Raw genomic sequence first — 72,089 nt, forward strand, 5'->3', positions numbered from 1 at the left:
AACCATATGTTTCATGCGTTTCAGATGTATGTTGCATATGTTTCATCTGGATGTTGCATGTGTTTCATCTGAACGTTGCAAAAGTAGATTTGGTGTTGTATTTGTTGCAATGGCTATACATGTATGTTGCATGTGTGTTGGTATTTCTTAATGCATACAGAAATAATCCGCAAGCGCACGGAATTACCGTTGTAGCATTTCATCGGGAAGTATTCATGGTATCGTATTTCCACGAGGAATGGAAGTGTAAGAGTCTCTTAAGCTAGTTTAGCTAAGATAACTAAGAAGAAAGATAGCTCGGGTAGCGAGGTTTTCTAGGGATAGAGATCCTAAGTTAAGATAGCTTTGCCACTATAGACTTACATCGGGCATCGGCTTATACTTGGTCTGCCAAGTACCTCCGGCTTCTAGCTCTACACCAAACCCGAATGTGGGGGATTACAGGGGACGGATAGGGCTGTCATCACTTGCTGCCAATCCCTCAACCGTGGGGAACTGAGGCAAACGAAGGTAGCCTAGACACCTATGTCTACGCTATCGACTATTACTCTAGTATCGATCAGGGTTATCCATCTTTATCAGGGACCCTTTACTAGAGTATCCACTATGAGAGCGGACGACTGAACCCGCAAGTAAATAATGAACAAGACTAGCTTAAAGTAGAACTCACCATCGAAGATAAACACGAACCTTATACTCCAAGTAGTATTCGGTTCGCTAGAGGTACAAGTGGAGAGGAGCCAATGATTCCTCGGCATTCTATCGACATGAAAATGTGTTGACACACGGTAAGCCAGAAGGATCTGCTCGATGGAGCCAGAGATCCTGCTTGGCTTCAACATCAGGGATAACTGATCCTACGTATTCCTCCCGAGACTGTGTCAGTCAATTTGAACCCTACAATTAACAAGAAGAGAAAGTTTATCAGTAATTTAAGGTAGAACATGCCGGTACTATGCCCAGACAGTTCCTAAGTATGCCGCTTCGGGAGTAGCCAGACGGAAAAAAACGACTAAATAGTCGATACGCACAGAAATCGGACTATTATAGGACTGTAAAGCTCGTGGGTAGCGATTGATTTTATGTTGACAGGTACAGTACACATAGATGTAAATGAGATCATCAGCTAGGTAGATATTACTAGTATGAATCAGTTGAGCCGATGAATCTAATCATGAAAGGATATAACATGCAAATAAATCGACTATCTAATACAAACAGACATACAACACGTCTGAATCTAATCTATTACCATTAACAGTGAGGTTTGATCGGATCAATGGCAGCTATGATAATAATAACAAACTAAAACCGACGAATTCGTAAAATCATCTTATACTTTGACAGGCTTTCCGAAAAGACATGCTATACGTGAAGGCTCAGATGAATCGGCTGAAATAGCCGATTCAGGTGAAAAGGGCCTACAACGTGTGAACAATTGACTATTTCACATGAACAAACCTATGGGCTCTTCGGACTTAACCTACTATCTCTAACAGTGGGGTTTGACCGGATCGATGCAGACGTGATAAAGACAACAAATCAAAACCTTAAAGTATACAGATCTATTCACGCTTAACAGAATCATGAACACACACTGTAGACGTTAAAAGCATAGGTGATCGGCTATTTAGCCGATGCAGGCATAGCAAACAGTTAAGGTCATGCCTAATCGAGAACAAATCTACTAATTAGCATCCTCCAAAACTACAGTGCCATCAATGGGGATCTTTGGATCGTTACAGCCATAATAGCGAACTATAGACCAGATTTAACTAACCAGCAAACCTCTTCAAGATCATACACGTCTTAACCGCGTACTATGCATGATCAAGATCGAAATAGAATAGCCGATGAAACATAACCCGTCGCTTAGAGTAAGAAACATCATATTGTGACAAGCAAACGATGGACTAAAAGGATATGAGGCCGATCTAGATCGATCTCGACCGGGTAAATTGATGTTGCTGCAAACTAATATCAATAAGAACATCAGCAATATTGGTAACTTAATGAATCTACCCGAAGGACATCACCCTTAGGTAGAGCCGATAACTTGACCTTAATCTAATTCGAGCAGTGGAGGTTGAGCGGATCGATGCAACCGTACTTGAACTAGACAAGAGTTGATAACTAGTTTATACTAGAGCTCATAGTAGAGGTCGACCGGATCGATGCAGCTGTACAAACCAAAGTATAAGCCTATGACGGTACTTACAAATAAGCCGGAGGTCGACCGGACCGATGCAGCCCTGCTTGCTGAAGAACTCACCGAGATCTACTCTACTCCTACTCCTAAGGGTTGGCCGGAGCCGAAAAAAGGTAAATTGTATTTGATTGATTGGATGTCCCTTTTACAATAGCCGGGGTCTAATATTTATATCCGGAACCTAAGCATGAATCCTTCTTAAGTACGACTTATTACAATTTCTAGCATAAGATAAAACATTCCTAATTTAAGATAACTTGGACCATAATCTTTCCCTTTTTGTAGAGTACCAACATGTTTTCTCCGACGCTAACCGTAGCTTTTCTATCGTTATCTGCTGGCGTCATCTGAAGAGAGCTGATTCTAGTGCTGCATCTGAATCAGCTAATATCGATCCTTATGCAATCGATTTCTTGATGACATGATCTTAGAAGCTTCGAGTTTCCACATTCTTCTTTCCAAATTTTGGTGTAAACACATTCCTTCCTACTAAAGTACAAGGGGCCCCGAGTACACAAGTGGAGGTAGCCGACAACTCCGATACTTCTCCACTCTTACTCTCTCACTCCCTACACTTGAACTAGCTATAAGCTAAGATATGAGTGTGGCTCTTCTTCTCTTCTTGCTACATTGTGCTCTCTCTTGTGTTATGTCTTCCTTCATTGATGAAATGTGAGAGGGTGGCCTCCTCCTTTTATAGCTCACCAAGGACGGTTTGCTGAGGTATTTTAGGAAAGCCCCACCGCAACCGACCTTAGGGACATTGAATGCACCGCCCTACTGAAGGTGGGCCTGAGAGGCGCTAGTGGCGGTGCGGCCGTACCCTGGCTAGGCCGCCTTGGCACCGCCTTCGCCAGGTGGGTTGCTTGATGGGTCTAGGAGCGTAGCCACGTGGGTGTTCGGCCTAAGTTTGCAAGGTAAGTGGGCCTTCCTTCTATTTGTTTGCGTAGAGTCCTACGTTTATGTTTTCCTGGTTGCGCACTTTAACTCTTTTTTCCATGTAGTACAAGTATGTGTCCTGTAAATGATCAACTCACCAAAACTTATGGAATTCGTTAGTATAAACCCTATTTACTAAGTTTTGGTGTATGTTTGTATGGATTTTATGTAAAGTTGGCGGGTGAAAATATGAGTTAAGGACCGCCAACGGTGTGTATGTTCTTAATGTCTCGTTTGTTTCAAACCCATGTTGCAAGTGTTTATTATCTAGATGTTGCATATGTTGCAGTGGCTATACACATATGTTGCAAGCCTGTTTTAAATGTTTTATTTGTTTCAGACGTATGTTGTAGCAAGTGCTTCATTTTACAAGTGTTTCATGAGCAGGCGCGGGAAGCGAGCGCAGGCAGAGGCGGTCCCCCATGTGTGTGCGGGAAGCGAAGCGGCCACGGGTAGTCCCCACTGTGCATGCCCACGGGAAATAGAGCAGCACAGGCGGGCAGCAGCAGGTGCAAACAGGCGGGCGAGGCGGGCAGGCCACAGGCAGGGCGTAGCACAGCATGCGTACAGGCAGCACTGCAGCAGGCGCGGGTGTCCGGATGTCCAGACGTTAGCCACGCCGTTATCGCTAGGGTCTGATAAATTTTGTTTACTAGTATAGTGAACCCTCTATATGGAAAATTGAATAGTTTTTCTTCCGGTATGAGATTTCATATTTATTTCTAGGATTTGAATTTTTGAAATTTTGTAATAGGAGGCTCCAATACCAAACGCACGAAAACTCACAAACATAACATTAACCTAAGCCGGCCGTGCTTTTCCAAAAAAAAAAAAAACTTAAGCCGGCCGGTGCCTGTCACTAATCTTATCTCATGATTTATATCTGTAAATTAAATTATTTAATCCTACAGAGTCGTCTAATTATTTTCAGACAGTATTCATTTTGTTGCTGCTGAATGGTCACATATGCTCGGCATTATTTGAACGCCATTGATATGCAGACTGTTCGGGAGGCCGTAAACGATCATGGATTATTTACTGCTGGCTGATTTGGTGTGAGAGAAAAACACTGTTCCTGGATGAAAATTTATGATCGTTTATGAGCAAGCGAACAGGCTGATGGTTGACGCAACTTAACAAATACAGCACCAATTCATATATGCTGGACACCCGTATGCATGGTCGTTGTCAAAACTATAGATGACAGGAGCGTGCTACCTACAGCGGTCCTGTTATGGGTGTTTTATCATCATAGCAGTCCACCGTATCAGGCCCTGGCGCAGCAGCCTCCTCTTCTGATGGCACGTTGAAGATGTTCTCCGTCGTCGTAGGTGAAGAGGCGACGACCGCCGGTAGGTTCACGTGCTCCACAGTCTCCAGGTCCAGGGTGCGAGCGGCCGAGCGCTGTGCGTGGACGGGATGGACGCCACGTGCGGCCACGGCGATCAGGAGGACAACGATGAAGGTGGCGAGCTTGGCCATTGTTTCTCCAAAACAGTGGTGGTGTGTTTGAGTTGCTTGGCGTAGAATTGGTTGGAGCTTGAGTCATGGATGGGTTTTATATGAAAAAGTGTAGTTGATTCCTGCTCAGTGACTGTAACTGAGCTATATAGTTAATGGTGTTTAATTTAGTTCTACTGGCATGAGTTCTATAATTCAATCTTGCATGTCTCATAAATTAATACATGAGTTGATGAAGTTACGTGCATTAGTATGGTGTAACTTACATATATATATTTATTATTATTACTAGCAACCATGTTGGTATGTTGCAGCAGTAGGAAAAAAAGTTATCAAACATTAATAAAAACGACGTTAGGAATTGTTATATACTCTCTTCGCCCTAAAATAAGTGATGTTTTAAGGTTTATACCTAGTCAAACAATTTTAAGTAGAGACGCATCTTTAAAACCAGCTAGAGGGCTAAATTTATCCTACTTCTGTAGTTCAATAGTCAAAGACATTCTTTTTAACTTGGTTGTCCAAATCATACTCTGAGGATATTCCGTGCTCAAAATTGGGGGTTTGTTTGGAACGCAGGAATGCAAAACAAAGGAATAGAAAAAACGCAGCAATAGAATAGAGTGAAAAGTAGAAAACTATATGATTTGAAAACACAGGAATAGAAATTTATGGGGTGTTTGGATTGCAAGAAAACAAAAATGTCACATGTGCCCAAGAAGCAAGGTTCCATGCTTCAGAACTTGAGAAAACATTGTAGGAATTTTTTTATTAGGTTTTCTTGGATGCTTTTTTCCTATGTTTTTGAAGCAAGGTTAGCCTTTACCTTGGAAAGGAATGCAGCTTTTCCTTTGTTCCAAACACCAAGTTGAGATAACTTTTCTATAAAATTCATTTACTTGCTTTTTCTTTGGAAATCCTCCATTCCAAACAGCGCCTGGACTTCTTGCTTTGAAGAGATATGGAGTCACTCCAAATGGGACCAGCCAAAATACCAATAAAATCCCCTGCTTATTTTGTTTTTCAAAGGCAATGAACTTATCGCTAGTATATTTGAGTATTTGAGTATAGAAAATGTCAATATCAGAGAACTGTCCTAGTGAGAAATCAGCCTTCATTTGCTACCTCACAAATGGTCCATGGTGGGGCAACACTTTTTGTCTGTTGGGATAAAATAGTCAAAGCTGCACTTGACTACTTCAGTCTGAGTGAGGTGCTCCTTCCTTCCAGCCACTCATAATTGGAGCACCAAGCCGGCGCTTCCAGTCCACCACCTCCTCCTCCTCCCCCTCCTGGCCGTCGTCTCCTTCCTGTGGCTCAGTCGTGGAGCTTTGTGCCGTCGAGGCGGTGGCCCGCGGCTGCCCCCGTCGCCGTGGGCGCTTCCGGTGATCGGGCACCTGCACCACCTCGCGGGCGCGCTCCCCCACCACGCCATGCGTGTCCTGGCGGCGCGCCACGGGCCGGTCGTGCTTCTTCGCCTCGGCGGGCTCCCCGTCGTGGTCGCCTCCTCCGCGGACGCCGCGCGCGAGGTGATGAAGGCGAGGGACATCGAATTCGCAAGGCGCCCCGTGACGCGGATGGTCCGGCTGGCCATACCCGAGGGCGCCGAGGGGATCATCTTCGCGCCCTACGGCGACGGGTGGAGGCAGACCCGCAAGATCTGCACCGTCGAGCTGCTCAGCTCCCGGTGCGTCCAGTCCTTCCGGCCCGTCCGCGAGGACGAGGCCGGGCGGCTCCTCCGCGCCGTGGCGTCGGCGGCTTCGGTGGTGAACCTGAGCGAGCTGCTGGCCGTGTACGCCGCCGACTCCTCGGTGCGCGCCATAATCGGGAGACGGTTCAAGGACCGGCACACGTTCCTGGCCATGCTGGAGCGCGGGCTCAAGCTGCTCGCCAACATGAGCTTGCCGGACCTGTACCCGTCGTCACGCCTCGCCTTGCTCGTCAGCCGGATGCCCGTCCGGATGAAGCAGCACCGGCAGGAAGTGGTCGCGTTCTTGGACGCCATGGTCCGGGAGCACGGGGAGAGCAGAGCGCCTGACGACGACAAGGAGGACCTGCTCGACGTGCTGCTGAGGATTCAGAGGGAAGGTGACCTGCAGTTTCCGGTCACCACCGACAACATCAAGTCCGTGGTCGGAGTAAGCACTGCGCACCCAGTTCCAGATCGACAAAAGAATCAAATGTCAATGCCATGGTGTTTCTGACTTTTTGTTCTCTGACAAAAGAATCAAAGATGGTAGCAAAGCTGCACTTTGACGTTCACGACAAGGTTAGTATGTAGTACAAAGTATTACCCAAATAAATGATCTTCTTCTCAGTGCAATGCCGTAGGGGCGGTTCTTCCCTACCGGTCCAGTTTTTTTTTATATATATTTTTCTAGCAACGACTGAAGTGCACTAGTAAAAAACACAGGAAAACAAACAATTTATCTCAGTGGAGTATCATGCTTTACAAGAGAAGCAATTCTGCTCTGGAGTTCAATTCGTTGCAAAGGAAAATGGAATCCACGAAGACGATGGGTGGGTCATTACGTACGTCCATGATGAGGGAACAAACATCTCTCAGGTAATTTATTAATATTAGTTGTGATCTTCAAAAGCACGCTACTTGATTATTTTCGTTCCCATACATGTACTTAATTACTGAAAACAACGTGTCCACAGGTGTACATTATCGACGCAAAAAGATTTTCAGACGAGCCAATAGCAAAAATTACTTTGCCCCAAAGGGTTTCATACGGTTTCCACGGAAATTATTTCTACCGTCGGTACTCGCAGTATGCGTATATAGTACGTGAATTTAAAAATCAGCGTACGAGCGGGTGTCCGGATAATTAGCGTGGAAAACGGATCTGGGAGATGGTGGGTCGAGTATATACGTAGGCACAAATCATGGCTGACTGCATCCTCGTCCTCATCTAGCCAGTTTGTCTTCGCATACAGAACACTAGTCCGCTCATCCACTTCCTGTCGCCGACGAGCTGGTGTATGCCAGGCCATCGACGGCGGCGCGGCCAGGCCGTCGCGCTCGTGGCCCCGGCGACGGTGGCGCTGCCAGGCCCGCGCGTATCTGCCGCTAGGCCGTGTGCGCTGCCTCCGCCGGGCGGGCGGGCTTATCCAACTCGAGCGACGCCTCTGTTCTCGTGCGCTGAGTCGACAACGAACAGTCCATACCTCCTCTGAAATCTGAATTAGGATTACCGATTACAGCACCATCTATCCATTCGTGTGTTTCTCATTTAGTTTGTTGTCAATCCGTAGGCAGATCTCTTGCTCACTCGTGTTGCTTGTTTTTCCTGATCAAGAGCGCCTAGCCCCCCGTCTGTCATCTGTGTTGCTCATCCGTGTTTGCTTGTTTCCATCTCAATTCACTAATCCTTCTTGTTGTGATCGATTTGTTAATTCCAATTTAATATCCTTGCAGATTGCAGATCCGGTTGATTCCATTGATCTTGCTGCTATCGCACTACTACTTAAATCAAATCATCTTATCTTGGATACCAGGCGTTCTCTCCTTGCTTCTCTGCACTTGTCGTCGACAGTCACTATGAATTAAAAAGAGTATTCTTGGATACTATCTTTCAGAGAAGAGTATGTTTAGATATTTTTCCAGAGAAGTGTATGTTTAGATACTTTGTCACAGAAGAGTATGTTTAGATACTTTTTGAAAAAAGAGTATGTTTAGATACTTTATCACAGACGAGTATCATCGGATACTCTTTTCATAAATTAAGTATCATTCGATACTTCAATATGGTTGTATCACTCGATACGTTTTTAGATTATAGCAGTGGCAATACATTGTTCTACATTTTTTACCAAAGTTTGTTCTACATTTTCCCATTTTTGGTGCAAGTATATTTCATACTACTACAGTATTAAATTTTTTTTTCTCTGAGTAATGTACTCTCATTACTCAGCGTTGATGTACGTATGTACATATACTCCCAAATAATGAAATAATTTTCTATGTATGTATACATACTTCCAAATAATTAAATAATTTACTACGTACGTATACATACTCCCAAATGATACTACGTATGTATACATACTCCCAAATATTTAAATAAAAGATGATACGTTGTATGCATACATACTCCCAAATAATTAAATAATTTATTTTGTATCGGAATATACAAAGTTATGCACGGAGGCATAACAGATGCAAGACGTTACTTATCGGATCCTACTCTGCACAAACCCAAATAATTAGCTCATATGGATAGAATCGAGTGGCATATTATGAAGGGAGTAGCTACTCCTGGGAGGCTGGGAGTATAAAAAATGCAATATATATCTATAGGATAGTAGTTATATATATAAATATATATATAAATATATATATATATATATATATATATATATATATATATATATATATATATATATATATATATAGCTGGCTATAAAATAACTTATTATGTAGCCACTTTGAGTTATGATAATTACTATGTTAATTTACGAGATTATAGTAATTCCTTACTAAGTGGTTTACTATAACGTTATGATAAATATCCCCATGTGTTATAGTAATTCAACTATCGTAAATATGTATTGATATTATCGTAAATTAGTACATAAAATTATTGTAAATGGAGGTGGCTACAGAATAACTTATTTTGTAGCTGGCTACTGAATATACTCTCTCTCTCTCTCTCTCTCTCTCTCTATATATATATATATATATATATATATATATATATATATATATATATATATATATATATATATATATATATATATATATATATATATATATAATGTATTTATTGTGAGGTTATTGGACGACTTGTAGTATGGAGATTTATTCAATGACCGTATAATATGTTCTTATTTATCTTGGAATCAAACTCTGTAACATCCCTGGACACAGACTGCTCGAACTCGTAATGCATAGGATGCTTGGAGACTTGCCCAATGACCATTGCAATGCGTTCCAATTTATTTTGGGATCAAACTCTTGACCGTGTCTGGACACACTACTCTAACCTGTACAGATACGGAGGAGAGAGTGGATGATCACAAAAACAAGTGTTACTTTAATGTCACTATATACTATTATCTTTTAAAAAAACAAACAAACTATGGTTCGTACTTGAAAACGTATGCAGACACCTCCTTTCCGTAAGTACAGAACAAATAAATAAAACTTTAACCTTTCGCGTGTACATCTCTTCCACATATCCTCGATGAAGATAGCATGACACGTATACTCCCTCCGTTCACAAAAGAATACAACTATAAAAATTATGCCAATCAGACTAGTTTAAGTTTTATCAGATTTATAATAAATAGTACTCCCTCCGTTCCTTAATATAAGACATATAGTTTTTAGCACCAATATTAACGCACGGCTTGGGAAATGATGTGAGACCGAGGAAAAAAGAGAAAATCAGGTCATCTTCTCTCTCCCAATCAGATTGCTTCCTAAATCTAAGGGATTGGTTGGGGCATATACTATGTACGGTGGGAAGGTTTCCAAATTAATCGCCGTGGGAGCTGATACGTACCTATATTTTGAAATTTTCTTTAGAAATCTATATGGCTTATATTAAGGAACGGAGGGAGTATTAATATTTGTGTCTCCAATAAAATTGATTAAAAATATATATTCCATAATTACCCTAATGGTACTTATTTCATACCATGAGTGTTAATACATTTTTTTTATATAACTTAGTCAAAATTCCATCGGTTTGACTTCTCGAAAAAAGAGTATAACATTATTAACTTAGATTCCACAATCTATCTATCCAAAGCGAGGCCGAAGTTGTGCAGGCGCAGAGCAGATATCCTTGATCCCCATGAATTTCACCAAAAAGTCATAGAGTTTACTCTTATTGCCATTGAAAACAACCATAATAATAGTGTAATCAAATACATATGTAAGTTACAGCGTGCCAGGCTACCAGCAATGCAAGTAACTTCATCAACTCATGGGTTAATTTATTAGACATAGAAGATTGAATTATAACTCATGCCAGTAGAATTAAACACCATTTTAACTATAGCTCCGTTACAGATACTGAGCCGAAATCAACTACACTTTCTCATATAAAACCCATCCAGGACTCAAGCTCCAACACAATTCTACGCCAAGCAACTCAAAACACCACCACTGCTTTGGATAAACAATGGCCAAGCTCGCCACCTTCATTGTTATCCTCCTGATCGCTGTGGCAGTGGCGTCCATTCCGCCCGCGCACGGCGCTCGCACCCTGGAGACCGTGGCACACGTGAACCTACCGGCGGTCGTCGCTTCTTCGCCCACAACGGAGATCACCTTGGACATCACATCAGAAGAGGAGGCGGAGGGTCCTACTGCGCCGGGGCCTGATACGGTGCACTACTATGATGATAAAACACCCATAACAGGACCGTTGTAGATCGCTTCTGTTCTGTCATATAGTTTTGACGACGACCATACTGTCCGGTGTCCAGCATATATTTGTTAAGTTGCGTCAACCATGTAAATGGCGTTCAAATAATGTCGAGCACGATGATAATCAATTTGCTCTAGGGTAGGTTTTCCGGAGCTGAAGCGGAGCTGCTGAGCCCCGTTCCACCCCGCGCCGGCGGCCATCCTGGCCCCGACGCCCACCACAGCCCTCGCCGCCGACCCTCCACCGGCAGACTCCCTAGCTCTGGCGCCGTCCGTTGGCCTTGATGTTGTGCCTTGGCCCTGGCTGGACGACGGAGCCTCCTTGCCCGGCCGCCGGGCGTTCTCGTCGTATGGGCGTCTAGTTGGGAGGCCGTCCTCCTTGCTTGGTCATCAATCGGGATGATGGCCTAGCGGTGCCTTGGCTATCGCCGTCAATCCCTTCGCCAAGGATGAGGATCTTGGCCGGGATCTAGCAAGTTCTGGTGAGTCCTGCACCCTCTTCCTGCTCTGCCCCCTGTTTGTTGTCCGTGGCGGCGTCTCTGCCGCCATTGCCGGTTGAGCTCCCGGGGCTATCCTCTGAGCCGGGGCGTAAAGTTCAGTCTGATGTTTGGAGTCGTCTGCAAAGGCCTATCTCCTGGCCAGATTTAGGCTCTGATTCGTTTGCGCTTGTGGTCTGTCGGCCTCATTCTTTTGCGCAAGTTCAAGCTCTGTCCTGTTTCTGTCGGCCTCATTCTTTAGGCCACCGTTGGCGGCTCTGCCCCCCATTTCAAGGTTTCGTGCCTCAGTGATCGTACCTTCAAGTTCTCTGTTTCTTCCAAGCCTGTGGCTCCACCGCTTGTGCCGGCCCCGTCAATTCCTTTGAGTTTCATTCTTGCGAACGTACTCCTCAGGCGAGATACTTAATGCGTTAGCTACAGCACTGCACGGGTCGAGTCGCACGGCCTTTTCCCGTGATCTTTTCTCCCTGTTCTTTCACCTCTGGGGCAATGGCGGTCCGAACTGTAAGATGGAGTTTCGTTTGTTCCAAGAAGAAGAGCGGGTTTCCTGGACGGATGTCCAAAGCCCCATGACTAGAAAAAATATTTTGCTGATGTGGTTAAATCTCCCCCTCTGTCTGGCACCAATCTTGAGCCCATTGAGAAGCCAAAAATTTCAAAACAGCTGAGGGACCGCCTTCTCTTTCCTCGGCGCTCGGCCTTTGAGCGCCTCCCTGCCATTAACTCTGGCCCATTTAATCAACCGCATGCCGGCTTCCCTCGGTTGGCCGTGGCCTGCTCGAGCTGCCTCGCGGCGGGTCACCCTAGAGTCAAATGCCGCCAACCAATCCGATGTCGTGCGTGTATGGGTCGGGGACACATCGCTGCGCTTTGTCGTGTCCCCCCTCTAATTGACCAGCGACAGCAATCTACTGCATTCAAGGCCAAGGCCAAAGCTGTCGTCCATAATAACGCTGGGCTCTTCCATTCTCTTTGTGCTGATAGGCCCTCGGCCTCCAACCGCCGGTGTTTAACACATTTTGGAAGCTTTTCAAGGCCTTTCCGCTGAATCCGGCAGGGGCTAGTGTGAATTTGGGGCCACCTGTTACTGTTCCTTGGCCCAGTGAGCCCACCCCCTTGGCTCGGCAGTGGCCCATTCCTGCTTCTACTTCTACCTTTTTGGCTGCTGACCCTGCTTCTTGGACACTTGCCTCTTCGTCTTCCTGCCGTACCTCACCAAGCGCGGCAACAGTGCCACCTGAAAACCCTCTTCCACCTCCTCGCCCTGCGCCTCCGCTTGCTTCCGCTCCAACCGCTTTCGCTGAAGACATGGCGTTTCAGCGCGTCGATCCTGCTCCATTTGTCCCTGAAGGAATGCAACATGAGAAATCCCCAATCGGGTGTTCATGGTGCGTGCGGTTGCTCCGGTAAGACCGCCAGCGAGGAACAAGGATCTTGCCATCGTCACCTTCAACCCGCTGCCAGCCAACGCGATGCAGTTCGCTGTGGTAAGGGCCGTTCTCAGAGATTTTCTATGATTTGAGCGTCCTACTGCTTTCCTTGATATTTAGCCCACGCATTTGAGGCAAGCTCTGATTCGCTTCAATCACACGTATGATCGTGACACCCTTGTTACGGAAAGCCCTCATATTTTGGGGGATGTCACGGTCTCCTTCTGCAAGCATAACGAAGGACGCAACTGGCGTAGAGCTATGTTCAACCATGAGTGTTGGCTGCTTCTGTTGGGGTTGCCAAATGACTACTGGACGGAGAAGCACATCCACAGTGTAGTTGGAGAGTTTGCAAAGGTCTTGCTCTGGGAAGCTGATGATTGCTTCCGCTGCCTGTGTGCTCGTAAGGGCGAGAGTCACTTATCTAGAAAGGGTGCCTCAGTTTGTTGTGTACTCGGACCTGACACAATTGATGGGGAGTGCTGGACACTGCAGTGTGAGGTCCTTCAGCATCACCCACAGCAGCAGGGCCCCCAGATGAAGACCCGATTCCGGAAGATGTGGACATGGAGGCAGGAGTACCTTTTGATTTCTTTGGCCTTGGGCAGCTTGTGAATAGGCTCAATGATCAGGAAGAGCAGAATGACAATCAGCAGCAAGATGCCTGGGATTCATGGCCAGCTGAGATTCAGGCCCTGGAACAGCCCATGCAAGATGCTCCTTTTGTGGTTTAGGATTTGAATGAAGCTCTCAATTTGCCTGCTCTAGTTCAGGATATTAACCAGGATTTGCATCCAGTTATCTTCAACCCAGTAGTGCCAGGAGAAGATGGGGATTTTCTGGAGATAAATGACCTCCAGAATAATATGCATGAACAACATTTGCTGCAACCACAGGGAGAGGTCTACATTCTGAACCCACTTGAAGAAGAGCCTATGCAGATAGCTAATGAAGAAATGCAGCTAGAGGTCCCAATCCAAGTTGGACCACCAGCTTCACCAGTCATCCTTTTTTATGAAGAGATACCATTAGACCAACTGATGGGACCTGGGGATGAGGGCTTTCCTGACCAACCTGAGCAGCCAGAGCAGATAGTTGGAGACATTCAGATCATTGATGACCAGCAGCCACAGGGCCCTAAGGAATAGATGAATGAGGATCAGCGGTCTGAAGGCTTTGAAAACATGAACAATGGTCTTAATCAGGCTCAGGATCAGCAAGTTCTAGCAGAACCAGATGAGCAAAACATTATGGTTGGAATGGCATTGATGCCAACCTTGCAGCAAGACACTGCTTCCAGAGTTTGGGAGGAAGCCAGAACAAAGGAGGCAACAAAGCTATGGGATAAATTCTTCTCCAAAGGTAATCCTGGTGATTTCATTGTAAAGATCCCTACCAACTGGTCCTACTTTTTTACCTCAATGTTATTGTCTCTAGAAACTTTTGACTGGGCCACTAAGTTCCTGTCCTCGACTGCAATTGCTCAGATCTCCAATAGTCAGGGTAACATCTCATTCTCAATACCCAAACAATGTCCTGTTATTAAGAAAATCTGCGTTCTTAGCTCTGAAAATGTGTCCACAGAAGCTGGAAGCTCCATGGGACAGGACAGTGGAAAGAACAAGGGTGTGCTGATCCAAGAAATTGAAGAAATAGGAACACCATACAAGAAGAGAAGGGCCACAAGAGGCTGACACCTATAGTGGAAAGTCAGGTACGTAGAAGTGAAAGGGTCAAGAAAAATAATAATGGTTTCAAACCATCAGGGTGTTCAAGCAAGAAATGCATTTGTTGTACTCCCTCACCATCAACTCTTTCAGTAAAAGTAATCAAAAATCTTGGTGTGCAGTTTTGTGGGATGGATGCTGAGGAGTTCACTGATGAGACCCTGATGTACAAGAAAAAGAAGACTGAACCAGTGGAAAGGAAGCTGAACCAGAAGCAGCAAGACAGTGAAGGCGTAGCTAGGCCTATAGGGAGACAGGCAGAACAAGAAAACAATGACGAAAATGAACTTTGAAAGAAGAAAGCTTTGGAGCCTGAGAGGCTGCTTCTTTTGGGGACTCTGCCACTTTTGTGAAAGTTTAGCGAGTCTGAAAACTTGTGTCTGTAATGCTAAGTTAATCATGACTGGTAAAAGTACTTTGGATCCCGAACTTATAGTAGTCTAGGAGCTATTGGTACAAGTTGAACAGTTAGTGCATGTCAAACCGTTGATGTATGTTAAGCATGCATCTTTGAGACTATTTTTCTATCATCTTTTTAAATGAATCAAATCTTAACCAAAAGCTGGAATATCCTGACTTGGAATGTAAGAGGTATTAATTCTACTTGGAAATGGGCCCCTGTCAAGAATAAGATTACTGATGCCTTCTGTGATATAGTTTGCCTCCAAGACACAAAAAAGGAAAATATTGATGCATCTTTTCCGAGGAAAATTTTGTCCCCATGTTATTGATAGCTTTGATTTCCTCCCCTCAGTTGGGGCGTCTGGAGGAATCTTAATTGCATGAAGAAGCATGGTCTTTGATGGTCAGAAAATTTTTTTCCAATTATTTTGCCATTTCTATTCAGTTCTGTTCAAAGTATGATAACTCTAGTTGGATCCTCACATCTGTCTATGGACCCTGTACATCTGATGGGAAAAATATCCTTCCTTAATTGGCTGAAATAGATTGAAATGCCAGGGAATATTGAGTGGATAATTTTATGAGACTTTAACTTGATCAGAAAACCTGAGGACAGAAACAAACCTGGTGGTGACCTGGCAGAAATGTTCAGATTCAACTCTGTAATCAGCATAGTGGGATTAAATGAAATCAAGTTGCAAGGAAGAAAATTTACCTGGTCAAATATGCAGCCATCACCACTTCTTGAGAAGCTTGACTAGGTTTTCACATCCAACAACTGGACCACCTCCTACCCCAACACTTCAGCTAAAGCCCTGGATGTGGTTCCCTTTGATCACTGTCCTTGCTTAGTTTCTGTCTCAACATTGATACAAAAAAACTAAATATTTCGATTTGAAATTTTTTGGTTAAAGCATGCAGAATTTTAGGATATCCTGGTAAATACTTGCAACCAAATAGCTGGTCCTAGTGACAGTGCAAAGAACATCACTGCCAAGCTCAAAGTTCTTCGAAAAAAACTAAGGGAGTGGCAGACATCTATGACAAACTTAAAAACCTTGATCACAAAAGTCAGATTGACCATCCTTTTTCTTGAAGTACTTGAGGACTTCAGAGACCTGAGCCAGCTGACGAGATCCTAACACATGGGTATGTTAAGTCTCAGGATCAAAGGTTCCCGATCGAGAGACCTCACGACCGACCCTTCCAGGGTTGCCTAGGGGCTTGGGGGCTATACCCATCGGATAATGTCGGTGTTTCGAGTAAACACCAACGAGTAAATTTATATTATTGCGTGTCTGGTCCGGATGGTGTGCTGAGAAGACACAAGGTTTATACTGGTTCGGGCAGAATGTCCCTACGTCCAGTTCGTGGCTGCTGCTCGTGTTACTAGCACAGAAAGTTCGTAGTAGGGGTTACAAATGGTCGAGAGAGAGACTGATCCCAAGTCTCTGGTGGTGTTTTGTTATCTGGCTTGATCCGCTATGATGTGCAATGCTCTGACGTGGTGCGGTGAACTGATGCCTATTAATGGGATGCCCTGCTTTCCCTTTTATAGTCCAAAGGGAAAGCATGGGTTACAATACGAGAAAAAAAGGAGGACGAGAGGCAGAGGACGTCCTTCAGGGTCGTCGGGGCTTCCTTTTCCTCTGTGCGTGTCCCGCTGACATGGTAGTGGTGACAGGGACAGCTCCACACCGGGCGCGTGTCCACTGACAATGCCATGCCCTGGCATTGTCAGCGGGTCGTCACGTCCCACTCCGCCACGACGGGTGGCGCGGCGAACTAGCGTGCTGATCAGCGGCCGTACAGAGAGTAGACAGCATAGTGACTACGCGTCCATCACTGTGGATGATGTGAGTCCCTAGGAATGACATGTCGTGGGGACAGGTCGTGTTGTGACGTGGCCGCTCCCTGCACGATGCTAGAAGTTTGACCCTGGGTTGTACTTTCTGGTCCATAGTGGTTGGCGGCGACGTGAGCTTCCATTAGGAACCGTGTTCCAAGGGATCGGGCGAAGCGGAGCCAGCCCTCAGACATCAGGCGACGTAGAGCCAGCCCTCAGACATCGGGCGAGGCAGAGCCAGCCCTTAGACGTCTGGTGAGACGGAGCTAGCCCTCAGACGTCAGGTGAGGCGAAGCCACCCTTGGGTGTCGGACGAGGTGGAGCCCAACCCTCGAGGGTCGGTGAGGCGGAGCTAGCCCTCAGATGTCGGACGAGGCGGAGCCAGCCCTCAGACGTCGATTGAGGCGAAGCCAACCCTTGGGGGTCGGACGAGGCGGAGTCCAACCCTCAGGGGTCGGCCGAAGCGGAGCTAGCCCTCAGACGTCGGGCGAGGCGGAGCTAGCCCTTAGGGGTTAGAAGAGGCAGAACCCAACCCTCGGGGGTCGACCGAAGCGGAGCCAGCCCTCAGACATCGGATGAGGCGAAGCCCACCCTCGGGGGTTGGACGAGGCGAAGCTCATGGCCTTGGTGGTCGAATGAGGCAGAGCTCAGCAAGAGGTGTAGTCGCACTCTTGACAGCTTGGATGGATCAACGTTGATGGTTATTAGCTCCTCCTCTTCGGGTACCCTATTATTGGTCCCCGACAGTAGCCCCCGAGCCCCTGGGTGATTCGAGTAGAATCGCCTGGGGGAATTTTTGACTTGCCAGTGGGGGCGCGCAACCACACCCGGTGGGTGTAGCCCCCGAGCCTATAGAGGAGTAGAATACTCTTATGGAGGTTTTTCCAAAAGGGAGGACTCTGAGGGCCCTGGCCTTCATTTGTCACCCATGGCATGGACGGTGATTCCTTCTTGTCGAGGTCAGACCCTTCGCGGGTATGGCCGTGAGATTTGGTGGTTCATTAGCTGGATGGTTCGATTAGGGTCCCATCATCCCGTTCGTGGGGATCCGACTAGGGTCAGCCTGGCTAAGCCTTGATCGTGGGCCGAGATGCCCGTGGCGCTCGTGCGCCTAGGTACCGACCGCTTGCGGGCCCATCCCTTTCCATCCCTTATCTTAAGGGTGTCTGGAGCGGCTGTCAAACCCGTTGATGGGCCAACCTTCGAGCTCTTGGGCCTAGGCAGGCCGTAGAGGTGTTTTCTGATCTGTATTCCTCTAACTTGTGACGAGTTGTGGTCCGCTCGGATATCCCGCGACGTATCCCGTGAATGTCTGGTGAGTTTTCCAAGGTAAAGGATAGGGATTGCATGCGCATATCCCATGGCATGACGTTGTGGCAGATCGTGGCAGGCATGGAGATCTAGGCGGACGGTTGGTTTCCACGCATCCATCACCCCTATAAAACCAAAAGGGTCTGCCCCTCAGGGTTTCATACCTTGCCTTCTTGCCTTCGCATCTGCAACCGCCACTGCCAATCGCCCAGGCTTCCTACATCCATGTCCCAGCCGCCGTCAAGCTTGTATCCACCCACCCCCATCTTTCCAATGGATCTGTGGTGCCACTCTGACATTACCTTTTAGTGTATGGAGGGCCTCGTCCATCACGGCCTTCTTTGTGCGTGGACCTCAGCCAAGGAGTGGTTGCTTCCCGGTGAGGAGGAGATGTCATCGCCACCCGATGGCTATGTGGTGTCTTTTGCGCACTTCCATGAGCGCGGGTTCGCTTCCCCTGCTCACAGATTTCTCTGGGGGCTGCTGCACTACTACAAGATCGAGTTGTAGCACCTCAACCCTAATGGGATCCAGCACATGGCGGCATTCATCGCCCTATGCGAGGGATTCTTGGGGATCAGTCCCCACTTTGATCTGTGGTGGCACTTCTTCACCGTCACCCTCCAGAAGAAGAGGGAGAAGGGAGGCAGGCAGGAGATGCATATGCCGATGGGATGCGCCAGCATCCACCTCTGGAACAACCGGGTCGGTGAGTACCCGTCGATGCGGCTATCGACCTCCAATAAGGGGTGGCATTCATAGTGGTTCTATCTCAAGAACGATGTCGATGCCCCCCTACCGGAGTTCACCAAGCGCCTGATCGAGGAGGCCCTAGAATCATAGAGGAAGTGGGGTGTCCCAGAGAAGGACAAGAAGAGGATCTAGGACCACCTTGCCGCCATCTGCATGCTAAAGGAGAATGGCCTAAAGGGGTTGGGCATCATTGGGGCCTACCCCATGAGGAGGGTGGCGCTATTGATGAGACGGGCACTTCCGCTATATGCGATGGCGCCCGAGGTGTCATTCAATGGGACGGCACTCGCCGAGGGAGTGCTCTCCCCCTTTGAACTCACACAACACATTAAGGAGGTAATGGAGCCTTCACGGGACGATGCGGGCGCCCCCCTTGATTTCGTGTACCCAGGGCATCCTCCGATGCGGCAGGAACCAGGCTGTGTTGTCTATGTAAGTTTCCTCTCCTCATGCCTCCTCTTCAATTGATCTCCTGACCTCTTGATACTAACATTGAGATGGGGGGACCAGTCGAGGGACCTTGTCCTCATGGATCACCCAGCTCTGTTGTTGAGGGATTTGTCTGTGAGGGCGGTGAATTGCGCCAAGGGCGAGTGGCTTAGGAAGGCAAAGGAGGACAAGAGGAAGAAGAGGCAGCGGAAGCTGCAGGCACGAGAGTGAGGGGAGGACACTAACAGCGACGATGATGATGATGAGGAAGACAACGATGAGGTAGTCGGTGACATCGAGTGGGATGACCTAGGGAGCGAGGTTGTGCTAACAGGTATCTACTCATCCTTGTAGGAGTCAGGACCTTCCCGTCCCATGGAGGGGAGGGTGCATTCGTGGGGCCGGTAGACATGGGCTAGACTATCGGCTTGCCCCAGGAGCCAACAGGGGCAGCCAGATCTGCCATCACGCCCCAAGATGTAAGGGGAGCGAGCCCCTCTACCCAAGAGCAGGGGGCGGGCTCAAAACGGCCTCGCCCCAACAAGGTAGAGCAGAGGTCTAGGGGTTCACCCCCTAAACGTATCTGCCACCCAATAGCACCGATGTAAGTCACTAGCTCCTCTATTTTTCTCTGTTTTCATCGTGACTTATGCTTTTCATTCCTTGTAGCGTCGTGAGGCGGCGTAGTCCTTTGGCGTTGGCACCAAAGAAGAGCATCGCCCTTCAAGCGGGGCAGCAACCGTCGGTTGGCATCGTAGCCATTTTGGGCGGGAGCAGCACCGGTGTGGTTGCATCACCGACCGGTCAGGCACCGCCCATGGTGGTGCCCATGCCCTCGACGGGACAAGCGGGTGTAGGGGCTCGAGGGACGCCTTCGGAGGTCGCTGAGTAGCCGACGATGGAGGTGATACCGATGTCGATGATGGGCAGACAGAACTACCTTCCGCACTCGTGGTGCCATCTACTGTGGGCGCGACGCAGCTAATCAAGGCCTCGCTGACGCAGGTGGAGGTGGCAGCAGCTGTGACAGGCAGGCCACAGCCAGATGCAACCATGGCGGCACCCAAGGTAGTGGCACAACTCGCGCCACCGACGGCCCAAGCCACGGTGCCCGACGTGGGCTGGACGGAGGGGGACGTGGCCGAGGGGTCCCCAGATGTCGTGGTGGTGGGAGAGAGGTCGGTGCCCGTACCGCTGACCCCTTCCATCACCAGAGAGGGCATCCTAGCGAGAACATCGTGGTGAGAGGGCTTGGCGGCATTTGGAGTCGATGGAGAGTCGTCTCTGGCCCTAATGTTGATGGGCGACGACTTGCCTACGTAAGGCAAACCCCTGCTCTGGTGGACAAATCTAGAGGACCCGACGTCGGTGCTCTTCACCCTTGACGACGACGCCGAGAGCATGGAGTGGGAGAGCCTCGATGTGGGAGTCATGTCCATGCTTGAAGCTCTAGATCATGCCCAGGGTAACTTGGCCGACGTTGTCATTCTAGCTAGCCGAGTACTTGCTTGATCCTGCTTCTTGCTTTTTCCTTTCTCCACATATTTTTGTATTATGACCATAATCTTCTTTCAGTCCCTCATCGCTCGTAGCTGAGGGAAGTCGCGGTTCCTTTGTGAGCAGAAGGGAACTTGTGACCACCTTGTTGAGGAGGCATGACTACACGGGAAGGTGATGGCTCAGCTTGCTGCCGCCCAACAAAAGGTGGTTGAGCTGACTCCCCTTGCTGAGGAGGTGGGTAGTCTTCGGTTGCAGGTGGCTAAGGCCCATCGGCATGCTGATGAGGCCGAGAGGGCATTCGAGGCCCTATCGGTGAGGTCATGGAAAGACGACAAGGAGGCCACCAAGGTTAGGAAGGAGTAGGACGAGCTACTCCAGAAGGACGCCAAGACCCACCGGTGGATCCTCGACCTTTTGGTTGAGGTTGAGAAGGAGCAGGAGCTGAAGCTAGGAGCCAAGGAGAAGCTCGTGGCCCTAGAGAAGAAGGCGAGTCTAGACGTTGCGGTGGTCGCTCGGCTGCACAAGGAGCAGGACAAGCTGCTCCAAAACACGGAGAGGCTCCACTCAGAGCATGGCACATCTCACGAGGACCACGATAAGGCCCTCCGAGAGCATGATGACACGTAGTAGAAGATCAGCTCCCTCCAAGCCAAGCTTGGAACCGTGATGACCCAGAGGCTAGAGGCCGACAACATCTCTGTCGAACTAGCCGTGGACCTCACCAAGGAGAGGAGGAACCTTCAAGTGGAGAGCGATGAGCTCAGTATCCTAAGCACCACCCTCGGAGTGGTCTGCGATGACCTAGAGGTGGTGCGGTCAGAGGGGACAAGTTCACTCATGGCCCATGTCGTCAAGATCATGGCACGGGTGCGCCAGCTTGAGAGGAATGCCCTTCGTATCGGGGTCAACCAATACTTCACAATTGCTCATTCTCATTATGGGGACAGCATCGACCTGGAGATGATGAGCCTCGGCTTCACGCCTAGATACGATGCCCATGAGCTGGATGAGATAGAGACGGTGGTGGCTCCCCTTTCGCAGAACCTAGCGGACAAGATAGAAGACATAGTTCTCCCCCAAAGGGGTTAGTCAGATAGGTCGTGTAATCATTCATGTAACAAGCAGACAAGCTCTGACCCTTCTGTACTATCGAACAAACTTATCATTTTGTTTTGTTTGATTGAATTTGTTTTTCTTCTCTTTTTATGTGTGAAAAGGGGTTCATGTGTTCCAACCCTTCTGTTTGTTAAGACCATAGGGCCCGAGGTGCAGGAGGGAAACTCTGATCACACTGGTGAGTAAGAGTGCCTTAGCTATAGGGGCGTAGGTCTCTCGTAGTCTGACCAACCATGCTTAATTGTTTGTTTCCACAGACCTTACCACTAGGTTTAACGTGAGAAAGAGGTCAGGCACGGTGACTATTTCAGAAAGGGTGTATTTATGCCCTTATTAGCCCCAAGTGAGGCATGATCCCTTGCCATTGCTGGGGTCAGGTTTCATTGAAGATCGAGGAGAAGATAGCAAAACTAGTAGGAGACAACGTCTCTTATTTTCGCATGTACTCCCCCCTTAGGTTCTGAGCCATCATTCTACGACTGTGCATTTGGTCTCCTCATGAGTCCAACTTTCCTCGAGCCCCCATGTGTAGCAGGGGTTTAGTCAAGGCTCGGCTCGTCTTTGTGATTGTCGCCCCATCCACGGTTTCCATAACCGAAGGGGTTGAGCTAACGTCACTTGCCTTGATGGCTCGAGTGACGCACTCAGTGAGCTCGCTAACAGGCATGTTCGAGTGGAATCTGGGTCCGTTATTCATGACAGGGTTGGCAAAGCCCTCATGTGGCATTTTGCTGCTCCTTAATCCGCCTTCCAACATATGCCCCCTCAATGGAGATTCTATGAGCTCGGCTAGAGGTGAGGATCGAACGAGAAGGTCGAGATGACCCTGTCCGCTTCTAGGCAGGTCAGGCGAAGGCCGCTGGGGCTCATCTATGTCTTCTCCCCTGGCTCTTGTTCGATGCGAGGTGGCCTCGGGCCCTCTGCGGGCTGACCTTCGAACCCCTGGTCTCCCAATTTTAGGATCGGGCGGCTTGAGCCCCCGAGCCCCATGAAGCTCGGTAGGGGTCGGCCGTGTTTCATGCATTACCCCATCCCCAATTTCTACAACCAAAGGGGCTAAGCTAATGACACTTTCCTCGATGGCTCGAGTGTCGCACTCGGTGAGCTCCCTAACAGGCATGTTCGAGTGGAATCTAGGTCCGTCATCCGCTGACGGGGTCAGCATAGCCCTCATGTGGCATTCCACTACTCCTTAACCCACCTCCTGATAGATGCCCATGTCACTCCGAGTAGTGACCTAGGTGGCCCATTGGCCTCTCCTCGATGAAGATTCTATGGGCTTGACTCAAGGTTAGAATCAAACGAGAAAGGTCAAGATGTCCCTGTCCGCCTCCGAGCAGGGTCGGGCAAGGCCACTGGGGCTCATCTTGGTTTTTCTCCCCTAGCTCTGTTTGATGCGAGGCGGCCTCGAGCCTTCCGCTGGCCAGCCTTTGAACCTCGATCGATCATCGCTCATATCGAATGAGACGACTACTACTTTGTGATGCGACATGAAGCATTGTGATGCAGCAATTGCATATGTAATGCTTAGATATATGGGATGAATGAATGGATGAATTAAAGTAAGAATGCCTGTAGGAGAATGGATGAATAAATGATTGTGCCATGGAAAAAGAAAGGTGGGAATTGGTAAAGTTACCTCAATGGCTCGAGTGATGGGTTTGAAGAGCTCTTACTGGATATGTTCATATGGGGTCTAGGTCCGACGTTCGTGATGGAGCCAACGTAACTTGCATGAGGCATCCCAATTTTGTGTACCCGTCTCTCGGCAGTGGCCAGAGCCATCCAATCAACCTGGGTGACCTGTCAGCCTGTCCTCGATGGAGATTCCATAGGTGGGCTCCTCCGAACCCTTCTCGAGAAGGTGGAGGCTAAAGCTCAGGGTGCGGGGACAAAGACTCTGATCATGCTAGTGAGCAAAGATTTTGTTGCCACTGGGGTATAGGTTTCTAGCAGTTCGACCAGGTTTACTCAGAGTTTGTTTCCATGCCCCCTGCCTCTAGTTTTTTAACATAAGGAGGGCACGCTAGAAGAAGGTGCCGATGGTGATGACCCTGCCTAGGCCCAACATCTTCAGCTTGAGGTAGATGTAGTTAAGGACAACCATGAACTTTGCATAGCATGGTTGTCCTAGGATAGCGTGGTAGGTTCCGTGGAACCCAACCACTTTGAAGGTGAGGGTCTCCATCCTATAGTTGGACGGGCCCCCAAAGGTGATGGGCAGATCGATCTGTCCAAGTGGCATGGCTTATTTTCTAGGCACGATGCCATGAAAGGTGCTCTAGTCGGTCAGATGCGCCCTCGATCGATGCCCATAGCATCGAACATCTCGGCGTACATGATGTTGAGGCCGCTGCCACCATCCATCAGTACTTTGGTGAGCCACTTTGTGTCAATGATCTGGTCGACCATGAGCAGGTATCTCCTAGGTTGTGGGATGTTCTCTGGGTGGTCTATCCTATTGAAGGTTATGGCAGACTCCGACCATCGAAGGAAGGCATGTGTGGCTGGCTCGGTCGTATAGACCTCGTGTCACACGAGCTTCTGATGATGCTTGGAGTCAAAGGCTATCATCCCTCTGAAGATCATGAGGCATCCATCCAGCATCAAAAAGACATCATCCTTCCCATCGACATCGTTCATGGTCGGATCGAGGTCCTTCCCGCGCTCCCCTTTGTTGGAGCCTCTGGACAAGAACCGCTTCATGAGGTCACAGTCCTTGTATAGATGCATGATGGGGAAGGCATGGTTTAGGCATGGCCCCTTGAGTAACTTCTCGAAGTGGTTCAGAGTGCCCTTAGTGGGCTTTTGACCACCCTTCGGTTGGTGGTGACCACGAGTGAGCCCTCACACTGCTGCTTGTTCTTCTTCTTAGCGAGACGGTTGGAGGCGCCTTTGCTGGTGTCCTCGTCCTATTTTGCCTTGCCCTTGAGGCGGTCAAAGATCGCTCCGACCACCTCTTCGCTTGAGGCATGGCTGGTGGTGATATCGAGGAGCTCCTTGGTGGTTCGTAGGCCCTTGTATCCTAGCTTATGAACCAGGGACTCGCAGGCGGTCCTAGATAGGAAAGCTCTTATAACATCATCGTCGACGATGTTAGGTAGCTCATTGCACTACTGGGAGAAGCACCGGATATACCCAAGGAGGGTTTCTCTGGCCTTCTGTAAGTAGTTCTTGAGATCCCATGGGTTCCTATGACACTTGTATGTGCCCTAGAAATTCCCCACAAAGATCTCATTCAGGTCCGCCCAACTTTGGATTCTGTTGGATGGAAGGTGTTCCAACCATGTTCACACCAAATCGGCCAGGAACAATGGAAGGTTGCAGATAATGAAATCATCATTATCCACTCCACCATCTTGGTAGGCAAGCTAATAATCCTCAACCAACAGTCCGAGGTTCATTTCCCTATAGTATTTTAGGATGTTGGTCAATGGCCGATACCTTGGTGGGAAGGCAGCGTTGAGGATGTGTCGATCGAAGGCCTCGGGCCCTAGTAGGCTGAGGCTCGAGCTTCAGTCCTTGCCACTGTCATAGCATCTGCCACGATGAGAGTGGTAGCCATGGCTAGCTCCCTCTCTTGGGTCATCGTAGGTATGCCTACGGGTGTCGAGGGTGTCGCGTGTGTCTCGATTGCGTCTGAGACGCTGATGCACCAGGACCGTGGTGCACTGTCTACCACCTTGTGGCACCTGGTGGACTGACACATCCTTACAACGGTGTTCTGAGGGCATGCACTAGCTGGCATTGAGCTCGTGTTGCTGAGACAGAGAGCTCTTGGCCTGCTGCATAGCCGCACGCTTGAGCAGCGTGCAAATCTCATGGTGGGCGCATCGATCCTTAGGCGTCATAGGCCCCAAAAGCCCCCTAAGCAAGGCTACCATAGCAGCGATGTTCTGGCTTGCTTAGGTGAAGTGCAGGAGCACTTGATCATCCTCGATGACCCTCCAATTCACGTCATGGGCCATGGCACGTGCGCCCCCTGTCTCCCTAGCGTTCGATCTTGCGATCGAGCTCCGCATGTTCCTACTTGAGCTGGAGTCGCGCTTCCTCAAGCTCTAGGTGTCAAGCCTTTAGCTCCTCCATCCACAGGTGGGGTGGGGCTCCTGCATCCCCCTTGACCTCATCATCGAGATCATTCATCAGGGTAGCCTCCTCCTCATGGATGCTTTCAATATGTCCCTCGGGGGTACCTATCATGAAGCATTCACGAGAGGGGTGATGGCTTCCCCTGCTAGAGTTAGAGCCAGAGGGTGACTCTGGCTCCTCTATGAGGAGGTCATGGAAAGACTCAATGATGTGTTCGATCACCCCCATGAACTTATCGTTTGTGGGGGATGGAATCATGCCTTGTGCCACAAGGTGGCCAATAGTCTCTATGACATTGCGAAGACCGAATGGGAGCACTGTTGGGGTGCTCCAGATGAGGTATTCAGGGGGAGAGTGGCTCTCCCCCGGTAAGCTATGCCATGACATTGGCGAACGAGGAGGTGAGGTGGTGCAGGCCCTCTCAGGATGGTTGGGGTCCTAGGAAGACACTGAGCTGATGCTCCAACCTCCTGTAGTCAAAGTCGAGAAGCTGGCTGCTCCTAGGGGTGTGGGCCTCCGGTGCACGTAGCTATAGCTCCTTGAGCGCCTCGATGATCGCATCGAGGCCAGTAGAGTGGAGGGGTTGAACGGTGATGGGCGCCCGTGCTAGCTCTCCCTCCGCCATGACGATGAAGTTTAGGTCCCCAAAGTGCACGTGTGCGCCCAAGACCCAGCTGATGCTGTGACTAGCCATCTGAGGCCCGATGTTGATGTTGAGACACGCAAAGGCCCCTACCTGGCACACCTACTATCGGTGTTTCAAGTAATCACCAATGAGTAAATTTGTATTATTGCATGTCTGGCTCGGATGGTGTGCTGAGAAGACACAAGGTTTATACTGGTTCGGATAGAATGTCCCTACGTCCAGTTCATGGCTGCTGCTCGTGTTACTAGCACTGAAAGTTCATAGTAGGGGTTACAAACAGTCGAGAGAGGGACTAATCACAAGCCTCTGGTGGTGTGTTGTGATCTGGCTTGATCCGCTGTGATGTGCAATGCTCTAATGTGGTGCGGTGAACCAATGCCCCTTAATGGGACACCCTGCTTTTCCTTTTATAGTCCAAGGGAAAGCATGGGTTACAATGGGAGAAAAAAAAGGAGAACGAGAGGCAAAGGACGTCCTTCAGGGTCGTCGGGGCTTCCTTTTCCTTTATGTGTGCCCCGCTGACACGGTAGTGGTGATAGGGATAGCTCCACGTTGGGCCCCTGTCTGCTGATAATGTCATGCCCTGGCATTGTCAGCAGGTCATCATGTCCCACTCTGCCTCGGTGGGTAGCGCAGCGAACAGCATGCTGATCAGCGCCCGTATAGGGAGTAGGCAGCATAGTGACTACGCATCCATCACTATGGATGATGTGAGTCCCTTGGAATGACATGTCGTGCGGATGGGTCATGTTGAGATGTGACCGCTCCCTGCATGATGCTAGAAGTTTGACCTAGGGTTGCACTTTCTAGCCCATAGTGATTGGCAGCGACGTGAGCTTCCGTTAGGAACCATGTTCCGAGGGATCAGGTGAAGCGGAGCCAGCCCTCAGACGTTGATCAAGGCGAAGTCAGCCCTTAGATGTCGGGCGAGGTGGAGCTAGCCCTCAAATGTCTAGTGAGGTAGAACCAGCCCTCAGATGTCGAGTGAGGCAAAGCCAACCCTCGGGAGTCGGATGAGGCAGAGCCCAACCCTCGGGGGTTGGCTGAAGCGGAGCTACCCTCAGACGTCGGGCGAGGCAAAGCCAGCCCTTAGATATCGGGTGAGGCGAAGCCAACCCTCAGGGGTCCGACAAATCGAAACCCAACCCTTGGGGGGTCAACCGAAGTAGAGCCAGCCCTCAGACATCGGGTGAGGCAAAGCCCATCCTCGGGGGTCAGACGAGGCGGAGCTCATGGCCTTGGTGGTTGTAACACCTCTGGTGTTTAAACCCTAATATATGCCATGTCATCATATGCATTGCACATCATTTTTGTGTTAGTGAAAATTTTGATATGCATTCACTAAAACAAGTTTATTTTTATGATGATATGTGTTGACTTGTATGGATGAATCAATTTCAAAACCTTTGAATTGAATTGGAATTCCAAAACCCTAATTTCCAACATTTAATTCTACCCTAGAAAACCTAATTCAAAATCTAAGCACATTTTGGAGCTAAGCCTAAAAGCAAAAGTGTAGAGCTTGTCAATGTGTACAAAGTTGATTTTTGGAGTTTTCAAAATTGTTATATAAAATTTGAAGTAATTTGAAAATGGATAAATTCTTAAAGTGTCCCCTTTTGATTTTAAACTTGCATTTCAAAATGTAGACATAATTTGGGTATGGTTATTAAAGAAAAGTTGTAGAAGTTTTATTTTGGAACAACTTTTATTTTTGGAGATTTTTAAGTTACCATACAAATTTGGGAGTAATTTGAGAATTAAAGCGAGTGGCAATTCGGTAATTAGTGGGAACATTGCAGCAGGCCGACACCTCACCGTCGGTGAGCTTCCGACGTCTTCCAGGCGCACCCGTGGCCATCTCTGGCTTCGCGCTGGCATGGGAAGGCTGCTGCGTGGCTTCTCCGTGCTTCTTGGCCACGCTATAAAGCCTGCGCCGTCACCGTTCTCCTCCGCTTTCTTCCTCTGTTTTTCCCAACATCGCCGCTCTGCTCCATCGAGCTCGCACCGTCGCCGTAGTGCCCTCCTAGTCTCTGCAAAGCATACCATAGCTCCGCCTACTCCTTGCGAACCTAGCCGACTGGTCCTAGGTGTCTGTTTTCACCGAGAAATGCTACACATCATCGTTCTTCCTCACGGTTGGTCGCAACACCGTCGAGCTCGCCTCTCCGTGGCTAGCACTCTATGGTGCGTCTCTACCCTTGCTAAGCATAGCTCCAGCTTCTCCGTGTTGCCGTGATGCTATGTGCCTTGTTGATTGATCATTTCATCCACTGTAGCCACTAGAACATCGTGCCTTCCATTGCCGCCATCACCATCAACGTCGACAGAAGCATCCTTTGCTGCTCGCAGTCAACCAAGTGCTCTAGCCCGATCTAGGTGAGCTGCTGATGCTATTTGAGTAGTTGTAGGGAGCTCTAGCGAGCTCTAGCCACTAGAATGCCACAGCGCCACCGTGCACTGCTCGGCCATGCCGCCATGGCCAGCGTCAAGCTCGGTTTGAGCCGTGGTTGGTCCAATTAGTCCCACCAATGGGTGTGCCTTGTCGTGGTGATCATGCTGGTACCCACACCGTCGCTAGATACCTCACTATCGGTGAGAAATCGCCAGTCAGAGGGCTCGCTGCCGTGGTCAGCCCAAGGTCATCTCTGGAACTTGACTATTCCGACAATCAAGGCAAGCCCCGGATGCATTTAAACCTATCTTGTGTTTTACAAATTTATATCGCTTTTGCTTTTAATGCTGCATTAAGTGATTAGGAGTTGAGTGGAAACCTAATTGGTGCATTACCAACCTTGTTTTTCTATATCAACCTTGTTACCAGTTTTAATTTAAGAATACCTAGTTATGCTTAGCCATGCTTAGACCAATAAAAGTCGGGTGATTACCTGTCACCTGCGAGGTATAAATGGATTTTTGGATACGACTGGTTATTTATGTTATCATGAGATATGAGCATGTGGAGTAATAAATCTAGATTGGGTGGACTCGGTGTATGAGAGCCACAAGACATGGATATCTTGTGAGCGGGTTCTTTCCATCTGTGTCAATTAAGAACCGTCCATTGTTGAATTGCATGAGGTGAGACTTTGTAGTACTAGCCACATACTCCGGTAGGCCTTAACTTGGCTATTCTATTATGAGAATGGCTACTCGCGCACTAGGAGCGGAGAGATGGTGAGAGTAGCATGTACCCACATGGCAATGGGCTAGATTGGTAGAGTACTATATTCTCGGGTGGTGCGGACCTATTCTTGTATTAGAGGATCTGAGGGTAGATTGGTATATGTAGGTCGGGGACCTACATATGTCATGTGGTTGGGAATCCCCAGCTAGGTTATAATCGCTTTGAATCATCGTTGCTCCTCAGTTATGGAGACTTAATTCACTATTCATCATCGTAGTTAATAAATAAAACTTGAGGAAGTTTTGAGAAAAAGTTTGATATGAAGGTCATGATCTCAATACAGATCATGGCAGATTCATATATGATTTTGATAAGGATTAAATATTGAAAGAAAGACTCTTTTTAAAGAGCTTTTACGCAAAAGAACCTTATTTATTGCTAAAGCCTTACCTTGAATCCCCGAGCCTGCATTCCTGAGTCTTATCTATTGTTACTTCAGTTAAGTCTTGTTGAGTACTTTTGTACTCAGGGTTTGTTAAACCCTTGTTGCAGGTGAGCCTCATGAGCAGGTCTGCTTTGGACTGTGCTGCATGACGGTTGTTCATATTGATGATGACAAGTAAATGTGTGGCCCTTGGGCAGGGTACTTTTATTGCGTGTTTTGTTTTATGTTACTAAGCTACTCCACTATTATGGTTTCTAATAATAATCGTACTTAGTTTGTAAAGTTTGAAACAACTATTTGTAACTAAGTATCATAAGACTTTCGCTATTTTACTCTGATGTAAATTAATGAATAAACTGTTGTAATACTACAATGATTCTGTAATGGATCCTGCTCAGAAAAAAATCGTGGATGATTCGGGGTTCTCTGAGGACACCCGACAATCTTCTTAAGTTACTGGGAACATATGTATCGTCGTCAGAGGTCATTGGACAGTGATAGGTGCATGTGGGCCCAATAATTTAGGAGGTTCTACCAAAGAATGGTATCAGAGCGACCATTGCAAAGTTTTTGTAGTATTGTTTTACAAAAACTTCAAAACGATTTGGGGCAAATAAATTTAATCTGTTAATTTGATCCAAATTGCTTCTGACTTATCTTAATTCATTCTCGCCATTCCTTATTTGATTAAAAAGGTTTTGTATGGTGGAGTAGTAATCTTATTATGCCCTATATAATAAGAACTATTGTGTATATACTTTAGGAGCTTTGATGTTTAAGTTTCATAAGGACGACTCATGCATCATGATTAATCCACTTGTTAATTACTTTCCCTCTTAGTTTGGGTTAAGTAGTATAAGTCCCATTCTTACTACTCTTTAGACTTTTCTCAGATTGTCTTACTGTTATTAAATCTTACTTTCTATAGTATGGCTCGTACCAAGGTAATGCCCCATAAGTCCATTGGACCCAAAGGAGTTCCTCGTCACCAGCTTGCCCCTATAAGTGATGGTGCTAGCAGCAGCAGCTTTAGGCCCAATCCCTAGGCTAAGGTATAGAGGCTTTTAGTAGAATTAGCACAGGCTACTAGAGATAGGGTCTTGGATGCCATCTAGGTGGGCAAGTTACATGATCAATTGAGGTGTCGCACCACCGCTCATAAGAACTATGAGCGTATGTTAGTTCGTATGGTGGAAGGAAGAAATGAAGCTTGGCATAGAGAAGATGTAGCTAGAGCCCGAGCTCATGAGTTAGAGTTCTATGTAGAAGACTTAGAAGAATATTATACCAATCTACATGAAGAAGTCCATAGGCTGAACAATCTCCTAAATCCAAATCATGAGCCTTAAGCAGACACAATGGACCCAGGTGTCATCATAGCAGATGATGATGAACATGAAGAGGAAGAAGAAGAGGATCTAGAAGAAGTAGTAATGGTCAATGAAAGTGATGATGAAGGTGAAAATGTTTCTGGAATGGATACCGATCACGAGGTTTGATGTGCTCGAGGAGAAGAGTAGAGTTGTAATATAGTGAGTTCTAGTTTAGTTGGGTAGTCTAGCCTAAGTGCAGACTTGTGTATAAATAAGTAAACCCAATGTAATATGTTTGTAGTAAGCTCTTTTAATAGTTCAATAAATGTTTATGAGTAAAGTTTGGTTTGTCATGAATAGATACGTCGTACTCGGTGTTTGAATATTCCTGGTTCTTCGCAAGACGAGGATGGTATTCCTGATCCCCCACCAGTTCCACCAAATTTGGCTGATGCTATCACGGCACTGGTCAATGTGACCATAGATAATGCTCAGTTGCTTCGGGAGTTAGCTCAAAGCAATCAAAATATGATGCAAGGGAATCGTTGTCGTAATCATCAAAGGTAGGAAGCTACGTATGTTGATTTCATGGATACACGACCACCAGTATTTACCAAGGCTGATGAACCACTTGAAGCTGATGATTGGCTTTGTACCATGGAGTAGAAGTTTGACTTGGGCCATGTTCCGCACTACTTTTCATGCCCATTATATTCCAGATGGAGTTATGGCCATGAAGCTTGATGAGTTTCTTGCTTTGAAGCAAGGTGATCAAATAGTCATGTAGTATGTGGGCAAGTTCAATCACCTTTCACAGTACGCACCTGAGCATGTTAACACATATACCAAGAAGAAGAAGTGGTTCATGCGTGGCCTTAATACCAAACTTCAGACCATGATGACTACCTGTACCAATGTCATGTATCATGAGGTAGTTAATATTGCTATTGCTTCAGAGGAGAAATATCGGCAACATAAGGAAATTAAGAAGAAAAAGAGTGTGCCATCTGGGTCTTTCGGTGGCAATCAAAAGAGACAGAAGATAATTGATCATCCAGTGAATCACTACCGTCCTCCTTATCGTCCACCATAGTTCCAAGCCAGTCAATGACCAAATGTCCATCCTGCCATAACTTACCTGAACTCTCAACAGACAAATGTTCCTGGTGTTCATGCTCCAACACCTCAAGGCCACAATTACCCATGCTTCAATTGTGGGAAGTCAGGTCATTTCTCTAGGGAATGTCTGTATCCTAAGCAGTATAATCCAAATTTTCAAAAGGCTCCTAGAAATCAATAACAGGGTCAAGCTCAGGACAAGAACAATAACCAAAATGCTCAGAAGGGCAAAAATGAAAAGAAGACAGGGCGGGTTTTGTATACTCAAGTTGGGGAGATTCTAGAAGGGGAACCCATGATGCTGGGTATGTTTCCTGTCGCCGATCATCCTACAGTTATGCTTTTTGATTCTGGTGTATCTCATACATTCATCAATAGAACCTTTGTCATAAAGCATGAAATCCCAATTAGGGAAACAAAGGAGAATTTTTATATACAGTCGCCCGGGGGACATCTATGTACTAAGGAAATGGTGTACCAGGTACCCATAAACCTGGGTGGGCACATTTTTCCCACTACCATGATTATTTTAAAAGATCAGGATATAGATGTGATCCTAGGTATGAACTGGATGTATCAGCATAAGGCTGTTGTAGATACTTTAAATAGGACAATAAGGTTGAGTTTGTGAGACAGTAATTCTCAGCTTCTTATCCAACTTCCAATCTTAAAGAGATCAGTGGAAAAAGTTTGTGCAACTTCCATCAAAGAGATTAGAGATATCCCTGTAGTTTATGAATTCCTAGATGTTTTTCCTGAATATTTACACAGTCTACCGCCTGATAGGGATGTTCAGTTTAACATAGATCTAAAACCTGGAACAGCTCTGATCTCTCGGAGAGCTTATAGGATGCCTCCCAAGGAATTAGCCGAGTTGAAGACTCAGTTGCAAGAGTTGATCAATAAAGGGTTTATCCAACCTAGTCCATCACCTTGGGGATGTCCTGCAATTTTTGTGAAAAAGAAAGATGAGACCCTGAGATTGTGTGTTGACTATCGTCCATTGAATGAAGTGACAATTAAAAATAAATATCCCTTACCTCGAATAGATTTACTTTTTGATCAACTAGCTGGAGCCAAGGTTTTCTTCAAGATTGATTTGATGTCAGGTTACCATCAAATCAAAATTAAGCCTAAAGATATTCTCAAAACGGCATTTACCACCAGATATGGATTATATGAGTACCTAGTAATGTCTTTTGGTTTGACGAATGCCCCAGCTCATTTCATGTATCTAATGAATTCAGTGTTCATGCCTAAGCTAGATAAGTTTGTAGTGGTCTTCATTGATGACATCTTAATATATTCCAAGAACAAGAAAGAACATGCTGAACATCTCAGAGTTGTTCTGACATGTCTAAGAGAACATCAATTATATGCCAAGTTTAGTAAGTGTGACTTCTGGCTAAAGGAATTATAGTTTTAAGACATGTCTTGTTAGCTAAAGGAGTTGCGGTAGATCCAAGCAAAGTTAAGGATATACTAGATTGGAAACCACCAACCACTGTTCATCAGGTTCGAAGTTTTCTAGGAATGGTGGGTTATTACCGTCGTTTCATTCTAGATTTCTCTAGAATATCCAAGTCCATCATGGGATTGTTGAAAAACCAAGCCAAGTTTGTCTGGTCACCTGACTGTGAAGAAGCTTTCTAGATCTTGAAGAGATTATTAACCACTGCACCAGTGTTAGCACAGCCAGATATCGAGAAGCCGTTCGACGTTTATTGTGATGCTTCTGGTATTGGTATTGGATGTGTATTGATGCAAGAAGGTCGAGTCATCGCCTATGCTTCCAGACAACTTAAGCGACATGAAGAACATTATCCAACCCATGATCTAGAGTTAGCAACAGTTGTCCATGCTTTAAAGATTTCGTGGCATTACCTGCTTGGTAATATTTGTCATATTTATACAGATAACAAGAGTTTAAAATATATCTTTACTCAATCAGAATTGAATATGCGGCAAAGAAGATGGTTGGAATTGATTAAAGATTATGACTTGGAGGTGCATTACCACCCTGGTAAGGCAAATGTGGTTGCAGATGCACTCAGTCGTAAGAGTCATTGCAATTGCATGACCGTGAAGATAATGGATCCAACTTTATGTCATGAGATGAAAAAGTTGAATATAGAGATAATTCAACAAGGTAGTTTGACCAATATAACTATTGAATCAACTATTCAAGACCAAATTATTGCCGCTCAGAAAGAAAACAAGGGTATAGCCCATATCAAAGAAAGAGTCAGGAATGGAAAAGTGGCATGCTTCAGAATAGATGATGTAGGCATGCTATGGTTCAAGAATCACCTTGTGGTACCAAAGGTCCCTGAGTTGCGATAGTTGATTCTTGAAGAGGCACATACCACCAGGTTCTCTATTCATCTGGAAAGTAATAAGATGTACCATGACTTGAAATAGAGATTTTGGTGGACCAAAATGAAGATAGAGATTGCTCGTTTGAAGTCCACTGGAGAGTTACAGCCATTGCCTATTCTAGCTTGGAAGTGGGAGGATATTAGTATGGACTTTATTGTCGGTCTACCCAAGACATGAAAAGGTTTTGACTCAAGATGGGTTATTGTAGATCGACTAACCAAGTTAGCACATTTTCTTCTAGTCAAGAGTATATATACCACTATCCAATATGCCAAGATGTATTTAGCATGAATCGTGAGCTTACATGGTGTACCAAAGACCATTGTGTCGGATAGAGGTACACAGTTTGTCTCCAACTTTTGGAAACAATTGCATGCTTCAATGGGTACCAAACTTCTACATAGTACCGCTTATCATCCACAGACTGATGGTCAGACTAAAAGAGTAAATCAAATACTTGAAGATATGTTAAGGTGTTGTGTCCTTAACTATTCCAATAAGTGAGATGAATGTTTGCCTTTGGCTGAGTTCTCATACAACAATAGTTATCAAGAGAGCATTAAGATGGCTTCGTTTGAAAGACTCTATGGTCGTAGATGCCAAATGTCGCTAAATTGGTCTGAACCCGGGGAAAGACGGTTCTCTAGAGTTGACTTTGTGAAAGAAACAGAAGAGAAGGTTAGGCAGATACAAAATAATTTAAAGATAGTTCAGTCCCAACAAAAGAGTTATGCAGATAAACGATGTTGACCATTGGTGTTTAACAAGAGAGATTATGTATATCTGAAGGTATCACCAATGAAGGTAGTCAACTGTTTCGGTGTTAAAGGCAAGTTAGCACCTTGTTATATTGGACCATTTCAAATATTGGAGAGGTGTGGAAAGGTAGCTTATCGCTTGAAGTTACTAGAACATCTCTCAGCTGTACATGATGTGTTCTATGTCTCCCAGTTAAAGAAATGTCTTCAAGTGCCTGATCAAAATATTGATATTGAATGTAATAGAACCAACCAAATCATAAGAATGTAAGTACAAAAACAATCACCGAAGCGATCAAATTCCTGTACTTAAGCTCCCATAATCCTGGTAGTCCAGAAATCACGAAGGATTTCAACCAACTCTCGACATACAAACCAAGATCGTAGTGATTCAACACAACACATCATCCGTTACAACATTTCATAATAAGCATTTGGATTACATCCATCAGAGTTCAATAACATATTACAAACCAAGTTTGAGTGTGCGGAAGCAACATAGTTTAGTACAAAACATTATAGTTTTCAATTACATTGCTAAGTCTGAGTCATGTCCCACCAAAGCATTACTAGGTACGAGAACTAGTAGAGACTGCGCCCAATGGTCTAGTCTTCATCCCCAGCTGGGAGAAGGTAGTACTTGCAGCAACCAAAATAGAACTGGTCATCTACAACAGGTGGGAGATAAACCCTGAGTACGAGAAGGTACTCAGCTAGACTTACCCATCGAAACTAGAAATGAAAGACACCAAGGATCATGCAAGGCTTATGAGGTAGGCTAGCTTGACACAGTTGCATAAAAGAGCTTATGATTATAGTAACCAATTTAAACTTAGCATCAAGCTTATCATCATTTACCTGTCCACTAGATTAGCACCTGTACTAGAGCACTCACTTATTAGGAGCAAACAATATTAACCATAGCAGGTATAATAAGGTTGTCATCATCATACCATCATTTCCAAACCATTAAGTTATTTAGTGTATCTACATTGGAGATAAGCCCGTCAAGTTCTCACTAACCGAGAGAGACGGCGACTCAAATCGAATTACAACTCAGCTGAGGGGGTATTCCTAACTCTCACCCTGGCATACTTAGCAAGGGTAGCCGTGGGTCACCTTTGGGACAACTCAGGAACCAAATTCGTGGGTTTGATCAGCGCCAGCACTCTCAGGGATTACCCTTCTGCCAGGATGATCAGGACTTTTAAATCACCTGCCCTTGGACTCACGCCTATGGCTCCCTTCTGAGGCGTACTTTATACTTATCGACTCCCGGCCTGAGGTGAGCTACTCGGCTTCATGGTCGGTCTCTAGACCCGGCCAACTAAGAGAGAGGCATGCGTTCAACATGAACAGGAAAGGCTCCAAGATTTAGTCCTTAATCGACACAGATGGAGTCACTACAAACTGGCAAGCCTCTGCCCGGTCTCCATTTCAATTTAAGACTGGTTCTTTTCCACGATAGCAAATATAGCCAACCGTGCCATATGTATCTTCCTATATCTCGCAGGTGATAGGAAATCACTTGACTTCTACCGTGTTTAAGTAGGGCTAAGCACTACATGAGCCTAAGCTACATAGGATTCAGGGTAACAATATCTAGACAAGGAATGGGGTAACCAATGCAGCAAGTGTTTGCATCCAACACCTAAACTTAATGCAACAATATATGTAATAATAATACTGTAACTGTAGTTCGGAAATTAGGAGGCTTAATATGCTCCGGGGCTTGCCTTTCACAAAGTTGCACGGACGGTGATCCGGGCACTCAACGGCGACCTCGTCTGGCACTTCTCCTAAAGGCTGTTCCTCCTAAATCTCCGATGTCGACTGCTGCTGCTCGCTCGGTTCCTCGAATTCCAGCAGGGTCACTCCTTCCGGTACACCTATTGCATGCCGATGCACAAGATAAATATAATGAATGCATAAGCAATGACATGATGCTCAATGATGAATGAATCACAGTAAGTGTTTACCGAAAACATCACTGGACACTTGTTTACCGAGTAAGACTAGCCCTATTCAAATCACTTTAAGCATGTATCTAACTTAACTTAAAGAACAAGATCAACTTACCTAACTTGCATAACCTAAGATAAAGATGCTCATCTTGAGTTAAAGGCCTAACACCTAGGAACATTACCACAAACTTAGAAATAGTGAAGGTATACATAATTTAACATTTAAAGTTTCATATGCATACAAGTAGTTTCTTAATTCAATCACAACAAGAGTTATACAATTCCAAATGACTTGCATGAGGACATTCTAGAAAGCTTATGAAATTCTCTACAAATCGTTTGTAAACATCAAAGCATGATTCTTACGTTAATCAAATCGACTTCCAGTAAACCTAGAATCTGTCCAGAAATGACAGGGTTACTAACTTAATTATTTAATGATGATGCAAAAGCCTAATTTGACCAAGCCAAGTAAACCAACTTGTTGCACATACCCGAGAAACACTAGAAAGTATAGTGTCAACTTCTAAATAAATTATTTAATATCCTTTTCAAATTTATTTAGTTAATTAAGTGATTAAAGCAATATATAGCAAAACTATTCATAAAAATCTACAAAAATTACAGTAGCTATCTCATGCTTCACATAGACTACCATAAAAATGTCATAGCCATTGAGCAAGCAGAACTTGTTGTATCCAAAATAACAGGTGGCATGCCTATTTTTAGCATAATTAGGAAACCCTAATGAAAAGTGTCAAGCAATAGATTTCACATTTTTCCTAGCATCATTCTAGCATAAGAACCTTACTCACCAAATTTTACCTATACTGGATCCATAGAAAAATCATGAAAATTCACACAAGATCCATCCATTGATAAAAAGAAATTCTATAACTCAAAAACTATACATGCACTAGCTCTGAAATTTTAACCAGAGCTTCTACTAAGCAATAATAGATTACCCACAAAATTTTATAATTTTTGGACCACAGAAACTCAAGATAAAATTCAAACAAGTTTGCATGCATCTAAAAACACATTTCAAATTCCTATTTCATTCATCCAAAATTTCTAAAACATGTGCTCATATAATATTTTTATTAAATACTAGACATTACTAGGAACTCAACAAAATTGGAACCATAGCATATGGATCTACCAACTAGGAGATACACATTTTTGAATCTATACACCAATCTATGAAATAATAAAAACAAAACAAATAAGAAAACAATCCACTGCTGTTGGGCCAACCCAAAGGACACGGTGGCCCACGAACATGCGCTGGCGCGGCCCAAAATGTGGCACAGCCCACGCTAGCTCCCACCTTCGGCTCGGTGACTGACGAGTGGACCCTACACGACAGAGAGACAGACAGGGGAACGGAGGAAGACGACGGCGCAACTCGCCACCGGTGGCTTCTCCGACGAAGGCAACGGTGCCGACATGTTCGCCTCACCCAAGCGGACCTAGGGGAACCATCTATTGTAGCTAATGACGTAGCTAGAGGGGGCGGTGATGGCCATGGCGGCGCTCGGCCATGGCATGGCCGGCTTTGGCGAGGCTACGGCGTCATGGCCCTAGTGGCACACTCAACGAGCTTCAGTGTCACACCTAGAGGCTAGCGCAAGGGAGAGAAGGGGTGATAAGGGGCTCGAGCAGCACAGCCATGTGCGAGCTTGGCCGGCGGTGATCATGGCGACCCAGTGGAGCCGTGCTCACGGGGAGATCTACCTGAGGCGAAAATGGAGTGGTGGTGGTGGAGGGGATCATGGCGAGGCTAGGAGCAAGACGGCCGGCACGTTTTTGCAGTGGTGAGCTCGAACGGCAATAGCGATGCTCGGTCGGAACTGGAGGGGCTGCGGCGGCTTTGGTGCTGCGTGCTGTGGAAGCGAAAGAAAAGCAAATGGAGTAGGCGACTCGGTCGGGCAGGCGCGCGGGGTGCTCAAGACGCGGCCAACAGCGCCAGGAAGCCCATGGCGCGTGGCCTACGCGAGCAGAAGGCCAGCGACGGGTGGTGCCACACAGCCAGCAAACTCTGAACTGGTCGGCCACGACGTTACTGAACGTTTTCTGAAAAATCGTGATTCAGTGATCACCGACGATGACTGACAGAGCAGGTTTGACGGTGATTAGCTCCTAATCCGTGATGTTCTAGACTATGCCATAGTTAACAAAGTTGATCATCTATATGCGAACTACAACTCTTGTTATTGGAGCTCAAGCTGATTTGGCTCTGTTAGGGAGATACAAGGTGAAAAAGTTGGGTTCACAAAACTGCAAAACACTTAAGGACTTAGAAAATGTCTAAGTATGAAATCAGCATGAAATTCTGACTTGTGGGCCATGTTTGAGCTTGTTCTACCCATTTTCATGTAATGATCATAAAACAACTTTTGTTCCTTAATAAATTAGCTACAACTTTGGTAAAGAGTGCACAGCCATGCAAAGGCTCTAAGTTGGACTTTTGAATCAGTCAAACAGTGACACTCCTAGGGTCAATTCTAGTCAAACCTTCACTTGAGGGCATTTTGGTCATTTTGATCTACATGAACAATGTCCCAACAAGTAACCTAAGTGTAGTTAAGGTGTAATAGACCATGATCAACCACTTTACAAAATTGTTATACCACTTCTAAAGATCACATGTGATAAAGCAATTAAAACAAGCAATTCATTCATATGTTTCAATTCCATGTTTCACATGTTTCATGACCTTGTGGTTATTTTATACTTGTCATATTACTACCATGTTGCCATGTTTCAAGGTATGAGAAACTCAGGTTGCATTCACATGTTACACCATTACTATTCACAATACTCAAGTATGAAACATACACAATTGGAAAATGTTGCATATGCATGTTTCAGTAACAAAGGCATGATGAGATAGATGATGCACATGTTTATGAAATTAAATGCAATTAGTAGAAGCCAAACACCTAGGGTGTTACAGCCCTCCCCCCTTAGAAAAATCTCATCCCGAGATTTGGAAAGCGTACCATTTAGTATAGAAAGTTGGATGATTTTCTTTTAAATAATCTTCCCGCTCCTAGGTTGCATTCCGTTCACTATGATTACTCCAAACTATCTTGTATAATTTAACTACTCGTGTACAAGTCACTCTTTCTTGAGTATCCAAAACTTGCACGGGCTTCTCTTCATAAGAAAGATTAGATTTCAAGTTGACTTTCCTTGTTGCTATTCTTTCCTCGGGAATACGAAGACACTTCTTCAGCTGGGACACATGGAATACCGGGAATATAGCTCCCATCTCACATGGTAGATCGAGCTTATATGCTACTCTTCCACTTTTCTCGATAATGCGGTAAGGTCCAACATATCGAGGCTCAAGCTTCCTTTTGATTCCAAAACGTTTTACTCCTTTCATAGGGGATACCTTTAGATAAACATGATCACCTACTTCAAACTCAATAGGTTTTCTTCTCTTGTCAGCATAGCTCTTTTGTCTAGCCTGTGCGGTACTCATATTCTTATGTATAGTTTGGACTTACTCTTCGGCTTCTTTTACAAAGTCAATACCATAGAATCTTCTTTCCTCGGGTTCCACCTAGTTCAAAGGAGTTCTACACTTGCGGCCATAAAGAGCTTCAAAAGGAGCCATTTTGATACTCTCTTGATAACTGTTGTTATAAGAGAATTCAGCGAGAGGTAACCAGTCTTCCCAAGAGCCTTTGCAAGAGATAAGACAAGCTCTAAGCATGTCTTCAAGAATTTGATTAACACACTCAGTCTGTCCTGATGTTTGCGGATGATAGGCAGAACTACGGATTAGATGAGTGCCAAGGTTCTAATGTAAGCACTCCCAAAAGCAAGCCATGAATTGCGGTCCTCTATCAGAAACAATGGATTTGGGTACACCATGGAGACATACCACTTGTTGAAAGTAAATCTCAGCATAATTGTGAGGATGATAGGTAGACTTGACCAGAATAAAGTGAGCAGATTTAGTTAGACGATCTACGATAACCCAGATGGAATCACAACCCTTTTTGGTAGTGGGTAATCCAACAATAAAATCCATGCTAATTTCTTCCCACTTCCAGCCAGGAATAGAGAGTGGCTGTAATAATCCAGGCCTTATGTGAATAGCCTTGACTCTGCAACAGTTATCACACCTTGCCACGTAAGCTACGATTTCTTTCTTCATCTTGGTCCACCAATAATACAGCTTGAGATCTTGATACATTTTACTGCTACCAGGATGGATGGACAATTTAAAAGAATGGACTTCAGCCATAATTTGATTTCTAAGTTCTTTGTCTTTGGGTACCACAAGCCTATCATTAAACCAGAGAATTCCCTTGTCATCGACCCTAAAGTGCTTGGTTTCTTTCTCTTTCATCTTTCGCTTGATGTGAAACACACCCACATTAGTCTTCTAGAGTTCGATAATTCGACTTCTAAGAGAGCAATCCATAGTGATATTGTGGAGTACTACAGGATGAAGGAGGTGTGCCAGATGAAAGTCTTCACTAACTAAGGAATTGCAATGGGCCTTTCTGCTTAAGGCATCAGCAACCACATTTGCCTTACCAGGATGGTAGTGCACTTGAAGGTTGTAGTCTTTGATTAATTCTAACCATCATTGTTGATGCATGCTCAACTCGGGTTGAGTAAAGATGTACTTGAGGCTTTTATGGTCAGTATAGATGTTGCACACATTACCCAGCAAGTAATGTCTCCAAATCTTCAGGGCATGAACAACCGCGACTAGCTCTAAGTCATGGGTAGGATAGTTGACTTCATGCTTTCAAAGCTGGCGCGAAGCATAAGCAATTACTCGGCCCTCCTGCATAAGAACACACCCCAAACCGGTGCCACATGTGTCACAGTAGACATCAAAAGGCTTCTCGATGTCAGGTTGTGCCAATACAGGAGCAGAGGTTAGTAAGGTCCACAAAGTGTGGAAAGCCTCTTCACACTTTGGAGTCCACACAAACTTCTCATCCTTTTGAAGTAGTCGAGTCATGGGCTTGGCAATTTTAGAGAAATCCAGGATAAAGCGATGATAATAGCCAGCTAATCCCAGGAAACTTCTAACTTCTATGATCGTAGTAGGTGCCTTCCACTCAAGGACTTCTTGCACCTTAGTAGGGTCAACCAAAATTCCATCTCCAGATAACACATGACCTAGAAAAGGTATCTTGTTCAACCAGAATTTGCACTTGCTGAACTTAGCATAAAGCTGGTTGTCATGCAACCGAGTTAAAACAATTCTCAGATGTTCAGCATGCTCTTCTTCATTCTGAGAATATACCAGGATATCATCAATAAACACGATGACAAACTTGTCCAATTCCAGCATGAATACAGAATTCATCAGGTACATAAAGTGTGCCGGAGCATTGGTCAACCTAAAGGACATGACGAGGTATTTGAACAAGCCGTATCGAGTAGAGAAAGCTGTCTTAGGTATATCTTCAGGACGAATTTTGATCTGATGGTAGCCAGACCTCAAATCGATCTTGGAGAATACCTTAGCTTTGGAGAGCTGATCAAACAGAATATCGTTGCGAGGAAGAGGGTATTTGTTCTTGATAGTAACAGCATTTAGGGGGCGATAATCCATGCACATGCATAAAGATTCGTCCTTCTTCTTCACAAATATAGCCGGACAACCCCAAGGAGAAGAACTAGGCCGAATCAAACCTTTCTTCAATAGCTCATTCAACTAACTCTTCAGCTTAGCCAACTCATTGGGCGGCATTCTATAGGGCCTTCAAGAGATAGGAGCCGTACCCAGAATGAGTTCTATCTTGAATTCTACATCACGGTCCGGAGGTAATCTAGGCAAGTCATCAGGGAAGACATCTAGAAACTCACAGACAACCAGTAGATCCTCAATGGCTTTGGCTAGAGTAGCATTGGCCGTATTGTGGATAGAGATATCACGAGGTAACTGCACTAGAAAACCCTTCTTATCCACAGGATCCCTCAACATTACCACACGGGTTGATTGTATCGATCAACACTCCATTCCCGCTCATCCACTTCATTCCTAGGATTACATCGATTCCTACCCCCAGTAGAACTACAAGATCCGTAAGGAACTCTCGATCCCCAATCTCAATCTTTACATCTTTAACTACTTGGTTAGTCAGGATATTATTTCCAGCAGCACTAATACAATAACCACCCTTGACAATTGTAATCACATTCATATTATGCTCAGATGCAAAAGTAGAACTTATAAAGGAGTGCGAAGCACCCGAATCAAAGAGCATAACTGTAGGGTGATCATTAACAAGGAACTTACCAGCGGTGACCACTTCACCAGTAGGAATTTCCTCCATAGTCGTGTAGTGAACATGCCACTGACGGACGTTTCCTTGAGCATTCTTGGGAGGATAGGGACACTTATTTGCCTAGTGACCCGGCTGGTTACAGTTCTAGCATGACCTATTAGCTAGTGGGGCATTGGAGCTACCCTGCCCAGAGGTATTCTTTGGCAAGGAAATTGTGTACTCCTTACGGAAACCAGGTTTAGCTTGATTCTTCTTCTAAGGTGGGCGGTACCAGACATTAGCATTGGGTGGACGGTACTGGGTCTTGGATACCATTGGAGCCTTAGACTGAGAAGCACCAGCCTCAAAGTTTCTTTTATGGTTCTTAGAAGCAGCATATATCTTGTCATTATTCTTCTGGGTTAGGGTGTCACTGATAAACTCATTGAAGGTGACACACTTGTAGTTGCCCATAGACTTCATCAGTTTTGGGGAAAGTCCCCTCTTGAAGCTAGCTATTCTCTTGGCATCAGTATCGATGAACTCGGGAGCATACCTCACCAGGTTGTTGAATGCCTGGAGGTATTCATTAAGACTCTTGTTGCCTTGGGTTAGCTTCATAAACTCGGTATGCTTAATGGCCATGAGACCAGGAGGGATAAAGTGTCCTCGGAAAGCTGTCTGGAACTGGTCCCAAACTATCTCAACATTTGCAGGGAAAGTGGTCCTATGATGGGTCCACCAGATGCCTGCAGGGCCTTGGAGCTGGTGTCCTGCATATGAAGCCTTCATTCCTTCAGTCAAACGAAGCAATCCAAACCTTTGCTCTATCGTGCTCAACCATTCATCAGCTTGTAATGGTTCCTCTGCCTCATGAAAGATAGGAGGCTTTGTGTCCATGAAGTCCTTAAAGCTGCTATACTGGTTCGGCTTGGGTCCCTGGCAGACATGCTGATCTTCATGGTTAGCCATCTGGCGCATAGCCTCAGCTAGCATGCGCTGACTTTCCATGACTGTCTGCATTAGCTCAGCTGGTGTGGGTGGTGGAGGAGGTGGTTGTTCCTCATCTCCCATGCTATGACCGCGACAAAGGTTATAAGCCATCTACAAAAGGTATAGCCAATGAGCACTAACGATGTGGAAACTTTTGTAGATGAATTGTATAATTATACCAACTGATTCCATCGAAGAGAATGCATTTATATAATCAATAGAGGTACAATCATTCATCACAATCACACAACTCCTCAAGCGCATCAATTGACACATAAATACGATGAACTTAACCAACAACGAGATCCATAGACCGCAAAGACGAAATTCATCAAAAGCTCACATATGTGGAGCATAATACGTTCGATAGGTTACATCCTAGCCATAGTGGTTCCAAACTTATATCAAGGGTAACATAGGGTTCAATATTACATCCCAATGATTAACTTGATACAAAGCTACTCGTTCATGCATGAGGATCAACAAAAGACTAGCTCTAGCGCATTAGCTAAGTAGTAAGCTAAACTACGCATCATCCTCGGAGTCAGTGTCGAAGATCTCTCCTCCATCTTCATCACTAGCAGGCTCTAACTCCTCATCTTCCTCCTCATCAGGTGGGACATCCTCGGGTCCATTGACCTCCATGTCATCATCACCTTCAGCCATGATGACACCAGAACCCATCTCATCCTCATCATCAGGTGGCAGGAGAGGGTGAAGTTGATTGTGTAACAGGTGAACCTCCTCATGGAGATGGTCATTGTACTCTTTGGCAACTGCCACTTGCTGCTCTAACTCCACCTGTCGTGCTCTCAACACATTCTCTTCATGCCAGGCTTCATTCCATTGGTTCATCATGTGAATCAACATGCGTTCACAGTTGCGGTGAGCAACTGTCAACCTCTGAACCTTAAGGGTCTCTTGGTCCCTTTCCCGTGTTACTTGTTCCAAACGGTGCTGAGCCGCATTCCTCTCAGCAGTCACTCGAGCCAGCTCTGTCCTCAGCCTTTCCATCTCAGTAGGCTCAGGATGGGGCTCACAAGGAGCTAACCAGTGACAAGGCGCCCTGCCTCCAACAGACTTGCGAGCAGTGATTTTTGTGCGCGCCATCTGTAGCAAAAAGTTGCAACATAAGGGGAGAATCATTTAAGGGATATGAAATTTAATTAGTCGGGACAATCATATTTTAAGGGAGGGAGTAATGCAAGAAATGCCATGTATGCTTGAACATGATGCATGCACGATCCGTACGTCCTCACAAACCTAGAAAAATTTAAAGGCTAGCAAAATATACGGTGGCATACATACGCTCTCTCATACACGGTAGCTAGTCGATCTACAACGATACGTTGTTAGTGTACCTACAGAAGATTTCATTTCAGCCCAATAATTTCCCAAAAAGCATAGAAAACAAGCAGTAAACTAAATACTTTCATACATGCATCCCCTAATGCATATACTCTAGTATCATAGCTACCCATCAGAGATACCCACATTTAAGTACTCTCATAGATACATGATCGAACATGTAAGTATGCGAGCAACCACAACTACTCTCCCCTAGACCGACGGTTGTACGGTCATGCTCTCACAACTCCCACTTACCAGAGCATAGAGGTATTTTGATCCATACATTACCACCCAAGCGGATGGCATCCATACAATAGCACGTCGTATGGACGATGAAATAGAAACAAGCAGGAACCCCCAAGTTAGTACTTTAATAAGCCACCTAAGAGTCCTTATTTGGGCATAAGGGATATAACCACTGGCAATACTTAGTATTTAATTTAGGATTTTTACAAATACTTTTGTTTTAAATACACAAATGACATGTTTAGTGTCAAATCTTGCTCTGATGCCAGCTGTAACAGAACCGACCAAATCATAAGAACGCAAGTACAAAAACAATCACCGAAGCGATCAAATTCCTGTACTTAAGCTCCCATAATCCCGGTAGTCTGGAAATCACAAAGGATTTCAACCAACTCTTGACATACAAACCAAGATCGTAGTGATTCAACACAACACATCATCCATTACAACATTTGATAATAAGCATTCGGATTACATCCATCAGAGTTCAATAACATATTACAAACCAAGTTTGAGTGTGCGGAAGCAACATAGTTTAGTACAAAACATTATAGTTTTCAATTACATTGCCAAGTCTGAGTCATGTCCCACAAAAGCATTACCAGGTACGAGAACTAGTAGAGACCACACCCAACGGTCTAGTCTTCATCCCTAGCTGGGAGAAGGCAGTACCTGCAGCAACCAAAATAGAACTGGTCATCTACAACAGGTGGGAGATAAACCCTAAGTACGAGAAGGTACTCAGCTAGACTTACCCATCGAAACTAGAAATGAAAGACACCAAGGATCATGCAAGGCTTATGAGGTAGGCTAGCTTGACACAGTTGCATAAAAGAGCTTATGATTATAGTAACCAATTTAAACTTAGCATCAAGCTTATCATCATTTACCTGTCCACTAGATTAGCACCTGTACTAGAGCACTCACTTATTAGGAGCAAACAATATTAACCATAGCAGGTATAATAAGGCTGTCATCATCATATCATCATTTCCAAACCATTAAGTTATTTAGTGTATCTACATTGGAGATAAGCCCGTCAAGTTCTCACTAACCGGGAGAGATGGCGACTCGAATCGAATTACAACTTAGCTGAGGGGGTATTCCTAACTCTCACCCTGGCATACTTAGCAAGGGTAGCCGTGGGTCACCTTTGGGACAACTCAGGAACTAAATTTGTGAGTTCGATCAGCGCCAGCACTCTCAGGGATTACCCTTCTGCCAGGACGATCAGGACTTTTAAATCACCTACCCTTGGACTCACGCCTACGGCTCCCTTCCGAGGCGTACTTTATACTTATCGACTCCTGGCCTGAGGTGAGCTACTCAGCTTCGTGGTCGGTCTCCAGACCCGGCCAACTAAGAGAGAGGCATGCATTCAACATGAACAGGAAAGGCTCCAAGATTTAGTCCTTAATCGACACAGACGGAGTCACTACAAACCGGCAAGCCTCTGCCTGGTCTCCATTTCAATTTAAGACTGGTTCTTTTCCACGATAGCAAATATAGCCAACCATGCCATATGTATCTTCCTATATCTCGCAGGTGACAGGAAATCATCTGACATCTACCGTGTTTAAGCAGGGCTAAGCACTACATGAGCCTGAGCTACATAGGATTTAGGGTAACAATATCTGGACAAGGAATGGGGTAACCAATGCAGCAAGTGTTTGCATCCAACACTTAAACTTAATGCAACAATATATGTAATAATAATACTGTAACTGCAGTTTTGAAATTAGGAGGCTTAATATACTCCGGGGCTTGCCTTTCACAAAGTTGCATGGACGGTGATCCGAGCACTCAACGGTGACCTCGTCTGGCACTTCTCCTGAAGGCTGCTCCTCCTGAATCTCCGATGTCGGCTGCTACTGCTCGCTCGGTTCCTTGAATTCCAGCAGGTCACTCCTTTTGGTACACCTATTGCATGCTAATGCACAAGATAAATATCATGAATGCATAAGGAATGACATGATGCTCAATGATGAATGAATCACAGTAAGTGTTTACCAAAAACATCACTGGACACTCGTTTACCGAGTAAGACTAGCCCTATTCAAATCACTTTAAGCATGTATCTAACTTAACTTAAAGAACAAGATCGACTTACCTAACTTGCATAACCTAAGATAAAGATGCTCATGTTCAGTTAAAGGCCTAACACCTAGGAACATTACCACAAACTTAGAAATAGTAAAGGTATACATAATTTAACATTTAAAGTTTCATATGCATACAAGTAGTTCCTTAATTCAATCACAACAAGAGTTATACAATTCCAAATGACTTGTATGAGGACATTCTGGAAAGCTTATGAAATTCTCTACAAATCGTTTGTAAACATCAAAGCATGATTCTTACGTTAATCAAATCGACTTCCAGTAAACCTAGAATCTGTCCAGAAATGACAGGGTTACTAACTTAATTATTTAATGATGATGCAAAAGCCTAATTTGACCAAGCCAAGTTAACCAACTTGTTGCACATACCCGAGAAACACTAGAAAGTATAGTGCCAGCTTCTAAATAAATTATTTAATATCCTTTTCAAATTTATTTAGTTAATTAAGTGATTAAAGCAATATATAGCAAAACTATTCATAAAAATATACACAAATTACAGTAGCTATCTCATGCTTCACATAGACTACCATAAAAATTTCAAAGCCATTGAGCAAGCAGAACTTGCTATATCCAAAATAATAGGTGGCATGCCTATTTTTAGCATAATTAGGAAACCCTAATGAAAAGTGTCAAGCAACAGATTTCACATTTTTCCTAGCATCATTCTCGCATAAGAACCTTACTCACCAAATTTTACCTATACTGAATCTATAGAAAAATTATGAAAATTCACACAAGATCCATCCATTGATAAAAAGAAATTCTATAACTCAAAAACTATACATGCACTAGCTCTAAAATTTTAACCAGAGCTTCTACTAAGCAATAATAGATTACCCACAAAATTTCATAATTTTTTGACCACAGAAACTCAAGATAAAATTCAAATAAGTTTGCATGCATCTAAAAACACATTTCAAAGTCCTATTTCATTCATCCAAAATTTCTAAAACATGTGCTCATATAATATTTTTATTAAATACTAGACATTACTAGAAACTCAACAAAATTGGAACCATAGCATTTGGATCTACCAACTAGGAGATACACATTTTTGAATCTATACACCAATCTGTGAAATAATAAAAACAAAACAAATAAGAAAACAATCCACTGCTGTTGGGCCGGCCCGAAGGACACGGTGGCCCACAAACACGCACTGGCATGGCCCAAAATGCGGCGCAGCCTAGGCTGGCTCCTGCCTTTGGCTCGGCGACTGACGAGTGGACCCTACGCGACAGAGAGATAGACAGGGGAACGGAGGAAGACGACGGCGCAACTCGCCACCGGTGGCTTCTCCAGCGAAGGCAACGGTGCCGACATGTTTGCCTCACCCAAGCAGACCTAGGGGAACCATCTATTGTAGCTAATGACGCAGCTAGAGGGGGCGGCGATGGCCACGGCAGCGCTCAGCCACGACATGGCCGGCTCCGGCGAGGCTACGACATCATGGCCCTAGTGGCACACTCAACAAGCTTCAGCGTCACACCCAGAGGCTAGCGCAAGGGAGAGAAGGGGCGATAAGGGGCTTGAGCAGCATGGCCATGTGCAAGCTTGGCCGGCGGCAGTCATGGTGACCCGGTGGAGCCGCGCTCACGGGGAGATCTACCTAAGGCAAAAATGGAGTGGCGGTGGTGGAGGGGATCACGGCGAGGCTAGGAGCAAGATGGCCGGCGCGTTTTTGCAGTGGCGAGCTCGAACGGCAACGGCGATGCTTGGTCGGAACTGGAGGGGCTATGGCGGCTTCGGTGCTGCGCGCTGTGGAAGCAAAAGAAAAGCAAATGGAGCAGGCGACTCGGTCGGGCAGGTGCGCGGGGTGCTCAAGACGCGGCCAGCAGTGCTAGGAAGCCCATGGCGCGTGGCCTGCGCGACCAGAAGACCGGCGATGGGTGGCACCATGCAGCCAGCAAACTCTGAACCGGTCGGCCATGACATTACTGAATGTTTTCTGAAAAATCGTGATTCAGTGATCACCGACGATGACTGATAGAGTAGGTTTGACGGTGATTAGCTCCTAATCCATGATGATCTAGACTATGCCATAGTTAACAAAGTTGATCATCTATATGCGAACTACAACTCTTGTTATTGGAGCTCGAGCTGGTTTGGCTCTGTTAGGGAGATACAAGGTGAAAAAGTTGGGTTCACAAAACTGCAAAACACTTAAGGACTTAGAAAATGTCTAAGTATGAAATCAGCATGAAATTCTGACTTGTGGGCCATGTTTGAGCTTGTTCTACCCATTTTCATGAAATGATCATAAAACAACTTTTGTTCCTTAATAAATTAGCTACAACTTGGTAAAGAGTGCACAGCCATGCAAAGGCTCTAAGTTGGACTTTTGAATCAGTCAAAAGTGACACTCCAAGGGTCAATTCTAGTCAAACCTTCACTTGAGGGCATTTTGGTCATTTTGATCTACATGAACAATGTCCCAACAAGTAACCTAAGTGTAGTTAAGGTGTAATAGACCATGATCAACCACTTTACAAAATTGTTATACCACTTCTAAAGATCACATGTGATAAAGCAATTAAAACAAGCAATTCATTCATATGTTTCAATTCCATGTTTCACATGTTTCATGACCTTGTGGTTATTTTATACTTGTCATATTACTACCATGTTGCCATGTTTCAAGGTATGAGAAACTTAGGTTGCATTCACATGTTACACCATTACTATTCACAATACTCAAGTATGAAACATACACAATTGGAAAATGTTGCATATGCATGTTTCAGTAACAAAGGCATGATGAGATAGATGATGCACATGTTTATGAAATTAAATGCAATTTGTAGAAGCCAAACACCTAGGGTGTTACAGCCCTCCCCCCTTAGAAAAATCTCATCCCGAGATTTGGAAAGCGTACCATTTAGTATAGAAAGTTGGATGATTTTCTTTTAAATAATCTTCCCGCTCCTAGGTTGCATTCCGTTCACTATGATTACTCCAAACTATCTTGTATAATTTAACTACTCGTGTACGAGTCACTCTTTCTTGAGTATCCAAAACTTGCACGGGCTTCTCTTCATAAGAAAGATCAGATTTCAAGTTGACTTTCCTTGTTGCTATTCTTTCCTCGAGAATACGAAGACACTTCTTCAGCTGGGACACATGGAATATCGGGAATATAGCTCCCATCTCACATGGTAGATCGAGCTTATATGCTACTCTTCCACTTTTCTCGATAATGCGGTAAGGTCCAACATATCGAGGCTCAAGCTTCCTTTTGATTCCAAAACGTTTTACTCCTTTCATAGGGGATACCTTCAGATAAATATGATCACCTACTTCAAACTCAATAGGTTTTCTTCTCTTGTCAGCATAGCTCTTTTGTCTAGCCTGTGCGGTACTCATATTCTTATGTATAGTTTGGACTTGCTCTTCAGCTCTTTTGTCTAGCCTCTGCGGTACTCATATTCTTATGTATAGCTATTTTATGGTAAGGTTTTGAGTGTATTTACTTGTCACATTTCCTTTTCTATTACTTTATCCTAGGACTTTAAATCTTGGGACGAGATTTCTTTTAGGGGGAAAGATTGTAACACCTCTGGTGTTTAAACCCTAAAATATGCCATGTCATCCTATGCATTGCACATCATTTTTGTGTTAGTGAAAATTTTGATATGCATTCACTAAAACAAGTTTATTTTTATGATGATATGTGTAGACTTGTATGGATGAATCAATTTCAAAACCTTTGAATTGAATTGGAATTCCAAAATCCTAATTTCCATCATTTAATTCTACCCTAGAAAACATAATTCAAAATCTAAGCACATTTTGGAGTTAAGCCTAAAAGCAAAAGTATAGAGCTTGTCAATGTGTACAAAGTTGATTTTTGGAGTTTTCAAAATTGTTATATAAAATTAGAAGTAATTTGAAAAGGGATAAATTCTTAAAGTGTCCCCTTTTGATTTTAAACTTGCATTTCAAAATGTAGACATAATTTGGGTATGGTTATTAAAGAAAAGTTGTAGAAGTTTTATTTTGGAACAACTTTTATTTTTGGAGATTTTTGAGTTACCATACAAATTTGGGAGTAATTTGAGAATTAAAGCGAGTGCCAATTCGGTAATTAGTGGGAACAGTGCAGCAGGCCAACACCTCACCGTCGGTGAGCTTCCGACGTCTTCCAGGCACGCCCGTGGCCATCTCCGGCTTCGCACTAGCATGGGAAGGCTGCTACGTGGCTTCTCCGTGCTTCTTGGCCATGCTATAAAGCCTACGCCATTTTCGTTCTCCTCCGCTTTCTTCCTCTGTTTATCCCGACGTCGCCGCTCAGCTCCATTGAGCTCTCACCGTAGCCGTAGCGCCCTCCCAATCTCTGCAAAGCATACCACAGCTCCGCCTACTCCTTATGAACCTAGTCAACCGGTCCTAGGCATCTGTTGTCACTGAGAAACGCTGCGCATCGTTGTTCTTCCTCACGGTTGGTCGCAACGCCATCGAGCTCGCCTCTCCGTGGCTAGCACTCTATGGTGCATCTCTGCCCTTGCTAAGCATAGCTCCAGCTTCTTCGTGTTGCTGTGACACTATGTGCCTTGTTGATTGATCATTTCATCCACTGCAGCCACCAGAACATCATGCTTGCCATTGCCGCCGTCGCCATCAACGTCGACAGAAGCGTCCTTTGCTGCTCGTAGTCAACCAAGTGCTCTAGCCCGATCTAGGTGAGCCGATGATGCTATTCGAGTAGTTGTAGAGAGCTCTAGCGAGCTCTAGCCACTAGAACACCGCAGCGCCACCATGCACTGCTCAGCCGTGCCGCCATGGTCGACGTCAAGCTCGGTTTGAGCCGTGGCTGGTGCAATTAGTGCCATCAATGGGTGTGCCTTGTCGTGGTGATCACGTTGGTACCCTCGCCGTCGCCGGATACCTCACCGTCGGTGAGAAATCGCTGGTCAGAGGGCTCACCACCATGGTCAGCGCAGGAGTACTGTGCCGACATGTGGGACCCCGATGTCAGTGGCCGGTTATTTGAAAATAATTTTTTTCTATTTTGCAGAATTGATTAAATAGTGCTATGATTTGTTTATTTTGTGTAGAATTAAATAGAGCTCTAAAAATTATGAAAATTTTTGTGTAACCTCTCTAAGATGTAAACTATATAGGAAAAAATATTAAATGTTATTTTTCAGTACATTTTCAATGTGATAAAAATTGCTTAAATTAATTAATAAATGGATTTCCATGATTTTTCTATGCTTCAATAATTATCCAAAAATTATGAACATTGTTTTGCCACTTAGTTATCATGTGATGAGTCTTCACAAAAATTTTGAGCTCATTTGGAGAAAGTTGATTTATTTCATAATTATCAATTAGTTATTAATTAATAAAAACAAATAGTAAACCCTAATGATTTAGGTTTTGTTTGAATTTGGGATTGAGTGATGACCTTGGGTCATTAGCATATAATGATCCTTGGTAATTAAAGTAAGTGTTTGAGTTTATGAAAAGGTTTATTCAGTTGTTGGTTTGCAACTGTACCGCGAAGGAAAGTTGTATTGAAGTTACTAACTTTTGCATCCATCGTCAAGCATCATGTTTTACATCGCGCATCATATTAAACATGGCATTGCTACTATATGTAGTGAACGAAAGTGAGAACGTGGTAGTCAACCAAGTTGTTGAGGAAGTTAATCCACCTGTTGAGGTCGGGTTTGATATCTATGGAACATCTCCAGAACCTGACTATTCCGACAATCAAGGCAAGCCCCGGATGCATTTAAACCTACCTTGTGTTTTATAAATTTATATCACTTTTTCTTTTAATACTGCATTAAGTGATTAGGAGTTGAGTGGAAACCTAATTAGTGCATTACCAACCTTGTTTTTCCATATCAACCTTGTTACCAGTTTTAATTTGAGAATACCTAGTTATGCTTAGCCATGTTTAGACCAATAAAAGTCAGGTGATTACCTATCACCTGCGAGGTATAAATAGATTTTTGGATATGACTGGTTATTTATGTTATCATGAGATATGAGCATGTGGAGTAATAAATCTAGACTGGGTGGACTCGGTGTATGAGAGCCACAAGACATGGATGTCTTGTGAGTGGGTTTTTTTCCGCCTGTGTCGATTAAGAACCGTCCGTTGTTGAATTGCATGAGGTGAGACTTTGTAGTACTAGCCACATACTCCGGTAAGCCTTAACTTGGCTATTCTATTACAAGAATGGCTATTCGCGCACTAGGAGTGGAGAGATGGCGAGAGTAGCGTGTACCCTCGTGGCAATGGGCTGGATTGGTGGAGTACTATATTCTCGGGTGGCGCGGACCCGTTCTTGTTTTAGAGGATCTGAGGGTAGGTTGGTATATGTAGGTCAGGGACCTGCATATGTCGTGTGGTTGGGAATCCCCAGCTGGGTTATAATCAGTTTGAATCGTCGTTGCTCCTCGGTTATGAAGACTCAACTCACTGTTCATCATCGTAGTTAATAAATGAAACTTGAGGAAGTTTTGAGAAAAAAGTTTGATATGAAGGTCATGATCTCAATACGGATCATGGCAGATTCATATATGATTTTGATAAGGATTAAATGTTGAATGAAAGAATCTTTTTAAAGAGCTTTTACATAAAAGAACCTTGTTTATTGCTAAAGCCTTACCTTGAAACCCCGAGCCTACATTCCTGAGTCTTATCTATTGTTACTTCGGTTAAGTCTTGTTGAGTACTTTTGTACTCAGGGTTTGTTAAACCCTTGTTGTAGGTGAGCCTCATGAGCTGGTCTGCTTTGGACCGTGTTGCATGATGGTTGTTCATATTGATGATGACAAGTAAATGTGTGGCCCTTGGGCAGGGTACTTTTATTGCGTGTTTTGTTTTATGTTACTAAGCTGCTCCACTACTATGGTTTCTAATAATAATCATACTTAGTTTGTAAAGTTTGAGACAACTGTTTGTAACTAAGTATCATAAGACTTCCGCTATTTCACTCTGATGTAAATTAATAAATAAACTATTGTAATACTGCAATGACTCTGTAATGGATCCTGCTCAGAAAAAAAATCGTGTATGATTTAGGGTTCTCCGAGGACACCCGACAGTCTTCTTAAGTTACCAAGAACATATGCATAGTCGTCAGAGGTCATTGGACAGTGACAGGTGCATGTGGGCCCTATAATTTAGGAGGTTCTGCCACAGTGGTTGGATGAGGCGGAGCCCTACAAGAGGTGCAGCCACGCTCTTAACAGCTCGGATGGATCAACATTGATGGTTATTAGCTCCTCCACTTCGGGTACCCTAGGATTGGTCCCTGATAGATATGCTCATGCATACCCTCATGCCAAGGAATCTGGCCAAGCCTGAGCGTGACCGCCGCTTTCGCTGAGGCTTGGGGGCTTGACCGACGGAAGCCTAGACCAGATCCTTGGCATCCTCCTGGCCTCTAACGCCAGCTAAGGCCTGGGCACGAGAAGGTATACCCCGAGCTACCAAGGCTCAGGGGCTCCCAAGCGCTGCCCCTCACGCACGGTGTTGTCAACCTCTCCTCCAAAAGGGTCACGCATGAGGCCTGACGCAAGAAGACAAACTCCTCCATGGCCTTCAGGGGCTTGGGGGCTCCCGGGCAAGCACGTCAGCCCCTCGAGTCGATCTCCTTTGCCACTAAGAAGCCTCCAAAAGGTGCACCTGGGGGAGGACAATCCAAGCCAAACACAGCCTAACACTCAGGGTGTTAGAATAGGGCAGCCAGACGATGCCCAGAGCTTCTTCGGCTCCACGACATCGCCATGGTCCACAAAATGCCACTATAAGACCCTCCTGGACTCCGGTGCATGTAGACCATAGGCTCAACTCTCCCAAACTACCATGTACCTAACCGATCTTAGAATATAAGGGATAGGTCAGATTCTAAGAGGGGAGAAGATGATCCAAGATAGATCATTCGCATCCTCACCATTCCACTCGAGCTTTGTGAGCAGAGCAACCCAGAGAGGGGCACTAAGAGCTCCTCCACCATACCAGTCGTCTTCCTCCTCTTCGACGAGGGGGAAGGCTCCACCGGTGACAAGGCGACCCTAGGATCAGCACCGAGTGATCCCTACCAAATCTCTCTTTCTCCTATACACTTTGTTGTAACCCCTAGATTTTGGGTACTCTTGAGTATAAGGATCATCAACTGCTGGGCGTAGGGCATCGATTGGCCCGAACCAGGATAAACCATTGCATCCCCTCTGTGATTCTTGTGTTCTTGAGTCCACCTGAGTCACCGGAGACACAGACTCTGAAACCACCTTGAACAATAATGCTTGTCGCGGTTCTGACCCCGCGACAACGCCTGAGTGGAATTTCAAGGAAATGCTAGATAATCACCTTTTGAAACCATTAGAGAAATAGAAAATCTACTGGAAGCAAAGCGGGAACATCAAATGGGTGCAACTAGGAGATGCTGGAACACACTTTTTTCATGCCAATGCAATCGTAAGACATAGAAGCAAGCTGATCACTGAACTGACCACCTCAGAAGAAACATTAGTCTCCAACCATAAAGACAAAGAGCAAGTATTATGGGATGAATTTAGGCAAAGATTGGGCATCTCGGATTTCAGTGGCTTCACTATTCAACCTTCCTCATTGATCAATCTAAGCTCAGAGCTACAACATCTTGAAGAACCCATTACTATGGAAGAGGTTGACACAACTATCAAAGCATTGCCCAATAATAAATCAGCAGGACTAGATGGCTTTAACAATGAATTCATCAAAGCAGCATGGCCAGTCATCAAACAAGATTTTTATAATCTCTGTCAGGACCTTTATAGCAACAGTGTGGGACTAAGAAGCATCAATCCCCCCCTATATAACTCTGATCCCAAATGTGGACAACCCAAAGTATGTGGGTGACTATAGGCCTATATTACTTCTAAATACTTTAGTAAAGCTGATTACAAAGATCCTTGCATACAGACTCCAATCTATAGTTATACCTCTTTTTTTTCTCAAACATGCAGGAGAACCGCGTATCATTGTATTAATAGAAGAAAAAAGAGTCATACATAGACCCAAACCCCACACACACCCCTTGCCATTACACAGACACTAGATCACCAGTTAAGACAGACCAAAAAGATGACCCTACATCAGTCGTTTAGGCTGAACCTCCAGTAGTGAGCATGGAAAGTCCCTTGGCTCCTGCCATGCTCCACCAATGCGCCTCCTCCCTAGCCAAAGCCAGAGCCAAGTTAACATTTGGGGTTGCCCCATTAAAGACACAATCAATTCTATGCCGCTAGATACTCTAGGCTCCAGAATGACTAGAGAGTTCAATCCCAACCTAAAGTCTCCACTAGCAGGACTGTCAACTTTTCTCCACCAATTATCAAAGGATTGGTCGGAAGGCTGAGGAGCAAGTGCTGCGAAACCAAAGTGAGATAGGAGGGAGAACCAGAAGTCTCTTGAGAAAACATAGCCCATAAGAAGATGGTGAATGTCCTCCTCCTCTTGATCACATAGAAGGCACTAATCTAGGTGACGGAGCCCCCTCTTTGCCAATCTGTCCGTTGTCCATCATCTATTATGAGCGACAAGCCACATGAAAAATTTGCATTTGGGTGGAGCCAAAGATTTCCATACTCTTTCATAAGGTTCAAAGGCGACTGCACCCTAAAAGAGCGTATCGTAGGCGCTCTTTGCTGTATATTTTCCTGAAGCAGATAGCCTCCAGATGTGCTTATCAGGAACTTCCTCATTTAGCTCCACAGCATTCAGAATATCTGAGAGGTGAAGATACTAGAACAAGGCAGTAGAACTGATCTCACCCTGTATGTCCTCTATCCATTTTTCCCCTGTTAGAGCTTCCGCCACAGTACGTGTACTTGACCTTCTTTTAGGAACCAATGCATATATTAGAGGTGCGATGTCTTGGAGACTTTTGCCACTTATCCATTTGTCCTTCCAAAAGAGTGTATTAGATCCATTTCCAACTTCAGTTATTACAGCCACGGAGATGAGGCCAGCTACCTCTGTATTGACTTGGATAGGTAGATTTGCCCACGGTTTGTTGGGCTCACTCCGCTTGAGCCACGGCCATCGCGCTTTTAAAGCAATACTCAAAGCCTTTAGATCAGCAATCCCAAGGCCACCAAGTTCACGTGAGCGGCAAACTCTAGGCCAGGCAATGAGACAATGACCACCCTTTGCCTCTTTTCGACCTCTCCACAAGAAGGCCCTTCTGATCTTGTCAATTGCTTTGAGAGCCCAAGGTGGGAGATCTGTTGCCATGGCCACATAAATCAAGATTCCTGTGAGAACATACTGCACTTGAATAACTCTGCCCGCTCTGGTCAACAAATCAGCCTTTCACCCAGGAAGCTGATCTACAGATTTGTCGATGATGGGTTGGACCTGCTACTTAGTCAGCTTCTTGATGGTCAGTGGCAGCCCCAAATATTTGCAAGGGAAATCTAGCATCTCACAGGGCAACAAATTCTGAATAAGGTCCAAATTTTCCTCAGCACAATGGATTGGCAGCACATTACTTTTTTGAACATTGGTCCTAAGGCCAGAAGCATCACCAAATAAATCCAGTAGCCGTAAGGACAAGTTGATATCTGCTGCGTTAGTACAATTATACCTCTAATCCACAAAAATCAATATGGATTCATCAAATCCAGGACAATTCAGGATTGTCTACCTTGAGCATTTGAATACTTGCACATCTGTCATCACTCAAAAAAAGAGATTGTTGTTCTCAAACTAGACTTTGAGAAGGCCTGAGATAAAATTGAGCATCAGGCAGTAATCTCAATAATGGAGGCCCAGGGTTTTGGTCAGAAATGGATTTCATGGATAAAAAACATCTTCAACTCTAGAACATCACAAGTATTACTGAATGGAGTTCTTGGAAAGACAGTGCATTGCAGAAGAGGCGTGAGGCAAGGAGACCCTCTGTCCCCATTAATCTTTCTCCTAGCTGCTGATTACCTTCAAGCACTAATTAATAGAGCTAAGGATATGGACTTGTTGAAGCTGCCAATACCACTATAGTCTTCTTGTGACTTTCCTATGATTCAGTTTGCAGATGATACTTTAATCATCCTGGAAGGTGACCCCAGACAGTTGTTCTTTCTTAAAACTTTGCTACAAAATTTCTCAGATTCAACAGGGCTAAGGATCAATTACAGTAAATCAATGATGCTCCCCTACGAACAAAAATGTTAGCCTCGCCCTCCATTTATACTCTTTTCATGCCAGGTTTGCTTCTCAAAATCTTTATTACTCTGTTTTATGTTTGGACCTCCTCATGATTGAATATTATTACGACTTTGTCAGCTACAATTCATCGAAATGACAGTATGAAACAAGGGGCTACAGCTTCAATGAAGTAAACTATCATATGTCTGAGTAACTTGCAATGGTATTCTCTGTATGCACACCCATTATTTTGTACACATAATTTTCCCTAGAATGAAAAATTTTGTATGCTGCTTTTTGCAAGGGGTGATGATAATTAGTACTCCATGATACACACTCATATTAAATACAGTTTACAGGTAGCTGACCACCCTTGTCTACTTCTGTCTGTGTCTATCCTTTTTCTTTTTTTACAAGAGGTGTATATTTTTTTCTTTTACAGGAGGTGTATGTTATTTTAGTTTAGAGGTAGTTGGCCACCTTTTTATGTTTTGGTTTGTGCCTGCTCTCGTCCTTTTCTTTTAGAGTTTTCGGGTTCTCGATTTTCCATCCCTGTATTTTTCACTTCTCTCTTTTTAATAAAATGCTACACACAAATCTTTCCCGTCCATCACAACCAAAAACTATATATGATAACCATTCCTTCCTTTTAGTTAATTAGTGGCAACACAGAGTCACGAACTAAGTAAAAGCTATAGCCCTTTTGATTTCTAAAATCAGCACTTTAGACTTACTGTTTTGTGAATATCCTTTTGTTTCAGCTTACAAAAACTTTTAATTTAGTGAATTTGATCTGGTCCTTGGTTGTTTTTCAAATTGTGATACTACAGTTGCCATAAGCTATATAGCAGTCTCATTGTATCTAGAATCCATTGTTTTCTATTTTGATACATAAATAAATGTAGTGTTCTCTATCTTGCACCTGTTTCAAAGTTCTATTGTACACATATTAGAAATTGATAATACAAATCTTGAATTTCTGTCAGTAATTCTAGATATGAAGAGTCAATTTATTCATTGTAAAATTAAATCTCAAAAGAAAAAACCTACTTGGAAACATGATAACCTGGTGCATATAAATTTAATTTTTGCTTCATCTTGGTGTGCTTTGCAGAAACAAATAGTTAGATATGTCTTTGATTGCTCAGACACAAATGGTATGGTCTATTGTGCCACCAGTGGTGTTGTTCTTCTGTAATATATGCCAATGCCTTTGCGTGATAGGATGCATGAGGATTGTCTTCTCTTTTTGTATAGCTTGATTGATCAGGGCTCTCCACATGGTTCAGCATGGTGGCTGCTTTTTTGGTGAACCCATCCAGATTCTGCAGGTCCTTTTCCTTGGCTCAGGAATGCACCACTTCTGATGAGTTCAGAGAGGTGCATTACATGCATCAGAAGTGTACAAATCCTCAAATATTGTGTGCTTGTTTAATATAGGTAAATTCATAATAAGGTGATAATGTTAGCATATGCAATATTTTTTCTTGGCTAACTACACCATACAGTACATCATGCTAAAATTGTGTTGCCATTGTTGGCCTCCTGTTACAATCAAGTTCCCATGCTTCCATACTCTAGGTGCCTCAAATGTGTGCCTTATTCTATTCATAGACTTAGATGCTTAAATTCTTCAGTGAAGCTGATTCAAATTTGCTGCTCCTAATAAAGATTCCTAGGTTTATCTTTTATGCTTCCTAGAAATAGAAATTTATAGCATCTGTGCATGTGATATTTCATACTGGTAACTATTTTAACCATCATCGGTTTGTTTCCGTTGTGGAACAACTTAAGCTAGAGGCTGAAACTCTTTTACAGCTACATAAGTTTGTGTACATATACTGGTATACCCACTCCCATTCTTTTGTTCCACTATGATAACTAGGCAATTTTGCTTAGAATTTGTCTATAATATAACAACTGCTGGTGCCAATGATGATAGATCTATTCCTCAGTTAACCTTTGCTAAATAAACCTGCATTGTTAACCATGGTGTCTGCACTGGCCTTAGTTATTTCTTATGCCATTGTAAGGTTTACTTCAGTTTAGTTCTTGGGCTGTTGAAGAAAGGAGAGGGATTGGGCTAACTTTACAGGTTGCATTTTGGTCTGTTTTTCTGTGACTCCACTGATCGCCTGTGTAGTATTTTCAGACTTCTCTATACCATCAGTCTGGAGACCAAATGAATGATTTCTTTTATCCTTTATTACTTGATTGTAGATTCTCTTATCTCCTGATGCAAGATGAATTGTATTTAATTCTTCAGTTTTGCATGTTCAATGTTTGCCCTACTGAATCTAATTTCGTCTGGATTTACTTTATTTCTTGCAGTCCGGTGTGTAAGCACTAATGTTTATTGCAGTCCTCCTCCATAAAAGGTATGATGCTTCCACAGAATAGTCCTCATATATTGGTACTACAATGAAACTTGCTTCTTTTATAAGCAATGAGGGTTGGGTCAGTAGTCTTGTTGAAATAAAACAGTAGGGGTTAATAAGGCCTAGTGATTTGAATATGCCCATGAACAATTAGTGCTTAGTAAAATCCAGTACAATTTTCGATTGTTTTTTGTCTCTGAGAATTAAGTTTAGTTGATTCAGTTACATGTAATCTCCAAGACAAAAGCATTACACAAAATGTCTGTGGGGGTATAACCCCAGATACCCACGGCAATGGACATGGGCCGCAGCACCAGGGGTGGTCCAGCCCATAAGAAGAAGACGTGTGATGCAAGACACTGATCGGCATGCATTACACGGTTTTAGGAAGGAATCTTGAAGATAGAGAAGGATCTATTTGGATATGATAGATAGGATCTGTTCGGATATGATAGATATCGTATTCCTTGTAAATACTTACCATATACCCGAATAGATCTAGATCTAACCGACTTGTAACACTACCCCCTAGACTATATAAGGCAGGCAAGGACCCCCCTCAAATTCATCTCATATCAATATAATCCAACAAAGACACATGACGTAGGGTATTACGTTGATCAGACGACCCGAACCTATCTAAATCACTGGCTCTGCGCCTTGTGTCACTATCTGGTTCCTATTATGCGCATCTCCACCAATTCATCTATTACCGTGGGTATACCCCTCGGTAGATCGTCGACCATATTTCGTCAACAGTGGCGCGCTAGGTAGGGGGTGTGCGTGCTGATTTCATGGCCAACCAGATGGTCACTTTCCCGAGCTCCATGGCCTTTCCTGAGCCGGGCCAGATCTTTACGGTAGGATCCATGACTTGGGTCATCGGCCCTGACGGCAGCGGGGAAATCATGGAGGCAGTGTAGGATCACCCTGCACCGATCATACCAACATCTACAATGACATATCTGATCTCGACGCCTCGCCGCTGGGTTAGGAGATCCATCAGTGATGATGAACTGATCGCATCCATCGATCGGGTCACAGACCGCTTAGCGGAATGCCAACTCCTCATGGATTCAGTCTTAGATCAATCTAGAGCGAGCGATGAAATTCCTGTACTCCAAGGTCACCATGCCACTAATGTCGAACACCCTGCTCATGCACATCATCTGAGGTGGCAAGATAAGATTTGGTGATCACGGCAACTCTAGAAGGGCGTACCGTCCAACGCCAACCACTCCCCGCCCCGACGGAGAGCATGTCGAAGCCCAATTCTTTCGGGCTGGTGGGTGCGGGTCTGATCTATCAGGACATCGTGCACCATCTTTTCACCAACCATGCCGAGTGCAGCCACGTCAACGACCACTATCAGATCGACTTCCCTAAGGCCGACCAGCCTGCGCCAATGATAAACATGGTGCAAATCCAAACAGATCTTTCGGATGACACGCTCCATACAATCTTGGAGGAAAGCCCCGAGCCATACTCCGAAGGCTCTACCAGCACCTGCCCACCTTTTCCTCCAAGCTTTGGGAGAGAGCTCTTCATGGTTAGCCATGATAGCATCACTATCGATGGAGAAACCAGTGTCCAGTGCCATGAACGTGAAACTAGGAACGCCAATCGCCAACGGCGTCGCAATGAAGAAGCAGAAGACACTGTCCAGGCTACCGGAGGTGACCTACTGCCTCTCGCTCGTAGTCTCCAATAGGAGTTCCTCATGGTTGACAACCAGCAAGTGGAGCAGACACCGAGTGCCAATCTGGCTATGGCCACCCATGAGTTGGCTCGACTCCCACCAATGCTAGAAGTACTCAAGATTCAAGCGCTGCTTAAAGCAGCTCAGGTCAAAGTCAACAACATCTGGAACCCAGCTCTGTCTTATTCGACAGCGACCACACGTAGTCATAACCCCCATAGTTTTCACCATGATGGGGGGAGTCGTTACCATAGCGACCAGATCGTCCAAGGGGGTTCAGGGGCAATGTCGCCATCAATCCTGGATCACAAGGACCACAAAATCAGCATGGCCGACCAGCTCATAACGCCAACTAGGAGGTTAATCAACCCCTGTGCGGTGACACCCGTGACCACATCAACGCCAATCTCGATGCCCGTAATCGCATTGAGAACAGTCGTGCCCAGTGACATCAAGCAGAACTCCAACACCGATAGGAGTACGATGACCAACACGATGACCCCATCGGCTTCCGACCACTCCCTGCTATCGAGCCAATGGGACCCTACTCCTTCACAACAAGGACACGAGCTGTACCATGGCCCACAGGCTTCAAGATCTTCATGGTTGATGCCTACGATGGCAAGGCTAACCCCGAGCAGTGGATGCAACTCTATGAGATCGTCGTACGTGCCGCTGGAGAAAACACTGATGTGATGGCAAACTATTTGGCTGTCATGCTCTCCTAATCAGCCAGCAATTGGCTTATGGGCCTAAGAGAGGACTCCATCAAAACTTGGGATGATCTCAAGAAAGTCTTCATCAAAAATTATATGGCAATGTGCCAGCAGCCTAGCACAAAATATGATCTAGAAAAACTCCAACAGACCTCTTGGGAACCTCTGCAAAGCTACATGATAAGGATATGAGCTCCATACATATGACCATGCTTGGAGATAGATGCTGATGAGATCACTGAGGTTGCCCAAACCAAGAAGGAGGCCCGAAGCTCATCCGGTTGAAGTCGCCAAGGTGGAGGCCCAAATCAAGTTCGAGCCCATCTCGGGTTCTAGGACCAGTCTGTCATAAAACTAGTCACATGGGTGCATATGGGCTCTGTTTTCGATGATCCACATATGGACGGAAAGCTAATTAGATAAGGAAGCCAATGCTAGTGATCTCACATCAAAACCCCTTCGAAATCAATGGGAATCATCAAAACAAGTTAGCATCCAGAATCTACCAGGGTGCTGCGACACCGTCTTTTGGTCCGTTGGACCGTGTATCATGTTTGGGCCCATTAGGGGGCACGTCCAGGGGGTGACGCCCAAGACTCTATAATTAGTAGCCGTCGCTCTCCTTAGGGTTTGGGTTTTTATTTAGTTATAGTTTTCCTTCAAGAAACTAAGATTGATTTGTTGTAACTATGGCGACAAGTCCTTTTACAGTGATCTAGGGCCCCTCTTCTTGTTCTCCTCGCCTATGATGATTAGTCCTTTCGAATCGAGAGCTTGAACCCCATATTAATCTTTGCTTCATCCATATTTGCAATTTCAGATTGCGTGTTTACCATTCTCTTGCTTGTATTCTTCGATTTGCTTGCAAGGGAAAGCCTTCTCGATGAGGTCAATCAAGTTGTGCTTGGTTGATAACCAATGGAGCAGTGGTGTAGCGGTTGTAGGGTTCGAATTGTGTCTGATTTGAAGCCGGATCATCAACGTCGAGTCTCCGCCAATCAAATTTATCACTACCTTTCAAAAGATCGACCCATGTCTACATCAAGTGGTATCAGAGATCTTGTTCCCCGTTAGGTATAACTTTGTTTTCCCCTTTAGATTGTTACTATTTTTGCATTACCTATAGTCCATAAAAAGCCAAAAAAATATACACCGCTACATATTCCCTGTCCTATAGCCTCGTTGTGCCGTGCAATTTCGTCTCTGTTTCGCGTTGTTGAGTTTGTGTCCTAGGGCAAGTTCTGGTTGCTGGTTTTAGATCGTTTTTTAGTCCAGTTTGTGTCTTTCCATTTGTTTTTCATCATAATATGTGAACACCTTCAAGTCTTGCTGTGTTTCCTTTGTATCCATCAATCCCTAGTCCATGCCATCTAATTTGTTACACTTGTCTTCATTGTTTGCATCTATCCATAGCCGCCGCAACAACTTTTGCACTCATTGTTCCTGTTTTGTCCTCTAATTCGGAGTCAGTTCTTAAAACTGGTCTAGTTTTCATATACGAACTCGAATTTTGACGTTCCATATATCAAAATCGATTAGAAAAAAAATTTAGATCCGTTTGTCCCCTACTTTGTTGGGTTCAGAAAATTTTATTTTGGCCAAAAACTAGTCACAAGATCCTCTTTTCATGGTCACAAGCTTTTTGTCAATTTTGAGCACATCTTCTAAATTTTCCATAGGCCACGCCTTTCACTTGTTTAAGCTCATATTTTCTATGGTTACTTCTTTTGTGCTCCTAAGTGAAAACAAATATCAAAAAAATAAAAAGAAAAAGTCAAAGAATCCGAAAAACCAACGACAACCCAAAAATAGAGAAAAAAGAGAGGGGCAAAAGTGAAATAATATCTAGAGGAGCATATAGAGAGCGCCATTTGAGGTGTGTTTGCATGTGCTGATTTCTGCCTTGTTCCTAATCATATTCCTGCTGTTCACATCACTTGATACATCTGATACTTGGAACATGAGTTGGTCAACAACTAAGATAAGTACTCGGGATACTTATTCAGCTTTTCTATTTAGTTACAAATATTGTTATTCCTTGCTACTATATTGTGCATATCCAAGCTCCACTTTCTTCTAACAAAGTGTAGGTTCGCCTTGCAACTGTTACACTCAAGCTACAACTGTCATAAAACTGGTCACACGGTCATGTACGGGCTCCGTTTTCGACGATCCACATATGGATGGAAAGCTAATTAGATAAGGAAGCCAATGCAAATGGTCTCACATCAAAAGCCCTTTGGAATCAATGGGAATTGTTGAAACAAGTCAATGTCTAGAATCTGCCAGGGTGCTGTGACACTGTCTTTTGGTCCGTTGGACCGTGTATCATGTTTGGGCCCATTAGGGGGTGCGTCTAGGGGGTGATGCCCAAGACTCTATAATTAGCAGTCGTCGCTCTCCTTAGAGTTTGGGTTTTGTTTAGTTCTAGTTTTCCTTCAAGAAACTGAGATTGATTCGTTGTAAGTGTGGTGACAAGTCCTTTTACAGTGATCTAGGGCCCCTGTTCTTGTTCTCCTCGCCTATGACGATTCGTTTGTTCGAATCGAGAGCTTGAACCCCATATTAATCTTTGCTTCATCCATATTTGTAATTTCAGATTGCGTGTTTACCATTCTCTTGCTTGTATTCTTTGATTTGCTTGTAGGGAAAGCCTTCTCGGCGAGGTCAATCAAGTTCTGGTTGATAAGCAACGGAGCAGTGGTGTAGTAGTTGCAGGGTTCAAATCGTGTCTGATTTGAAGCCAGATCATCAACATCGAGTCTCGACCAATCGAATTTATCACTACCTTTCGAAAGATCGGGCCTTGTCTACATCAAGTGGTATCAGAGACCATGTTGCCCGTTAGGTATAACTTTGTTTTTCCCCTTTAGATTGTTACTATTTTTGCATTATGTATAGTCCACAAAAAGCCAAAAAATATATACACCACCATATATTCCCTGTCCTATAGCCTCATTACACCATGCAATTTCGTCTCTGTTTCACGTTGTTGAGTTTGTGTCCTAGGACAAGTTCTGGTTGCTGGTTTTAGATCTTTTTTTAGTCCAGTTTGTGTCTTTCCCTTTGTTTTTCATCATAATCCGTGAACACCTTCAAGTCTTGCTATGTTTCCTTTGTATCCATCAAACCCTAGTCCACTCTATCTAATTTGTTACACTTGTCTTCATTGTTTGCATCTATCCATAGCCACCACAACAACTTTTGCGCTTATTGTTCCCGTTTTGTCCTCTAATTCGGAGTTAGTTTTTAAATTGGTCTAGTTTTCATATACGAACTCGTATTTCGACGTTCCATATATCAAAATCGATCAGAAAAAAATTTTGGATCCATCTGTCCCTTGCTTTGTTGGGTTCAAAAAAGTTTATTTTGGCCAAAAACTGGTCACAAGATTCTCATTTCGTGGTCACAAGCTTTTAGTCAATTTTGAGCACATGTTCTGAATTTTCCATAGGCCATGCATTTCACTAGTTTAAGCTCTTATTTTCTGTTGTTACTTCTTTTCTGCTCCTAAGTGAAAAAATATAAAAAAAAATAAAAAGAAAAGTCAAAGAATCCAAAAAAAAAACAACGACAACCCAAAAATAGAGAAAAAGAGGGGCAAAAGTGGAACAATATCTAGAGGAGCACATAGAGAGTGTCATTTGAGCTGTGTTTGCGTGTGCTAATTTCTGCCTTGTTCCTAATCATATTCCGCATATTCCTGCTGTTCACATCACTTGATACATATGGTACTTGGAACGTGAGTAGGCCAGCAACTAAGACAAGTACTCGGGACACTTATTCAGCTTTGCTATTCAGTTGTGAATATTGCTATTCCTTGCTACTATATTGTGCCTGTCCAAGCTCCACTTTCTTCTAACCAAGTGCAGGTTCGCCTTGCAACTGTTACACTCAAGCTACAACTATCATAAAACTGGTCACACGGGCGCGTACGAGCTCCGTTTTCGACGATTCATATATGGATGGAAAGATATTTATCTAAGGAAGCCAATGCAAGTGGTCTCACGTCAAAAGCCCTTCGGAATCAATGAGAATCGTCAAAACAAGTCAGCGTCCAGAATCTGTCAGGGTGCTACAACACCGTCTTTTTGTCCGTTGGACTGTGTATCGTGTTTGGGCCTATTAGGGGGGGGGGGCGTCTAGGGGGGTGACACCCAAGACTCTATAATTAGCAGCCATCGTGCTCCTTAGGGTTTGGGTTTTATTTAGTTCTAGTTTTCCTTCAAGAAACTGAGATTGATTTGTTGTAACTGTGGCGACAAGTCCTTTTACAGTGATCTTGGGCCCCTGTTCTTGTTCTCCTCGCCTATGACGATTAGTCTGTTCGAATCGAGAGCTTGAACCCCATATTAATCTTTGCTTCATCCATATTTGTAATTTTAGATTACGTGTTTACCATTCTCTTGCTTGTATTCTTCGATTCGCTTATAGAGAAAGCCTTCTCGGTGAGGTCAATCAAGTTCTAGTTGATAAGCAACGGAGCAGTGGTGTAGCGGTTGTAGGGTTCGAATCTTGTCTAATTTGAAGCCGGATCATCAACGTTGAGTCTCCACCAATCGAATTTATCACTACCTTTTGAAAGATCGGGCCCTGTCTACATCAAGTGATATCAGAGTCCATGTTGCCCGTTAGGTATAACTTTGTTCCCCCCTTTAGATTGCTACTGTTTTTGCATTATCTATAGTCCACAAAAAGCTAAAAAAATATATACACCGCCATATATTCCCTGTCCTATAGCCTCATTGTGTCGTGCAATTTTCTCTCTGTTTCACGTTGTTGAGTTTGTGTTCTAGGACAAGTTCTGGTTGCTGGTTTTATATCATTTTTAGTCCTATTTGTGTCTTTCCCTTTGTTTTTTCATAATAATCCGTGAACACCTTCAAGTCTTGCTATGTTTCCTTTGTATCCACCAAACCTTAGTTCACGCCATCTAATTTGTTACACTTGTCTTCATTGTTTGCATCTATCCGTAGCCACCGCAACAACTTTTGCGCTCATTGTTCCCGTTTTGTCCTCTAATTCGGAGTCAGTTCTTAAAACTGGTCTAGTTTTCGTATACGAACTCATATTTCGACGTTCCATATATCAAAATCAATCAGAAAAAAATTTCAGATCCGTTTGTCCCCTGCTTTGTTGGGTTCAAAAAAGTTTATTTTGGCCAAAAATTGGTCACAAGATCCTCATTTCGTGGTCATAAGCTTTTTGTCAATTTTGAGCACGTCTTCTGAATTTTCCACAGGCCACACGTTTCACTAGTTTAAGCTCATATTTTCTGTTGTTACTTCTTTTGTGCTCCTAAGTGAAAAAAGTATCAAAAAAATAAAAAGAAAAAGTCAAGAATCCCAAAAAAACAACGACAACCCAAAAATAGAGAAAAAGAGGGGCAAAAGTGGAACAATATCTAGAGGAGCACATAGAGAGCGTTATTTGAGCTATGTTTGCGTGTGCTGATTTCTGCCTTGTTCCTAATCATATTCCTGCTGTTCACATCACTTGATACATCTGGTACTTGAAACGTGAGTAGGCCAACAACTAAGACAAGTACTCGGGACACTTATTCATCTTTGCTATTCAGTTGTGAATATTGCTATTCCTTGCTACTATATTATGCCTATCCAAGCTCCACTTTCTTCTAACCAAGTGCTGGTTCGCCTTGCAACTGTTACACTCAAGCTACAACTATCATAAAACTGGTCACACAGGCGTGTACGGGCTTTGTTTTCGACGATTCACATATGGATGGAAAGATAATTAGATAAGGAAGCCAATGCAAGTGGTCTCACATCAAAAGACCTTCGGAATCAACAGGAATCGTCAAAATAAGTCAGCATCCAGAATCTGCCAGGGTGCTACGACACCGTCTTTTGGTCTATTGGACCGTGTATCGTGTTTGGGCCCATTAGGGGGCGTCCAAGGGGTGACACCCAAGACTCTATAATTAGCAGCCGTCACTCTCCTTAGGGTTTGGGTTTTGTTTAGTTCTAGTTTTCCTTCAAGAAACTAAGATTGATTCGTTGTAACTGTGGCGACAAGTCCTTTTACAGTGATCTAGGGCCCCTGTTCTTGTTCTCCTCGCCTGTGACGATTAGTCTGTTCGAATCGAGAGCTTGAACCCCATATTAATCTTTGCTTCATCCATATTTGTAATTTTTGATTGCGTGTTTACTGTTCTCTTGCTTGTATTCTTCGATTCGCTTATAGGGAAAGCCTTCTCGGTGAGGTCAATCAAGTTTTGATTGATAAGCAATAGAGCAGTGGTGTAGCGATTGCAGGGTTCAAATCGTGTCTGATTTGAAGCCGGATCATCAACGTCGAGTCTCCACCAATCGAATTTATCATTACCTTTCGAAAGATCGGGCCTTGTCTACATCAAGTGGTATCAGAGACCTTGTTACCCATTAGGTATAACTTTGTTTTTTCCCCTTTAGATTGTTACTGTTTTTGCATTAACTATAGTCCACAAAAAGCCAAAAAAATATATACACTGCCATATATTCCCTGTCCCATAGCCTTATCGTGCCGTGCAATTTTGTCTCTGTTTCACGTTGTTGAGTTTGTGTCCTAGGACAAGTTTTGGTTGCTGGTTTTAGATCGTTTTTAGTCTAGTTTGTGTCTTTCCCTTTGTTTTTCATCATAATCCGTGAACACCTTCAAGTCTTGCTATGTTTCCTTTGTATCCATCAAACCCTAGTCCACGCCATCTAATTTGTTACACTTGTCTTCATTGTTTGCATCTATCCATAGCCACCACAACAACTTTTGCGCTCATTGTTCCTATTTTGTCCTCTAATTCGGAGTCAGTTCTGAAAACTGATCTAGTTTTCGTATACGAACTCGTATTTCTGACGTTCCATATATCAAAATCGATCAGAAAATTTTTTTGGATCCGTCTGTCCCCTGCTTTGTTGGGTTCAGAAAAGTTTATTTTAGCCAAAAACTGGTCACAAGATCCTCATTTCGTGGTCACAAGCTTTTTGTCAATTTTGAGCACGTCTTCTGAATTTTCCACTGGCCACGCGTTTCACTAGTTTAAGCTCACATTTTCTGTTGTTACTTCTTTTGTGCTCCTAAGTGAAAAAAATATGAAAAAAATAAAAAGAAAAGCCAAAGAATCCCAAAAAACAACAACCCAAAAATAGAGAAAAAGAGGGACAAAAGTGGAACAATATCTAGAGGACCACATAGAGAGCGCCATTTGAGCTGTGTTTGCGTGTGCTGATTTCTGCTTTGTTCCTAATCATATTCCTCATATTCCTGCTGTTCAGATCACTTGATACACCTGATACTTGGAACATGAGTAGGCCAGCAACTAAGACAAGTACTCGGGACACTTATT

General features: G+C 44.5%; 2 protein-coding genes and 1 long non-coding RNA gene across 3 annotated transcripts; 2 read left to right on the forward strand and 1 right to left on the reverse strand.

Moving 5' to 3' along the window:
* Positions 1-5,683: 5,683 nt before the first annotated feature.
* Positions 5,684-6,879, forward strand: LOC136524164 (premnaspirodiene oxygenase-like). The gene is made up of 3 exons (XM_066517625.1): positions 5,684-5,744; positions 5,840-6,747; positions 6,835-6,879. Exons 1-3 carry the CDS (start codon positions 5,684-5,686, stop codon positions 6,847-6,849), a joined length of 984 nt encoding a protein of 327 aa, XP_066373722.1. The 3' UTR covers positions 6,850-6,879.
* A 7,260-nt stretch (positions 6,880-14,139) lies between these two features.
* LOC136521258 (uncharacterized) lies at positions 14,140-14,615 on the forward strand. Its single transcript, XR_010775518.1, has 3 exons — positions 14,140-14,283; positions 14,359-14,424; positions 14,506-14,615. It is a non-coding gene; the product is annotated as an uncharacterized lncRNA (long non-coding RNA).
* Positions 14,616-20,045: 5,430 nt separating this feature from the next.
* Positions 20,046-20,828, reverse strand: LOC136524165 (uncharacterized). The gene has a single exon (XM_066517626.1). The coding sequence runs from the start codon at positions 20,826-20,828 to the stop codon at positions 20,046-20,048; it is 783 nt and encodes a 260-aa protein (XP_066373723.1).
* Between the last annotated feature and the right edge of the window lie 51,261 nt (positions 20,829-72,089).

Source organism: Miscanthus floridulus, chromosome 18 (genome assembly GCF_019320115.1).
Source record: "Miscanthus floridulus cultivar M001 chromosome 18, ASM1932011v1, whole genome shotgun sequence".
Taxonomy (NCBI): domain Eukaryota; kingdom Viridiplantae; phylum Streptophyta; class Magnoliopsida; order Poales; family Poaceae; genus Miscanthus; species Miscanthus floridulus.

What these genes read in the sequence shown, in the direction of transcription:
- LOC136524164 (XM_066517625.1), top strand. Translation starts at nt 5,684, where the DNA reads ATGTCAATATCAGAGAACTGTCCTAGTGAGAAATCAGCCTTCATTTGC. An exon ending in CATTTGCTACCTCACAAATG is followed by an intron (nt 5,745 to 5,839) that starts GTCCATGGTGGG and finishes CCTTCCTTCCAG; the next exon opens with CCACTCATAATTGGAGCACC.
- LOC136524165 (XM_066517626.1), bottom strand. Translation starts at nt 20,828, where the DNA reads ATGGACATGACTCCCACATCGAGGCTCTCCCACTCCATGCTCTCGGCG.